This window comes from Phaseolus vulgaris, chromosome 1 (genome assembly GCF_051622355.1).
Source record: "Phaseolus vulgaris cultivar YP4 chromosome 1, ASM5162235v1, whole genome shotgun sequence".
NCBI lineage: Eukaryota > Viridiplantae > Streptophyta > Magnoliopsida > Fabales > Fabaceae > Phaseolus > Phaseolus vulgaris.
This window is the reverse complement of record NC_143498.1, coordinates 15,590,138-15,662,226: the sequence shown is the minus strand read 5'-3', so window position 1 is coordinate 15,662,226 and position 72,089 is coordinate 15,590,138.

The following is a 72,089-nucleotide window of genomic DNA, read 5'->3' as shown; positions in this document are numbered from 1 at the left end:
CTAAGATTGTAAAAGAGATGTTAAACATATCAAAACACAATTTTAACACATGAAATTGGTTTTCAAAGATATTCATTCATAAGTGTTTTCAATCAATTAATAGCGAAAAGAACAACTTGCAAACATTTAGTTGAGTTATAATACGCTTGTTTTCAATAGTTAAGATGCTTTTAAACTACTATCATACAGAACATTCACTTTCTCATAGTTTTCTAGGTTATAAAACCTTAGATTGTAAATGAAAGAAGTATTAAACGTATCATTTTAACACATGAAATTGTTTTTGAAAGATATCATAAGTGCTTCAATCAATTAATAGACCTTAGATTGTAAAAGAAGTATTTAAAGTATCAAAATACAATAATTTGAACACATGAAATGGTTTTTCAAAGGTATCATAAGTGTTTGAATCAATCAATAGACCTTAGATTGTAAAAAATATGAAAACACAATTTCGACACATGAAATTGTTTTTCAAGGATATTCATTCATAAGTGTTTCAATCAATTAATAGACTAAGATTGTAAAAGAGATGTTAAACATATCAAAACACAATTTTAACACATGAAATTGGTTTTCAAAGATATTCATTCATAAGTGTTTTCAATCAATTAATAGCGAAAAGAACAAGTTGCAAACATTTAGTTGAGTAGTAATACGCTTGTTTTCAATAGTTAAGATGCTTTTAAACTATTATCATACAGAACATTCACTTTCTCATAGTTTCCTTGGTTATAAAACCTTAGATTGTAAATGAAAGAAGTATTAAACGTATCATTTTAACACATTAAATTGTTTTTCAAATATATCATAAGTGCTTCAATCAATTAATAGACCTTAGATTGTAAAAGAAGTATTAATCGTAACAAAATACAATAATTTGAACACATGAAATGGTTATTCAAAGGTATCATAAGTGTTTGAATCAATCAATAGACCTTAGACTGTAAAAAATATGAAAACACAATTTCGACACATGAAATTGTTTTTCAAGGATATTCATTCATAAGTGTTTCAATCAATTAATAGACTAAGATTGTAAAAGAGATGTTAAACATATCAAAAGACAATTTTAACACATGAAATTGGTTTTCAAAGATATTCATTCATAAGTGTTTTCAATCAATTAATGGCGAAAAGAACAAGTTGCAAACATTTAGTTGAGTAATAATACGCTTGTTTTCAATAGTTAAGATGCTTTTAAACTACTATCATACAGAACATTCACTTTCTCATAGTTTCCTAGGTTATAAAACCTTAGATTGTAAATGAAAGAAGTATTAAACGTATCATTTTAACACATGAAATTGTTTTTCAAAGATATCATAAGTGTTTCAATCAATTAATAGACCTTAGATTGTAAAAGAAGTATTAAACGTAACAAAATACAATAATTTGAACACATGAAATGGTTTTTCAAAGGTATCATAAGTGTTTGAATCAATCAATAGACCTTAGATTGTAAAAAATATGAAAACACAATTTTGACACATGAAATTGTTTTTCAAGGATATTCATTCAGAAGTGTTTCAATCAATTAATAGACTAGGATTGTAAAAGAGATATTAAACATATCAAAACACAATTTTAACAAATGAAATTGGTTTTCAAAGATATTCATTCATAAGTGTTTTCAAGCAATTAATAGCGAAAAGAACAAGTTGCAAACATTTAGTTGAGTAATAATACGCTTGTTTTCGATAGTTAAGATGCTTTTAAACTATTATTATACAGAACATTCACTTTCTCATAGTTTCCTAGGTTATAAAACCTTAGATTGTAAATGAAAGAAGTATTAAACGTATCATTTTAACACATTAAATTGTTTTTCAAATATATCATAAGTGCTTCAATCAATTAATAGACCTTAGATTGTAAAAGAAGTATTAATCGTAACAAAATACAATAATTTGAACACATGAAATGGTTATTCAAAGGTATCATAAGTGTTTGAATCAATCAATAGACCTTAGACTGTAAAAAATATGAAAACACAATTTCGACACATGAAATTGTTTTTCAAGGATATTCATTCATAAGTGTTTCAATCAATTAATAGACTAAGATTGTAAAAGAGATGTTAAACATATCAAAAGACAATTTTAACACATGAAATTGGTTTTCAAAGATATTCATTCATAAGTGTTTTCAATCAATTAATGGCGAAAAGAACAAGTTGCAAACATTTAGTTGAGTAATAATACGCTTGTTTTCAATAGTTAAGATGCTTTTAAACTATTATTATACAGAACATTCACTTTCTCATAGTTTTCTAGGTTATAAAACCTTAGATTGTAAATGAAAGAAGTATTAAACGTATCATTTTAACATATGAAATTGTTTTTCAAAGATATCATAAGTGCTTCAATCAATTAATAGACCTTAGATTGTAAAAGAAGTATTAAACGTATCAAAATACAATAAGTTGAACACATGAAATGGTTTTTCAAAGGTATCATAAGTGTTTGAATCAATCAATAGACCTTAGATTGTAAAAAATATGAAAACACAATTTCGACACATGAAATTGTTTTTCAAGGATATTCATTCATAAGTGTTTCAATCAATTAATAGACTAAGATTGTAAAAGAGATGTTAAACATATCAAAACACAATTTTAACACATGAAATTGGTTTTCAAAGATATTCATTCATAAGTGTTTTCAATCAATTAATAGCGAAAAGAACAAGTTGCAAACATTTAGTTGAGTAGTAATACGCTTGTTTTCAATAGTTTTTAAGATGCTTTTAAACTATTATCATACAGAACATTCACTTTCTCATAGTTTCCTAGGTTATAAAACCTTAGATTGTAAATGAAAGAAGTATTAAACGTATCATTTTAACACATTAAATTGTTTTTCAAATATATCATAAGTGCTTCAATCAATTAATAGACCTTAGATTGTAAAAGAAGTATTAATCGTAACAAAATACAATAATTTGAACACATGAAATGGTTATTCAAAGGTATCATAAGTGTTTGAATCAATCAATAGACCTTAGATTGTAAAAAATATGAAAACACAATTTCGACACATGAAATTGTTTTTCAAGGATATTCATTCATAAGTGTTTCAATCAATTAATAGACTAAGATTGTAAAAGAGATGTTAAACATATCAAAAGACAATTTTAACACATGAAATTGGTTTTCAAAGATATTCATTCATAAGTGTTTTCAATCAATTAATGGAGAAAAGAACAAGTTGCAAACATTTAGTTGAGTAATAATACGCTTGTTTTCAATAGTTAAGATGCTTTTAAACTACTATCATACAGAACATTCACTTTCTCACAGTTTCCTAGGTTATAAAACCTTAGATTGTAAATGAAAGAAGTATTAAACGTATCATTTTATCATATGAAATTGTTTTTCAAAGATATCATAAGTGCTTCAATCAATTAATAGACCTTAGATTGTAAAAGAAGTATTAAACGTATCAAAATACAATAATTTGAACACATGAAATGGTTTTTCAAAAGTATCATAAGTGTTTGAATCAATCAATAGACCTTAGATTGTAAAAAATATGAAAACACAATTTCGACACATGAAATTGTTTTTCAAGGATATTCATTCATAAGTGTTTCAATCAATTAATAGACTAAGATTGTAAAAGAGATGTTAAACATATCAAAACACAATTTTAACACATAAAATTGGTTTTCAAAGATATTCATTCATAAGTGTTTTCAATCAATTAATAGCGAAAAGAACAAGTTGCAAACATTTAGTTGAGTAGTAATACGCTTGCTTTCAATAGTTAAGATGCTTTTAAACTATTATCATACAGAACATTCATTTTCTCATAGTTTCCTAGGTTATAAAACCTTAGATTGTAAATGAAAGAAGTATTAAATGTATCATTTTAACACATTAAATTGTTTTTCAAATATAAGTGCTTCAATCAATTAATAGACCTTAGATTGTAAAAGAAGTATTAAACGTAACAAAATACAATAATTTGAACACATGAAATGGTTTTTCAAAGGTATCATAAGTGTTTGAATCAATCAATAGACCTTAGATTGTAAAAAATATGAAAACACAATTTCGACACATGAAATTGTTTTTCAAGGATATTCATTCATAAGTGTTTCAATCAATTAATAGACTAAGATTGTAAAAGAGATGTTAAACATATCAAAAGACAATTTTAACACATGAAATTGGTTTTCAAAGATATTCATTCATAAGTGTTTTCAATCAATTAATAGCGAAAAGAACAAGTTGCAAACATTTAGTTGAGTAATAATACGCTTGTTTTCAATAGTTAAGATGCTTTTAAACTACTATCATACAGAACATTCACTTTCTCATAGTTTCCTAGGTTATAAAACCTTAGATTGTAAATGAAAGAAGTATTAAACGTATCATTTTAACACATGAAATTGTTTTTGAAAGATATCATAAGTGGTTCAATCAATTAATAGACCTTAGATTGTAAAAGAAGTATTTAAAGTATCAAAATACAATAATTTGAACACATGAAATGGTTTTTCAAAGGTATCATAAGTGTTTGAATCAATCAATAGACCTTAGATTGTAAAAAATATGAAAACACAATTTCGACACATGAAATTGTTTTTCAAGGATATTCATTCATAAGTGTTTCAATCAATTAATAGACTAAGATTGTAAAAGAGATGTTAAACATATCAAAACACAATTTTAACACATGAAATTGGTTTTCAAAGATATTCATTCATAAGTGTTTTCAATCAATTAATAGCGAAAAGAACAAGTTGCAAACATTTAGTTGAGTAGTAATACGCTTCTTTTCAATAGTTAAGATGCTTTTAAACTATTATCATACAGAACATTCACTTTCTCATAGTTTCCTAGGTTATAAAACCTTAGATTGTAAATGAAAGAAGTATTAAACGTATCATTTTAACACATTAAATTGTTTTTCAAATATATCATAAGTGCTTCAATCAATTAATAGACCTTAGATTGTAAAAGAAGTATTAATCGTAACAAAATACAATAATTTGAACACATGAAATGGTTATTCAAAGGTATCATAAGTGTTTGAATCAATCAATAGACCTTAGATTGTAAAAAATATGAAAACACAATTTCGACACATGAAATTGTTTTTCAAGGATATTCATTCATAAGTGTTTCAATCAATTAATAGACTAAGATTGTAAAAGAGATGTTAAACATATCAAAAGACAATTTTAACACATGAAATTGGTTTTCAAAGATATTCATTCATAAGTGTTTTCAATCAATTAATAGCGAAAAGAACAAGTTGCAAACATTTAGTTGAGTAGTAATACGCTTGTTTTCAATAGTTAAGATGCTTTTAAACTATTATCATACAGAACATTCACTTTTTCATAGTTTCCTAGGTTATAAAACCTTAGATTGTAAATGAAAGAAGTATTAAACGTATCATTTTAACACATTAAATTGTTTTTCAAATATATCATAAGTGCTTCAATCAATTAATAAACCTTAGATTGTAAAAGAAGTATTAATCGTAACAAAATACAATAATTTGAACACATGAAATGGTTATTCAAAGGTATCATAAGTGTTTGAATCAATCAATAGACCTTAGATTGTAAAAAATATGAAAACACAATTTCGACACATGAAATTGTTTTTCAAGGATATTCATTCATAAGTGTTTCAATCAATTAATACACTAAGATTGTAAAAGAGATGTTAAACATATCAAAAGACAATTTTAACACATGAAATTGGTTTTCAAAGATATTCATTCATAAGTGTTTTCAATCAATTAATGGCGAAAAGAACAAGTTGCAAACATTTAGTTGAGTAATAATACGCTTGTTTTCAATAGTTAAGATGCTTTTAAACTACTATCATTCAGAACATTCACTTTCTCATAGTTTCCTAGGTTATAAAACCTTAGATTGTAAATGAAAGAAGTATTAAACGTATCATTTTAACACATGAAATTGTTTTTCAAAGATATCATAAGTGCTTCAATCAATTAATAGACCTTAGATTGTAAAAGAAGTATTAAACGTATCAAAATACAATAATTTGAACTCATGAAATGGTTTTTCAAAGGTATCATAAGTGTTTGAATCAATCAATAGACCTTAGATTGTAAAAAATATGAAAACACAATTCGACACATGAAATTGTTTTTCAAGGATATTCATTCATAAGTGTTTCAATCAATTAATAGACTAAGATTGTAAAAGAGTGCTTAAACATATCAAAACACAATTTTAACACATGAAATTGGTTTTCAAAGATATTCATTCATAAGTGTTTTCAATCAATTAATAGCGAAAAGAACAAGTTGCAAACATTTAGTTGAGTAGTAATACGCTTGCTTTCAATAGTTAAGATGCTTTTAAACTATTATCATACAGAACATTCATTTTCTCATAGTTTCCTAGGTTATAAAACCTTAGATTGTGATCCTGCCTGTTGACCGGAGCGCTGGAGAATGCCTCGTCAAAGGATCGACGTGCGCGCCGCTTCTCACTTTCGTTCCTCCTCTGGATCTATCTCAAGAACCTGCAAAGAAACGACACGGCGCCGCTGCGGCTGATCGCACTCCGACGCTCAAGTCAGTGACGGTATCACCAAATACTAAGAACTGGAACCGTGCAAACTCTCTCTCACAAACAGCTCCGTCACTTGCAAGCGTAAAGTGTATGAACTGAACGCTCGTACCTTAGAAAATGTGTTAAGAACTCTTATATACCTGGTGGTTTTCTCTCTTCTTGTAGTTACAGACCTGGACACGTGGCCCGCATCCGACTGTACACTTGCCATCATCTGGAGGCTCCCTGACCTGGCGCTGCTTCTACTCTTATTTTGGCTAAGTTACTTATGCATGGTACTGCCCAGTGCATAGCTAACTTAGGAGTGCGATCTCTACTGAAACTGGCGAGTTAGGGCCTTCATACACCTTCCCTGTGGTCTCGCCGGCCGCCCTCATAATCTGCTTCTCTTTCATCTTTGGCGATGTGCTTGTTCTGGCGATCTCCGACTGCCTGGTCGCCTGAGTCTACATCTGGCGACTTCACCTTTCAACCTGGCGATCGCCTATTCTGGTAAACTGGAAATCAGAACACGCCAACTTAACAATCGGCGACCACACGTGCCTTCCGACTTCCTTCCCATCTGCCAACCTGGCGCCTTGTCAACACGCCTACACTGTAGCAGGATGCCACGTCATCACACCCGTCCACCAGGGCGGTACACAAGCCCCCCAGTCTCAAGCGAAGACTTGTCTAGCGAAAAGACTGAAAGAGCCCTCATCAACACCGATCTACGTGGCACTGACGCAGAATTCCAAGCGATCGTACTTTCTGCTGCTCTGACGCTCCACCAAACCCTTCAGCGATCGCTCGACACGTGGCTTCATCAACGGCTCTCTTCATCTGCCGTTAGTGCTTCCAAACTTATTTCGAAAACCCTTAAACCCCTTACGCTCCTACTGTTCCATCACTTTCTTCACACTTGCATATGCTCTCATTTCCTTCTGCGAAAACTCTCGACGTTCCTCGACGCTCTAGATCACCACCTCCCTTCAACGTTCTCCTGATCATCGAAAGGTAACTACTTTCCTTCATCTGCTAGGTTTCCTTGCATTTTCACCGATTTGCATCATCCTGTAACTGTCTGGTGCATACGTTGTGGGCTGTTTTTCCATTTCTCCTTCTGCGTAACCTAGGGCTTTGTCGATCGTCGCAACGAACTCACATTCGTTCGTCTTTCACCTTCCCTCTATGATCGAGTCAGCCTTTGTAACCCTCCTGATTGTTTTTCCTTTCTTCTTCCTTTGCAGTTGCTATCATGACTCGCACAAAGATCACCCCGAACCCCCCTCCATCAGCACGAAACCCCTCTTCACAAGCGCACGACCCACCCCAAGTTCGTGGCGCTTCCTCTTCGCAGGCTGAGAGGCCTGCATCTTCCCAAGCTGCTCTGGCCCAGGCGACTCCACCAAACGCTGGAGGAGCCCCCATCCCTCTGCCAGACTTCAAGGCTTTATACTCATGGGCTAACCCAGCCCTATTAAAGGAAACCTCGTTGGTGAACACTGCGGGAGCAGTTCTGCGTTTGACAAAGGGGGACGAGGCCTATCAATCGTTTCATAAGGAGCACGATGAGAGGATGATGGTGCTGCCTTGCCCCGCCGCTCTGCCAGTGTGCGCCGATGACAAAGTGAGCGCCGACGGACCCTTCTGCTTCGTCTACACCACTTTCTTCAAGAAGGTCAAACTCAGGTTCCCTCTTACTCGATTCGAGAGGGAACTCTTGACCGAGCTCAACATTGCTGCCGCCCAGCTTCATCCCAACAGTTGGGCGTTTGTTCGAGCCTTTGAAATAACGTGCGCCCACCTGGGGTTGCCCGCGTCGGTGGACGTGTTTCTGTTCCTGTTTGAGGCCAAACACCCAGGAGACCGCCTGTGGGTCAGCCTGAATGCCATTGCTAGGAGATCCATTTTTACCATCTTCCAGCAATCATACAAAGATTGGAAGGGGAAGTTCATCCAGGTTCGCGCAAACGATAACGACACTTCCCTTCTCGACGGCTTCCCCTTGTACTGGGTGGACAAGGGGAAAAAGGAGTCCAAGAGCTGCTTCAGGAGGCCCAGAAGTCCTGATAGCATGGGAGCTTTGGACCGAGACCTTTGCCTATTCTGGAAGAGGGTGGCAGATGCCAACATAACATTCTTGACCCCCACCCTGATCTCCTTCGAGTTCTTTGAGGACCAGTTGGAATTCCAAATAGGTTAGGACGCTACACTTTTGTCTTGACATTGCTTCTGATATTGTTTCTGGGTTTCTTGTTCGCACAAGACTTTGGTTTTATCTTTTCTGCATATGCCTGTTTTTCCTGTCTTATTGCCTTGTACACTTACCCCTTTCTCCTTTGAGCTAACTTATGCACTTTCATTTCATGCAGACACCATGTTGGGTAAGAACATGCTCGCCGACTTAAAGGCGCTCGCCCGCAACCACGGGTTGGCGACCGGTTCCCAGACGGTGCCCAACTCGGCGGTCGAGAAGGCCATCATTCATGGGCGATCACCGCCCAAGGAGCCCACCCAACGCAAGAAGCTGGTCCTTAAGAGGCCTAAGCGGAAAGCCCCCCAAGTCGTCCAAGAGGAAGAAGAGGACGACGAGGTCACAGAGGATGGCCTTGTCACGAAAAGGAAGAGGGTGGCACCATCTTCTCCACCTGCTCAACCCCCTCTTCCAACCTCACCACCCCCATCAACGCCTGCTCCTCCTCCCTCATCGCCAACACCACAAGCCCCTTCACCACCAGTCCAAGCAGTTCCATTGGCCACTGCGCCACCTGCAACTGAGGCCCCAGAGCCAAATTTCTTGGAGGACCCCCCGAGTGCCTCTACACCACATATATCAGCAGGAGGGGGCCCTCCTTCCAACACTTCAGCTGCAGGAATCGTTCCAATCGGGGATGAGGTCGCTCACACCTCTCCAATCCTAATCACCGAGTCCCCGATTGCGTCGCCACGCCAGGAAGCAACCACTGAAAATATTGCTAAGGAAGGTGGCGATGAGAACCCTCAACAAGCCCCCCTGGCGCCTCTCCAAGCCGCAAACCTTTCCCTCGAGGTCACGAGGATGTGGGAACCTCTGACTGCTAAACTGAAAAACATAGCGGAGGACATCCCATCGATTATAACGAGGGTTGTGGAGAGCTCCACCAGGAGGCTTCAAGACGATCTCTACAACCTCAAGACCGAAAACAGCACAATGAAGGTTGAGGTGGAGAAGGTGGCCTTCAGCCTAACGCTCGCGGAAATGGAACATTCCCGAGTAGAGGATGCCCTAAGTACCGAGCTTAGGCTTGCGCGCAAGGAAGCTGCTGACCTTCGCTGCAAAGTCCATGAACTTGCCCAAGAAAAAGTTGAACTTGAAAGCAAAATCGTGCCTCTGCGCACCAAGGCGAGCGACCTGGAAGCTCACATTCAAGCTAATGCCGATAAGGTACAAAAACTGGAGCAAAGGTCAATCGACCGTGAAAAACTACTTGGGCAAGTAGAAAAAGCAAGGGATGACGCCATGGCTGATCTCACCGAGGCGAACAAGGAAAAAGAAAAGATGACTGCCGAGTTGACCCGAGCTCAAGCGGAATCCGAGAAGGTTGCCGACGACCTTCTTCATGCTCAAAAGACCAACAAACAACTCCGAAAACAGGTCGAAGAGATGGAGCAGCAGAACAAGGAGCTTAAGCAACAGGTTGAAGAATTTCAAAGGCAAATTGAAGAACTTAAGCTAAGCTCCGCTCAGATTCTGGTTGCTGGATTTGATGCCGCTCGGGAACAATTCGCATGCCTATTCCCTGATCTCGACCTCAGCATGGTGTCGTTAAACAACGAAGTAGTAGATGGAAAGGTCGTTCCCGCCGAAGGCTCAACCAATTCCACCCCATCCGCTTCTTTATAAATTCACTTGTATTTACCTTGTAAAAACTCTTGCATATGTGCTTTGAACAGATACTCATTTCAGTTGCTGAACTTGGATATTTTCTCCCTTGACTTCTTTTAAGCGATTTAGCCTTCCTTGTATGCTTAACTTTGTCGGATTTAACTTAGCGATTTTGCGAACACGACCTTTGGCGTAACTGCTTCGAGCCGATTCAAACTTAAGCAACGATCGCTTTAATCAACTTGTACCCTTGAGGCACTAACCTGATCATAAGAAAAGTGTCCAAGCAACGAACTGTAACTCAATCACGGTTCAAACAACGTCCCCTTCGACCTGCTTTATCAAACAAGTCTTTCAACCTTCTCGCCGTCGCTTGAACTTTTCCCGATCGCCAAAACCTCTTGGTAACACCAGCTTTTCCCAGCCTCATGCTTTGGCAGTCATTTCTTTATCTGGGCAGGAATGCCCTTTGGGATCTCCCTTTACCCCCCTGAACTTCAGAACTGAAGACCGGCTGGCTAGGCGTTCTCTTCGAACCTACCTTAGCCACCTTTCAAGCTTCTTCCGCCCTCTTCGCCATACCTGAACTCGTTCAAGACGAGAAGGATTTTATCTTGCCTATACCCGCATATAAGCGAGAAGGTCTTTAACTCGCCTGAGCTCGCACAACGGCGAGAAGGACTTTATTTGATGCCTCAACTTGCCCAGGGTGTACATCTCCTCCCCCTGGATGCACTGAGGATCTTTTCTTTCTCTCGCCTGCGCTCGCTCAACGGCGAGGAGGTCTTTAATTGGCCTTGGCTCGCACAACGGCGATAAGGACTTTATCCGGTGCCTCAACTTGCCCAGGGTGTACATCTCCTCCCCCCTGGATGCACTGAGGACCTTTCTCGCCTGTACCCGCTCAACGGCGAGGAGGTCTTTAATTGGCCTTGGCTCGCACAACGGCGATAAGGACTTTATCCGGTGCCTCAACTTGCCCAGGGTGTACATCTCCTCCCCCCTGGATGCACTGAGGACCTTTCTCGCCTGCACCCGCTCAACGGCGAGGAGGTCTTTAACTTGCCTCTACGTTGCCCCGGGAGTTACATCTTCTCGCTCCCAGAAACACGGAGGACTTTTCCTCTTTCTCGCCTGCACTCGCTCGACGGCGAGGAGGTCTTTCGCCTGGTGCCTCCGATCGCCAATAAACGATGAGGACTTAAAACTTAACTGGTGCCTCTAATCGCCGAAAAACGATGAGGACTTTAAAAACTTAACTGGTGCCTCTAATCGCCGAAAAACGATGAGGACTTTAAAACTTTTTTAGAAAGCACGCGATATATATATTTTCTTGCCTCAAATCATGTACAAATGACAAGGTCTTTCTTCCAACTTTCGAAAATAGCACACATGCAATCTGGAAACACCTTATACTTCGAAAACTCTTCTTTTATTGGGTGGCCTCATTAAAAACCCTCCTTAGGGAAAAAAGAGTGCCCCCTTGAAACTGTTTTAACAGAGACATTGCAATATGACATTTGTGTTTGTCTTTACTTACAAAGCTCTTAACTATAGTACAACTTCAGGTGTGTGGCGTTCCAGGTACGAGGGATCGCCCCTCCTTCCAGCGTCTCTAAGCGGTAGGCTCCGTTCCCGAGTGCCTCGGTTATTCTGAACGGTCCAGTCCACTTGGGTGATAGTTTATTCTCCATCTCGTACTGGTGGGCCTTCCTCATCACCAGATCGCCTTCTCTAAACTGCCTTGGCATCACCTTAGAATTGTACCTTCGCTCGACCCTTCTTTTCACCGCCTCAGCCTTCAGCCTTGCCTCCTCCCTGACTTCATCCAGCAGATCCAGGTTCAGCCTTCTCTCTTCATTCGAGTCTTCCTCTACGAAGTTCTGGAATCTCGGCGAGCTTTCCTGGATCTCCACCGGAATCATGGCGTCACACCCATAGACCAAGCTAAACGGGGTCTCATGGGTTCCGGACTGCTCGGTGGTGTGGTACGCCCAGACTATACGGGGCACCTCCTCAGCCCAACTTCCCTTGGCTTTCTCAAGCCTTCTCTTCAAACCTCTCAACAACACCCGATTAGCTGATTCCACCTGGCCATTCGTCTGAGGGTGCTCGACGGATGCAAACACTTGCTGAATTCCAACCCCTTCACAAAGCTTCTTCAACAGGTGGCTTGCAAACTGAGTCCCATTATCTGACACCAGGCGCTTAGGCACTCCAAACCGGCACACGATGTTCTTCCATACAAAGCCTTCGATCTTGTGTGCGGTGATCTGGGCCACTGGTTCTGCTTCAATCCACTTGGTGAAGTACTCAATCGCCACTACCAAGTACTTCATCTGCCTGATCGCAAGTGGAAAAGGTCCCAGGATGTCGATTCCCCAAGTATGAAACGGCCAAGGGCTATAGATCGACTTCAACTCCTCGGGAGGTGCCTTATGCCAATCGGCGTGCTGCTGGCACTGTTTACAGCATTGGGCATACTTCTTGCAATCTTCTCTCATGGATGGCCAATAGTAGCCTGCACGGAGAGTCCTCGCGGCCAGAGCTCGACCCCCGACGTGACTTCCACATATTCCTTCGTGGAGCTCTGCCATAATTCTCGTGCACTTCTCGCCGTGTATACATTCCAGGAGTGGGTGAGTGAACCCAAACCTGTACAGATCGCCATGAATCAATGTATACTTGCTGGAATTTTTCTTTACCTTCCTAGCTTCTGTTGGGTCCAGCGGGAGGAGACCATCCGCCAAGCACCGCTTGTATTGCGTTATCCAAGTGTCTGGCTCATGGGTGGCGCAGACCTGCATCACGTCCACCTTCTCTCCTCGACATGCTCTAACTCTCGGCGATCTCAGAGTTTCTTGCGTCAAAGACTTGTGGCTTCTCGCTGCTCTCTCCGTCGACCTGCTTATCTGAAGGACCAGGTGATCTGCTACAAATGCCCTCGGCGTCTTCAGAGTTTCTTGAATCACTGTCCTCTGCCTACCCCCCTTGCCTGAACTGGCGAGCTTAGCAAGCAAGTCAGCTCGGGCATTCTGTTCTCGGGGCACATGTACCACTTCAAAAGAGGCAAAGGAACTCTTCAATTCCTGCACATACGCCAAGTAAGCCGCCATTTGTGGATCTTTAGCCTGGAACTCGCCTGTTACTTGCCCTGTGACTAGCAGCGAGTCACTCTTAGCCATCAGCACTCTGGCTCCCATCTCCTTGGCCAGCAGAATCCCGGCGATCAGCGCCTCATACTCTGCTTGATTGTTGTTGGCTTTGAAGGCGAATCTCAACGATTGTTCGATCAGCACACCGTTGGGTCCTTCCAATATGACTCCAGCACCGCTACCCTGCTGGTTCGATGATCCATCCACCGAGAGTACCCAACGGAAGCCGTCTCCTTCAACCCGCGTCGCCTCTGATGAGAGCTCGACTACAAAATCTGCAAAGATTTGCCCCTTGATCGGGCCTCGGGGCTCATATTTAATGTCAAATTCTGACAACTCGACTGCCCACTTCACCATTCTTCCCGCAACGTCAGGTTTCTTCAAGACCTTCTGGATGGGCAGGTCAGTCATCACCAGTATTGTGAAACTGTGGAAGTAGTGGCGCAACCTCCTCGCCGAAAACACCACAGCCAGCGCAGCCTTCTCAAGGGCCTGATATCTCGTTTCTAGGCCCTGCAACACCTTGCTCACAAAATAGATAGGCTTCTGAGCCTGATCCTGGTCCTGGGCGAGCACCGCACTCACCGCCCTCTCAGTCACAGCGAAATACAATCTGAGAGGGATTCCCGCCAGTGGTTTGCACAGAACCGGCGGGCTCGCCAGATATTCCTTCAGCTTGACGAAAGCTTCCTCGCATTCTTTCGTCCAAGCGAACTTGTTATTGCGCCGCAGACATTGGAAATAGGGATGTCCCTTTTCTCCGCTTGCTGACACGAAGCGAGATAGGGCTGCCATCCGACCCGTCAGCTGCTGGACTTCTTTCACTGTAGCCGGGCTTCTCATCGCCAAGATGGCGGCACACTTGTCCGGGTTGGCCTCTATTCCTCTTTCAGTCAGGAGAAAACCCAAGAACTTTCCAGCCTCCACGCCGAAAATGCATTTCTCCGGGTTGAGCTTCAACTTGAACTTGGCGATCGTCGTGAACAATTCTTCCAAGTCTGCAACGTGCTTGCTTTTCTCCTGCGAGGTCACGACCATGTCATCGACGTAAGCTTGCACGTTCCTTCCCAGCATTGGTGCAAGTACTCGATCCATCAGCCTCTGGTACGTGGCCCCCGCGTTCTTCAGCCCAAACGGCATCACCTTATAGCAGTAGCACGACCTCTCCGTCATGAAGGCTGTTTTTTCTTCATCCATGGGATGCATCTTGATCTGATTATAGCCCGAGAAGGCGTCCAAGAAACTCAGCAGCTTGCACCCTGCAGCACTATCGACCAGGGCATCAATGCTTGGTAAAGGATACGAATCCTTCGGGCAAGCTTTGTTCAGATCGGTGAAATCGACGCACATGCGCCATTTCCCGTTACTCTTCTTTACCAGCACGACATTTGCCAACCACTCAGGGTACTGGACTTCCCTGATGTGGCCTGCAGCGAGGAGTTTCTGGGTCTCGTCCCTGATCGCCTGCCTCCTCTCTTCGTTAAATTTCCTTCTCCTTTGTCGCACCGGTCTCACCATGTTGTCCATCGCCAGATGATGGCACAAGAAGTCGGGATCGATTCCGGGCATGTCCGAAGCGGACCAAGAAAACGCGTCCAGATGTCGCTCAATCACCTTGGCGATCTGGTCCTGGAGATCGACCTCCAGAGATCTTCCGAGCTTGAAAACTTTCCCCCCGATCTCCTTCTCGAGCCACTGCTCGACGGGTTTGGGCCTGGATTCTCTGGCGATCACCGCCTTGGCGATCCCCAGTTCCCTTGCTTCCTCAGGGCGATTCCGCGCCTCTTCTTCCTCCAGGCCAGCATTCCTCTCCCCCAGCTCAGCATCTACCATCTCTACATCCCTTCCGGCGGCCTCCTCTATTACCGGCGGTCTGGGCTTCACACCGGGAGGCGGGGTGGTCGTTACATAGCTCACTGATCTTTTATTTTTCAGGCTATTTTCATAGCACTTTTTCGCTTCTTTCTGATTAGACTTTATCGTGATCACCACCCCTTCCATGGACGGCAGCTTCACCTTCATGTGCCGAGTCGATGGAATTGCGCCTATCCTGTTAAGAGAGGGCCTTCCCAACAGGATGTTATATGCTGAAGGGGCGTTTACGATGAGGTACTTGATTTTCTCCGTCCTCGACCCAACCTCATCGGTAAACGTGGTTCTCAGCTCAATGTACCCCCTGACCTCCACCTGGTCGCCAGCGAACCCATACAAGCATCCTCCATAGGGCCTTAGCTGGTCAAGGGGCAATTCCAGCTGCGTGAAAGTCGGCCAGAACATTACGTCTGCCGAGCTTCCTTGGTCCACCAGAACTCTATGGACCTTCCTTCCCGTCGTGATCAATGAAATAACAATGGGATCGTTGTCATGAGGCACAACGTCCCGAAGATCCTGTTTGGTGAACGTAATGTCTACTTCCGGCGAGTGATCTTCAAACATGTCCACTGACATCACCGATCGCGCGTACTTTTTCCTCTGCGATGCGGTGCATCCACCACCTGAGAAACCCCCTGCAATGGTGTGGATCTCCCCATGGATAGGCATCTCGTGTTGCTGGGCTTCTCCACCTGCCGGCTGGGAACTCGACGCTCCTCCGGTCCTTCTGTCCAGCAGATAGTCGTTTAGGAACCCGCTCTTAACCAGAGCGTCGAGCTGGTATCCTAAAGACAAACACGAGTCCAGGTTGTGGCCAAAGCACTGGTGAAACTCGCACCAAACGTCCGGCTTTGACCCCAGCACCTTGTCGCCCACCTTCTCGGGCGCCTTCAACCTAGCAGATATGTTAGGGATAGCGATCAGGTCCGCTAGTCCCATGACGAATTTGTGCTTAGGCGGGCGATTGTATTCCCGGCGTGCTGGTTGTTGGCGTGCTGGCGGTTGGCGCGCTTGGCTTCTTCCCTTATTTCTCCTATCGTAAGGATAGCGAGTCCTTTGGTCTTTTCTGGCCGCCGCTGCCGTTTCCAGCACCCTCTGTGGCTGGATCCTGGTCTGGGCGCGTGGCCTGGCGGGAGCTACGCTGCCTCTCTTCTCGGCGACTTCGCTCTCGTCGGCGATGTGGGCCACCGCAAGTCGCCTGACCTCAGCAAACGTCGCTGGATGAGCCCTGATCAAGGCCTCGCAGAATGGCCCTGGCTGCACGCCCTTCTTGAAGGCATAGACCAGCATTTCTTCATCCTTGGCTGGCGACCTGACCATCTGTGCGCCGAAGCGATTGAAGTAGTCTCTGAGGGACTCCCCATGGTACTGCCTTATATCAAACAGATCATAGGACACCCTGGGCGGTGCCTTGTTCACAATATACTGCTCGACAAAGATTTTCGAGAATTGTTGAAAATTAGTTATGTGGCCATTAGGCAGGCTCACAAACCACTCCATCGCCGTTCCCTGGAGCGTGCTCACGAACATCTTACAGTAGACGGCGTCCGACCCTCCCGACAGCATCATCTGTGTGTGGAACGTGGTCAGATGAGCCTCTGGATCCTCCACGCCAGTAAAAACAGCTTTAACCGGAACCACGCTCGTGGGAATTGGCGTGTCGGTAATCGCCTGAATGAAAGGCATTGGGAAAACACGAGGTGGCGTCGACGGTGCCACCTCTTCAGCTGAAGAACGACCCTGCTTCTCCTGAAGAGCTCGACGCAGCTCCTCAGCTACCTTGCTGAGCTCCTCGTTCCTGGCGCGAGAGGCGACCAGGTCTTCATGTATCCTTGCCTGCTCCACGCGCGAGGCTTCCACAGTCGCCTGCAACGAGCGCATCATTTCTGCCATCTGCGCAATGGTCATGGCGGCGTCGCCTTCAGCTGCGACGAGAGCCACGGGACTGGAACGATTGCTTCTCATCTTTCTCATTAACTTCAGCGAACCACAGAAATACAGCAAATAACACTTCAACCACGAACGAATCAGTGATCAATCGGAGAAGACTCAAGAAACTGTGCAAGAACCCAAGAACACTGCAAACCTTCGCAGAAAACCACCAAAGAACTCGAACTTCCACCAGACAGATTGCGCGCAAGCAACAAAAGACCTCACTCCACCGATTGAAAGACAAACGAACGGCACAAAACACAAACTCACCGAACGAAACTCAAAGAAACTGCAAACGACGGTTGCACCAGCACACAACCGCGCAGAAAACCTCGAAAACTTCCACGAACTCACGCTGTGGATGGGAGCACGTTTTACACGGCCCCACGATGGGCACCTGATGATCCTGCCTGTTGACCGGAGCGCTGGAGAATACCTCGTCAAAGGATCGACGTGCGCGCCGCTTCTCACTTCCGTTCCTCCTCTGGATCTATCTCAAGAACCTGCAAAGAAACGACACGGCGCCGCTGCGGCCGATCGCACTCCGACGCTCAAGGCAGTGACGGTATCACCAAATACTAAGAACTGGAACCGTGCAAACTCTCTCTCACAAACAGCTCCGTCACTTGCAAGCGTAAAGTGTATGAACTGAACGCGCGTACCTTAGAAAATCTGTTAAGAACTCTTATATACCTGGTGGTTTTCTCTCTCCTGGCAGTTACAGACCTGGACACGTGGCCCGCATCCGACTGTACACTTGCCATCATCTGGAGGCTCCCTGACCTGGCGCTGCTTCTACTCTTATTTTGGCTAAGTTACTTATGCATGGTACTGCCCAGTGCATAGCTAACTTAGGAGTGCGATCTCTACTGAAACTGGCGAGTTAGGGCCTTCATACACCTTCCCTGTGGTCTCGCCGGCCGCCCTCATAATCTGCTTCTCTTTCATCTTTGGCGATGTGCTTGTTCTGGCGATCTCCGACTGCCTGGTCGCCTGAGTCTACATCTGGCGACTTCACCTTTAAACCTGGCGATCGCCTATTCTGGTAAACTGGAAATCGGAACACGCCAACTTAACAATCGGCGACCACACGTGCCTCCCGACTTCCTTCCCATCTGCCAACCTGGCGCCTTGTCAACACGCCTACACTGTAGCAGGATCCACGTCATCACACCCGTCCACCAGGGCGGTACAGATTGTAAATGAAAGAAGTATTAAACGTATCATTTTAACACATGAAATTGTTTTTCAAATATATCATAAGTGCTTCAATCAATTAATAGACCTTAGATTGTAAAAGAAGTATTAAACGTAACAAAATACAATAATTTGAACACATGAAATGGTTTTTCAAAGGTATCATAAGTGTTTGAATCAATCAATAGACCTTAGATTGTAAAAAATATGAAAACACAATTTCGACACATGAAATTGTTTTTCAAGGATATTCATTCATAAGTGTTTCAATCAATTAATAGACTAAGATTGTAAAAGAGATGTTAAACATATCAAAAGACAATTTTAACACATGAAATTGGTTTTCAAAGATATTCATTCATAAGTGTTTTCAATCAATTAATGGCGAAAAGAACAAGTTGCAAACATTTAGTTGAGTAATATTACGCTTGTTTTCAATAGTTAAGATGCTTTTAAACTACTATCATACAGAACATTCACTTTCTCATAGTTTCCTAGGTTATAAAACCTTAGATTGTAAATGAAAGAAGTATTAAACGTATCATTTTAACACATGAAATTGTTTTTCAAAGATATCATAAGTGCTTCAATCAATTAATAGACCTTAGATTGTAAAAGAAGTATTAAACGTATCAAAATACAATAATTTGAACACATGAAATGGTTTTCCAAAGGTATCATAAGTGTTTGAATCAATCAATAGACCTTAGATTGTAAAAAATATGAAAACACAAATTCGACACATGAAATTGTTTTTCAAGGATATTCATTCATAAGTGTTTCAATCAATTAATAGACTAAGATTGTAAAAGAGATATTAAACATATCAAAACACAAGTTTAACACATGAAATTGGTTTTCAAAGATATTCATTCATAAGTGTTTTCAATCAATTAATAGCGAAAAGAACAAGTTGCAAACATTTAGTTGAGTAATAATATGCTTGTTTTCAATAGTTAAGATGCTTTTAAACTACTATCATACAGAACATTCACTTTCTCATAGTTTCCTAGGTTATAAAACCTTAGATTGTAAATGAAAGAAGTATTAAATGTATCATTTTAACACATGAAATTGTTTTTCAAAGATATCATAAGTGCTTCAATCAATTAATAGACCTTAGATTGTAAAAGAAGTATTAAACGTATCAAAATACAATAATTTGAACACATGAAATGGTTTTTCAAAGGTATCATAAGTGTTTGAATCAATCAATAGACCTTAGATTGTCAAAAATATGAAAACACAATTTCGACACATGAAATTGTTTTTAAAGGATATTCATTCATAAGTGTTTCATTCAATTAATAGACTAAGATTGTAAAAGAGATGTTAAACATATCAAAACACAATTTTAACACATGAAATTGGTTTTCAAAGATATTCATTCATAAGTGTTTTCAATAAATTAATAGCGTAAAGAACAAGTTGCAAACATTTAGTTGAGTAATAATATGCTTGTTTTCAATAGTTAAGATGCTTTTAAACTACTATCATACAGAACATTCACTTTCTCATAGTTTCCTAGGTTATAAAACCTTAGATTGTAAATGAAAGAAGTATTAAACGTATCATTTTAACACATGAAATTGTTTTTCAAAGATATCATAAGTGCTTCAATCAATTAATAGACCTTAGATTGTAAAAGAAGTATTAAACGTATCAAAATACAATAATTTGAACACATGTAATGGTTTTTCAAAGGTATCATAAGTGTTTGAATCAATCAATAGACCTTCGATTGTAAAAAATATGAAAACACAATTTCGACACATGAAATTGTTTTTCAAGGATATTCATTCATAAGTGTTTCAATCAATTAATAGACTAAGATTGTAAAAGAGTGCTTAAACATATCAAAACACAATTTTAACACATGAAATTGGTTTTCAAAGATATTCATTCATAAGTGTTTTCAATCAATTAATAGCGAAAAGAACAAGTTGCAAACATTTAGTTGAGTAGTAATACGCTTGTTTTAAATAGTTAAGATTCTTTTAAACTATTATCATACAGAACATTCACTTTCTCATAGTTTCCTAGTTTATAAAACCTTAGATTGTAAATGAAAGAAGTATTAAACGTATCATTTTAACAAATGAAATTGTTTTTCAAATATATCATAAGTGCTTCAATCAATTAATAGACCTTAGATTGTAAAAGAAGTATTAAACGTATCAGAATACAATAATTTGAACACATGAAATGGTTTTTCAAAGGTATCATAAGTGTTTGAATCAATCAATAGACCTTAGATTGTAAAAAATATGAAAACACAATTTCGACACATGAAATTGTTTTTCAAGGATATTCATTCATAAGTGTTTCAATCAATTAATAGACTAAGATTGTAAAAGAGATGTTAAACATATCAAAACACAATTTTAACACATGAAATTGGTTTTCAAAGATATTCATTCATAAGTGTTTTCAATCAATTAATAGCGAAAAGAACAAGTTGCAAACATTTAGTTGAGTAGTAATACGCTTGTTTTCAATAGTTAAGATGCTTTTAAACTATTATCATACAGAACGTTCACTTTCTCATAGTTTCCTAGGTTATAAAACCTTAGATTGTAAATGAAAGAAGTATTAAACGTATCATTTTAACACATGAAATTGTTTTTCAAAGATATCATAAGTGCTTCAATCAATTAATAGACCTTAGATTGTAAAATAAGTATTAAACGTATCAAAATACAATAATTTGAACACATGAAATGGTTTTTCAAAGGTATCATAAGTGTTTGAATCAATCAATAGACCTTAGATTGTAAAAAATATGAAAACACAATTTCGACACATGAAATTGTTTTTCAAGGATATTCATGCATAAGTGTTTCAATCAATTAATAGACTAAGATTGTAAAAGAGTTGTTAAACATATCAAAACACAATTTTAACACATGAAATTGGTTTTCAATGATATTCATTCATAAGTGTTTTCAATCAATTAATAGCGTAAAGAACAAGTTGCAAACATTTAGTTGACTAATAATATGCTTGTTTTCAATAGTTAAGATGCTTTTAAACTACTATCATACAGAACATTCACTTTCTCATAGTTTCCTAGGTTATAAAACCTTAGATTGTAAATGAAAGAAGTATTAAACGTATCATTTTAAGACATGAAATTGTTTTTGAAAGATATCATAAGTGCTTCAATCAATTAATAGACCTTAGATTGTAAAAGAAGTATTAAACGTATCAGAATACAATAATTTGAACACATGAAATGGTTTTTCAAAGGTATCATAAGTGTTTGAATCAATCAATAGACCTTAGATTGTAAAAAATATGAAAACACAATTTCGACACATGAAATTGTTTTTCAAGGATATTCATTCATAAGTGTTTCAATCAATTAATAGACTAAGATTGTAAAAGAGATGTTAAACATATCAAAACACAATTTTAACACATGAAATTGGTTTTCAAAGATATTCATTCATAAGTGTTTTCAATCAATTAATAGCGAAAAGAACAAGCTGCAAACATTTAGTTGAGTAGTAATACGCTTGTTTTCAATAGTTAAGATGCTTTTAAACTATTATCATACAGAACATTCACTTTCTCATAGTTTCCAAGGTTATAAAACCTTAGATTGTAAATGAAAGAAGTATTAAACGTATCATTTTAACACATGAAATTGTTTTTCAAATATATCATAAGTGCTTCAATCAATTAATAGACCTTAGATTGTAAAAGAAGTATTAAACGTATCAGAATACAATAATTTGAACACATGAAATGGTTTTTCAAAGGTATCATAAGTGTATGAATCAATCAATAGACCTTAGATTGTAAAAAATATGAAAACACAATTTCGACACATGAAATTGTTTTTCAAGGATATTCATTCATAAGTGTTTCAATCAATTAATAGACTAAGATTGTAAAAGAGATGTTAAACATATCAAAACACAATTTTAACACATGAAATTGGTTTTAAAAGATATTCATTCATAAGTGTTTTCAATCAATTAATAGCGAAAAGAACAAGTTGCAAACATTTAGTTGAGTAGTAATACGCTTGTTTTCAATAGTTAAGATGCTTTTAAACTATTATCATACAGAACGTTCACTTTCTCATAGTTTCCTAGGTTATAAAACCTTAGATTGTAAATGAAAGAAGTATTAAACGTATCATTTTAACACATGAAATTGTTTTTCAAAGATATCATAAGTGCTTCAATCAATTAATAGACCTTAGATTGTAAAATAAGTATTAAACGTATCAAAATACAATAATTTGAACACATGAAATGGTTTTTCAAAGGTATCATAAGTGTTTGAATCAATCAATAGACCTTAGATTGTAAAAAATATGAAAACACAATTCGACACATGAAATTGTTTTTCAAGGATATTCATTCATAAGTGTTTCAATCAATTAATAGACTAAGATTGTAAAAGAGTGCTTAAACATATCAAAACACAATTTTAACACATGAAATTGGTTTTCAAAGATATTCATTCATAAGTGTTTTCAATCAATTAATAGCGAAAAGAACAAGTTGCAAACATTTAGTTGAGTAATAATACGCTTGTTTTCAATAGTTAAGATGCTTTTAAACTACTATCATACAGAACATTCACTTTCTCATAGTTTCCTAGGTTATAAAACCTTAGATTGTAAATGAAAGAAGTATTAAACGTATCATTTTAACACATGAAATTGTTTTTGAAAGATATCATAAGTGCTTCAATCAATTAATAGACCTTAGATTGTAAAAGAAGTATTAAACGTATCAAAATACAATAATTTGAACACATGAAATGGTTTTTCAAAGGTATCATAAGTGTTTGAATCAATCAATAGAACTTAGATTGTCAAAAATATGAAAACACAATTTCGACACATGAAATTGTTTTTAAAGGATATTCATTCATAAGTGTTTCATTCAATTAATAGACTAAGATTGTAAAAGAGATGTTAAACATATCAAAACACAATTTTAACACATGAAATTGGTTTTCAAAGATATTCATTCATAAGTGGTTTCAATCAATTAATAGCGTAAAGAACAAGTTGCAAACATTTAGTTGAGTAATAATATGCTTGTTTTCAATAGTTAAGATGCTTTTAAACTACTATCATACAGAACATTCACTTTCTCATAGTTTCCTAGGTTATAAAACCTTAGATTGTAAATGAAAGAAGTATTAAACGTATCATTTTAACACATGAAATTGTTTTTCAAAGATATCATAAGTGCTTCAATCAATTAATAGACCTTAGATTGTAAAAGAAGTATTAAACGTATCAAAATACAATAATTTGAACACATGTAATGGTTTTTCAAAGGTATCATAAGTGTTTGAATCAATCAATAGACCTTCGATTGTAAAAAATATGAAAACACAATTTCGACACATGAAATTGTTTTTCAAGGATATTCATTCATAAGTGTTTCAATCAATTAATAGACTAAGATTGTAAAAGAGTGCTTAAACATATCAAAACACAATTTTAACACATGAAATTTGTTTTCAAAGATATTCATTCATAAGTGTTTTCAATCAATTAATAGCGAAAAGAACAAGTTGCAAACATTTAGTTGAGTAGTAATACGCTTGTTTTAAATAGTTAAGATGCTTTTAAACTATTATCATACAGAACATTCACTTTCTCATAGTTTCCTAGTTTATAAAACCTTAGATTGTAAATGAAAGAAGTATTAAACGTATCATTTTAACAAATGAAATTGTTTTTCAAATATATCATAAGTGCTTCAATCAATTAATAGACCTTAGATTGTAAAAGAAGTATTAAACGTATCAGAATACAATAATTTGAACACATGAAATGGTTTTTCAAAGGTATCATAAGTGTTTGAATCAATCAATAGACCTTAGATTGTAAAAAATATGAAAACACAATTTCGACACATGAAATTGTTTTTCAAGGATATTCATTCATAAGTGTTTCAATCAATTAATAGACTAAGATTGTAAAAGAGATGTTAAACATATCAAAACACAATTTTAACACATGAAATTGGTTTTCAAAGATATTCATTCATAAGTGTTTTCAATCAATTAATAGCGAAAAGAACAAGTTGCAAACATTTAGTTGAGTAGTAATACGCTTGTTTTCAATAGTTAAGATGCTTTTAAACTATTATCATACAGAACGTTCACTTTCTCATAGTTTCCTAGGTTATAAAACCTTAGATTGTAAATGAAAGAAGTATTAAACGTATCATTTTAACACATGAAATTGTTTTTCAAAGATATCATAAGTGCTTCAAGCAATTAATAGACCTTAGATTGTAAAATAAGTATTAAACGTATCAAAATACAATAATTTGAACACATGAAATGGTTTTTCAAAGGTATCATAAGTGTTTGAATCAATCAATAGACCTTAGATTGTAAAAAATATGAAAACACAATTTCGACACATGAAATTGTTTTTCAAGGATATTCATACATAAGTGTTTCAATCAATTAATAGACTAAGATTGTAAAAGAGTTGTTAAACATATCAAAACACAATTTTAACACATGAAATTGGTTTTCAATGATATTCATTCATAAGTGTTTTCAATCAATTAATAGCGTAAAGAACAAGTTGCAAACATTTAGTTGACTAATAATATGCTTGTTTTCAATAGTTAAGATGCTTTTAAACTACTATCATACAGAACATTCACTTTCTCATAGTTTCCTAGGTTATAAAACCTTAGATTGTAAATGAAAGAAGTATTAAACGTATCATTTTAACACATGAAATTGTTTTTCAAATATATCATAAGTGCTTCAATCAATTAATAGACCTTAGATTGTAAAAGAAGTATTAAACGTATCAGAATACAATAATTTGAACACATGAAATGGTTTTTCAAAGGTATCATAAGTGTTTGAATCAATCAAAAGACCTTAGATTGTAAAAAATATGAAAACACAATTTCGACACATGAAATTGTTTTTCAAGGATATTCATTCATAAGTGTTTCAATCAATTAATAGACTAAGATTGTAAAAGAGATGTTAAACATATCAAAACACAATTTTAACACATGAAATTGGTTTTCAAAGATATTCATTCATAAGTGTTTTCAATCAATTAATAGCGAAAAGAACAAGTTGCAAACATTTAGTTGAGTAGTAATACGCTTGTTTTCAATAGTTAAGATGCTTTTAAACTATTATCATACAGAACGTTCACTTTCTCATAGTTTCCGAGGTTATAAAACCTTAGATTGTAAATGAAAGAAGTATTAAACGTATCATTTTAACACATGAAATTGTTTTTCAAATATATCATAAGTGCTTCAATCAATTAATAGACCTTAGATTGTAAAAGAAGTATTAAACGTATCAGAATACAATAATTTGAACACATGAAATGGTTTTTCAAAGGTATCATAAGTGTTTGAATCAATCAAAAGACCTTAGATTGTAAAAAATATGAAAACACAATTTCGACACATGAAATTGTTTTTCAAGGATATTCATTCATAAGTGTTTAAATCAATTAATAGACTAAGATTGTAAAAGAGATGTTAAACATATCAAAACACAATTTTAACACATGAAATTGGTTTTCAAAGATATTCATTCATAAGTGTTTTCAATCAATTAATAGCGAAAAGAACAAGTTGCAAACATTTAGTTGAGTAGTAATACGCTTGTTTTCAATAGTTAAGATGCTTTTAAACTATTATCATACAGAACATTCACTTTCTCATAGTTTCCTAGGTTATAAAACCTTAGATTGTAAATGAAAGAAGTATTAAACGTATGATTTTAACAAATGAAATTGTTTTTCAAAGATATCATAAGTGCTTCAATCAATTAATAAACCTTAGATTGTAAAATAAGTATTAAACGTATCAAAATACAATAATTTGAACACATGAAATGGTTTTTCAAAGGTATCATAAGTGTTTGAATCAATCAATAGACCTTAGATTGTAAAAAATATGAAAACACAATTTCGACACATGAAATTGTTTTTCAAGGATATTCATTCATAAGTGTTTCAATCAATTAATAGACTAAGATTGTAAAAGAGATGTTAAACATATCAAAACACAATTTTAACACATGAAATTGGTTTTCAAAGATATTCATTCATAAGTGTTTTCAATCAATTAATAGCGAAAAGAACAAGTTGCAAACATTTAGTTGAGTAAGAATACGCTTGTTTTCAATAGTTCAGATGCTTTTAAACTATTATCATACAGAACGTTCACTTTCTCATAGTTTCTGAGGTTATAAAACCTTAGATTGTAAATGAAAGAAGTATTAAACGTATCATTTTAACACATGAAATTGTTTAACAAAGATATCATAAGTGCTTCAATCAATTAATAGACCTTAGATTGTAAAAGAAGTACAAAACGTATCAAAATACAATAATTTGAACACATGAAATGGTTTTTCAAAAGTATCATAAGTGTTTGAATCAATCAATAGACCTTAGATTGTAAAAAATATGAAAACACAATTTCGACACATGAAATTGTTTTTCAAGGATATTCATTCATAAGTGTTTCAATCAATTAATAGACTAAGATTGTAAAAGAGATGTTAAACATATCAAAACACAATTTTAACACATGAAATTGGTTTTCAAAGATATTCATTCATAAGTGTTTTCAATCAATTAATAGCGAAAAGAACAAGTTGCAAACATTTAGTTGAGTAATAATACGCTTGTTTTCAATAGTTAAGATGCTTTTAAACTATTATCATAAAGAACATTCACTTTCTCATAGTTTCCGAGGTTATAAAACCTTAGATTGTAAATGAAAGAAGTATTAAACGTATCATTTTAGCACATGAAATTGTTTTTCAAAGATATCATAAGTGCTTCAATCAATTAATAGACCTTAGATTGTAAAAGAAGTATTAAACGTATCAGAATACAATAATTTGAACACATGAAATGGTTTTTCAAAGGTATCATAAGTGTTTGAATCAATCAATAGACCTTAGATTGTAAAAAATATGAAAACACAATTTCGACACATGAAATTGTTTTTCAAGGATATTCATTCATAAGTGTTTCAATCAATTAATAGACTAAGATTGTAAAAGAGATGTTAAACATATCAAAACACAATTTTAACACATGAAATTGGTTTTAAAAGATATTCATTCATAAGTGTTTTCAATCAATTAATAGCGAAAAGAACAAGTTGCAAACATTTAGTTGAGTAATAATACGCTTGTTTTCAATAGTTAAGATGCTTTTAAACTATTATCATAAAGAACATTCACTTTCTCATAGTTTCCGAGGTTATAAAACCTTAGATTGTAAATGAAAGAAGTATTAAACGTATCATTTTAACACATGAAATTGTTTAACAAAGATATCATAAGTGCTTCAATCAATTAATAGAGCTTAGATTGTAAAAGAAGTACAAAACGTATCAAAATACAATAATTTGAACACATGAAATGGTTTTTCAAAGGTATCATAAGTGTTTGAATCAATCAATAGACCTTAGATTGTAAAAAATATGAAAACACAATTTCGACACATGAAATTGTTTTTCAAGGATATTCATTCATAAGTGTTTCAATCAATTAATAGACTAAGATTGTAAAAGAGATGTTAAACATATCAAAACACAATTTTAACACATGAAATTAGTTTTCAAAGATATTCATTCATAAGTGTTTTCAATCAATTAATAGCGAAAAGAACAAGTTGCAAACATTTAGTTGAGTAGTAATACGCTTGTTTTCAATAGTTAAGATGCTTTTAAACTATTATCATACAGAACATTCACTTTCTCATAGTTTCCTAGGTTATAAAACCTTAGATTGTAAATGAAAGAAGTATTAAACGTATGATTTTAACAAATGAAATTGTTTTTCAAAGATATCATAAGTGCTTCAATCAATTAATAAACCTTAGATTGTAAAATAAGTATTAAACGTATCAAAATACAATAATTTGAACACATGAAATGGTTTTTCAAAGGTATCATAAGTGTTTGAATCAATCAATAGACCTTAGATTGTAAAAAATATGAAAACACAATTTCGACACATGAAATTGTTTTTCAAGGATATTCATTCATAAGTGTTTCAATCAATTAATAGACTAAGATTGTAAAAGAGATGTTAAACATATCAAAACACAATTTTAACACATGAAATTGGTTTTCAAAGATATTCATTCATAAGTGTTTTCAATCAATTAATAGCGAAAAGAACAAGTTGCAAACATTTAGTTGAGTAAGAATACGCTTGTTTTCAATAGTTCAGATGCTTTTAAACTATTATCATACAGAACGTTCACTTTCTCATAGTTTCTGAGGTTATAAAACCTTAGATTGTAAATGAAAGAAGTATTAAACGTATCATTTTAACACATGAAATTGTTTAACAAAGATATCATAAGTGCTTCAATCAATTAATAGACCTTAGATTGTAAAAGAAGTACAAAACGTATCAAAATACAATAATTTGAACACATGAAATGGTTTTTCAAAGGTATCATAAGTGTTTGAATCAATCAATAGACCTTAGATTGTAAAAAATATGAAAACACAATTTCGACACATGAAATTGTTTTTCAAGGATATTCATTCATAAGTGTTTCAATCAATTAATAGACTAAGATTGTAAAAGAGATGTTAAACATATCAAAACACAATTTTAACACATGAAATTGGTTTTCAAAGATATTCATTCATAAGTGTTTTCAATCAATTAATAGCGAAAAGAACAAGTTGCAAACATTTAGTTGAGTAATAATACGCTTGTTTTCAATAGTTAAGATGCTTTTAAACTATTATCATAAAGAACATTCACTTTCTCATAGTTTCCGAGGTTATAAAACCTTAGATTGTAAATGAAAGAAGTATTAAACGTATCATTTTAGCACATGAAATTGTTTTTCAAAGATATCATAAGTGCTTCAATCAATTAATAGACCTTAGATTGTAAAAGAAGTATTAAACGTATCAGAATACAATAATTTGAACACATGAAATGGTTTTTCAAAGGTATCATAAGTGTTTGAATCAATCAATAGACCTTAGATTGTAAAAAATATGAAAACACAATTTCGACACATGAAATTGTTTTTCAAGGATACTCATTCATAAGTGTTTCAATCAATTAATAGACTAATATTGTAAAAGAGATGTTAAACATATCAAAACACAATTTTAACACATGAAATTGGTTTTCAAAGATATTCATTCATAAGTGTTTTCAATCAATTAATAGCGAAAAGAACAAGTTGCAAACATTTAGTTCAGTAATAATACGCTTGTTTTCAATAGTTAAGATGCTTTTAAACTATTATCATACAGAACATTCACTTTCTCATAGTTTCCTAGGTTATAAAACCTTAGATTGTAAATGAAAGAAGTATTAAACGTATCATTTTAGCACATGAAATTGTTTTTCAAAGATATCATAAGTGCTTCAATCAATTAATAGACCTTATATTGTAAAAGAAGTATTAAACGTATCAAAATACAATAATTTGAACACATGAAATGGTTTTTCAAAGGTATCATAAGTGTTTGAATCAATCAATAGACCTTAGATTGTAAAAAATATGAAAACACAATATCGACACATGAAATTGTTTTTCAAGGATATTCATTCATAAGTGTTTCAATCAATTAATAGACTAAGATTGTAAAAGAGATGTTAAACATATCAAAACACAATTTAAACACATGAAATTGGTTTTCAAAGATATTCATTCATAAGTGTTTTCAATCAATTAATAGCGAAAAGAACAAGTTGCAAACATTTAGTTGAGTAATAATACGCTTGTTTTCAATAGTTAAGATGCTTTTAAACTATTATCATAAAGAACATTCACTTTCTCATAGTTTCCGAGGTTATAAAACCTTAGATTGTAAATGAAAGAAGTATTAAACGTATCATTTTAGCACATGAAATTGTTTTTCAAAGATATCATAAGTGCTTCAATCAATTAATAGACCTTAGATTGTAAAAGAAGTATTAAACGTATCAGAATACAATAATTTGAACACATGAAATGGTTTTTCAAAGGTATCATAAGTGTTTGAATCAATCAATAGACCTTAGATTGTAAAAAATATGAAAACACAATTTCAACACATGAAATTGTTTTTCAAGGATATTCATTCATAAGTGTTTCAATCAATTAATAGACTAATATTGTAAAAGAGATGTTAAACATATGAAAACACAATTTTAACACATGAAATTGGTTTTCAAAGATATTCATTCATAAGTGTTTTCAATCAATTAATAGCGAAAAGAACAAGTTGCAAACATTTAGTTCAGTAATAATACGCTTGTTTTCAATAGTTAAGATGCTTTTAAACTATTATCATACAGAACATTCACTTTCTCATAGTTTCCTAGGTTATAAAACCTTAGATTGTAAATGAAAGAAGTATTAAACGTATCATTTTAGCACATGAAATTGTTTTTCAAAGATATCATAAGTGCTTCAATCAATTAATAGACCTTAGATTGTAAAAGAAGTATTAAACGTATCAAAATACAATAATTTGAACACATGAAATGGTTTTTCAAAGGTATCATAAGTGTTTGAATCAATCAATAGACCTTAGATTGTAAAAAATATGAAAACACAATTTCGACACATGAAATTGTTTTTCAAGGATATTCATTCATAAGTGTTTCAATCAATTAATAGACTAATATTGTAAAAGAGATGTTAAACATATGAAAACACAATTTAAACACATGAAATTGGTTTTCAAAGATATTCATTCATAAGTGTTTTCAATCAATTAATAGCGAAAAGAACAAGTTGCAAACATTTAGTTGAGTAATAATACGCTTGTTTTCAATAGTTAAGATGCTTTTAAACTTTTATCATACAGAACATTCACTTTCTCATAGTTTCCTAGGTTATAAAACCTTAGATTGTAAATGAAAGAAGTATTAAACGTATCATTTTAGCACATGAAATTGTTTTTCAAAGATATCATAAGTGCTTCAATCAATTAATAGACCTTAGATTGTAAAAGAAGTATTAAACGTATCAGAATACAATAATTTGAACACATGAAATGGTTTTTCAAAGGTATCATAAGTGCTTGAATCAATCAATAGACCTTAGATTGTAAAAAATATGAAAACACAATTTCGACACATGAAATTGTTTTTCAAGGATATTCATTCATAAGTGTTTCAATCAATTAATAGACTAAGATTGTAAAAGAGATGTTAAACATATCAAAACACAATTTAAACACATGAAATTGGTTTTCAAAGATATTCATTCATAAGTGTTTTCAATCAATTAATAGCGAAAAGAAAAAGTTGCAAACATTTAGTTGAGTAATAATACGCTTGTTTTCAATAGTTAAGATGCTTTTAAACTATTATTATACAGAACATTCACTTTCTCATAGTTTCCTAGTGATCCTGCCTGTTGACCGGAACGCTGGAAACTGCCTCGTCAAAGGATCGACGTGCGCACCGCTTCACACCTCCGTTCCTCTTCGAGATCCACCTCAAGAACCTGCAAAGAAACAGAGCGGCGCCGCTGCGACCGATCGCACTCCAACGCCCAAGTCAGTGACCGAATCACCAAATACTAAGAGAACAAGAACCGTGCAAATCCTCTCTCACAGTCAGCTCTATAACTCGCAAGCGTAAAGAGTATAAACTGAACGTGCGTACCTCAGAAAGTATGTTGAGAACTCTTATATACCTGGTTGTTTTCTCTCTCCTGGAAGTTACAGACCTGGACACGTGGCTCGCATCCAGTCGTACACGTGCCATCATCTGGAGCCTCCTTGACTTGGCGCTGCTTCTACTCTCATCTTGGCTAAGTTATTTATGCATGGTACTGCCCAGTGCATAGCTAACTTGGGAGTGCGATCTCTACTGGAATTGGCGAGTTAGGGTGCCCTCATACACCTTCCCTGTGGTCTCGCCGGCCGCCTTCGTAATTTGCTTCTCCTTCATCTTCGGCGATGTGCCTTCTCTGGCGATCTCCAACTGCTTGGTCGCCTGAGTTTCACATCTGGCGACTTCATCTTTATCCCGGTGATCGCCTATTCTGATATGCTGGAGATCGGAACACGCCAGCTTAATAACTGGCGGCTTCACGAGCCCCCCCGACCTCCTTTCCTTCTGCCAGCCTGGCGCCTTGCCAACACGCCTATACTGTAACAGGATGCCACGTCATCACTCCCGACTACCAGGGCGGTACACAAGCCCCCCAGTCTTAAGCGAAGACTTGTCTAGCGAAAAGACTGAAAGAGTCACGTCAACACCGGTCTACGTGGCACTGACGCAGAATTCCAAACGGTTGTACCTTCTGCTTTTCTGACGCTCCACCAAACCCCTCACTCATCGCTCGACACGTGGCTTCATCAACGGCTCTCTTCAGTTGCCGTTTGCGCTTCCTAAACCCATTTCGAAAAAACCCTTAAACCCATTTTCACTCAACACTGTTCCATCACTTTCCCTCGCATTTACGAACGCTCTAACTTTCTTCTGCGGAAAACTCTCAGCGCTCTCCAGCATTCTGAATCTCCATCAACCTTCATCGTCTTCCTGATCATCAAAAGGTACCTACTTTCCTTCTTCTGCTGGTTTTCCTTGCATTTTAACCGATTCGCATCATCCTGTAACTGCCTGGTGCATACGCTGTGGGTTGCTTTTCCATTTCTCCTTCTGCGTAACTTAGGGCTTCGTCAATCATCGCAATGAACCTACATTCGTTCGTTTTTCACCTTCCTTCTATGATCGAGTCAGCCTCTGTAACCCTTGATCATTTTTCCTTTTCTTCTTCCTTTGCAGCTGCAACCATGACTCGCACAAAGATCACCCCGAATCCTCCTCCTTCATCAAGAAACCCCCCTTCTCAAGCACACGATCCACCACGAGTTCGTGGCGCTTCATCTTCCCAGGCTGAGAGGCCTGCGTCTTCCCGTCCTGTCCTGGCCCAGGCGACTCCACCTATCGCCGGAGGAGCCCCCGTTCCCCTGCCAGACTTCAAAACCTTGTATCCCTGGGCCAACTCGACCCTTCTGAGGGAGACATCCTCTGTGAACACTGCGGGAGCAGTTTTGCGGCTGACTAAGGGGGATGAGCCTCATCAATCATTTCACAAGGAGCACGACGAAAAGATGATGGTGTTGCCTTGCCCCCCGATCTGCCTGTTTGTGCCGATGACAAGGTGAGCGTCGACGGGCCCTTCTGCTTCGTCTACACGACCTTATTCAAGAAGGTGAAGCTCAAGTTCCCTTTCACCCGATTCGAGAGGGAACTCCTTACCGAGCTCAACATTGCCGCCGCCCAGCTTCACCCCAACAGCTGGGCGTTTGTTCGAGCTTTTCAAGTGATGTGCGACCACCTGGGGTTGCCCGCATCCGTGGATGTATTCCTGTTTCTCTTCGAAGCCAAGCACCCAGGAGACCGCCTGTGGGTTAGCTTGAACGCGATTGCTGGGAGGTCCATCTTTGCTATCTTCCAGCAATCCTACAAGGACTGGAAGGGGAAGTTCGTCCAAGTGCGCGCTAATGACAAGGACGCCTCCCTTCTCGACGGCTTCCCCTTGTACTGGGTGGACAAGGGGAAGAAAGAGTCCAAGAGCTGCTTCAGGAGACCCAGAAGTCCTGACAGCATGGGAGCATTGGACAGAGATCTCTGTCTCTTCTGGAAAAGGGTGGCGGACGCCAACATTACTTTCCTTACCACCACCTTGATCTGCTTCGAATTCTACGAAGACCAGCTAGAAATTCGAATAGGTTAGAACATTAAAAACTGTTGTTTTAATACTGCTTCTGTTTAGCTGTTTCTGGGCGTCTTGTGCGTTATGCGCAAGACTTTGGTTTTATCTTTCCTGCACATATCATCTGCTTTGCTGTGTACTACCTTACGCACTTATTTTTTCCTTGAGTTAACCCATGCATTTTCGTTCCATGCAGATAACATGTTGGGCAAAGGCATGCTCGCTGAACTGAAGGCGCTCGCCCGAAACCACGGGTTGGCGATGGGTTCTCAAACGGTGCCCAACTCGGTGGTGGAGACAGCCATCGTCCACGGGCGATCACCACCCAAGGAACCTGCCCAACGCAAGAAATTGGTCCTCAAGAGACCTAAAAGGAAAGCCCCTCAGGTGATCCACGAGGAAGAGGAAGAAGATGACGAGGCCACCGAAGACGGTTTGGTCTCAAAGAGGAAGAGGGTGGCACCTTCTTCACCGCCTGCTCCACCCCCTCTTCCAACCTCAACACCTCCATCGACGCCTGCTCCTCTTCCATCATCGCCACCCCCACAGGCTCCTGCCTCACCAGTCCAAGCGGTCCCACTGGCCACTGCGCCACCTGCAGTTGAGGCCCAAGAGCCAAATTTCATGGAGGACCCCCCAAGCGCCTCTACACCATATGTGTCAGCTGGAGGGGGTCCCCCTTCAAACGCCTCAGCTGCAGAAGATGCTCCAATCGGGGATGAGGTTGCTCATACCTCTCCGATTCTGATCACCGAATCCCCGATTCCGTCGCCACGCCAAGAAGCGCCTACTGAAGAACCTGCTAAGGAAAGTGGCGACGAGAACCAACAACAGGCTCACCTGGTGCCTCTCCAAGCAGCAAACCTCCCTTTGGAGGTCACTAGGATGTGGGAGCCTCTATCTGCTAAGCTGAAGACCATAGCAGAAGATATCCCGGCGATCATAACCAGAGCTGTGGAGAGCTCAACCAGGAGGCTCCAAGACGACCTCTTCAACCTCAAAACCGAAAACAACACCATGAGGGTCGAGGTGGAGAAGTTGTCTTTCAGCCTGACGCTCGCAGAAATCGAACACTCCCGAGTGGAGGATGCAATGAACACCGAGCTCAGGCTGGCGCGCAAGGAGGCCGCCGACCTTCGCCACAAGGTGCATCAACTTGCTCAAGAGAAGGTCGAACTGGAGAGCAAGATTGTGCCCCTTCGCGTCAGGGTGGTTGACCTGGAGGGTCTCATGAAGGCCGACGCCGTCAAGGTGCAAAAACTAAAGAAAAGGTCAGCCGAATGAGAGACCCTCCTTGGGCAGGTGGAAAAGGCGAGGGACGACGCCATAGTTGATCTTGCCAAAGCCAACGAAGAGAAAGGAAAGGCAGTTGCTGAACTGGCCCAAGCGCAAGCGGAGTCCAAGAAGGTTACTGAAGACCTTCTCCAGGCTTAAGAGACCAATGAACAACTCAAGAAACAGGTTGAAGAGCTGGAGCAACAGAATAAAGAGCTGAAAGAGCAAACTGAAGACCTCAAGAAGCGGATTGAGGAACTTCAGAAGCAAATTGAAGAACTCAAGCTGAACTCTGCTCAAATTCTGGCTGCTAGATTCGAAGCTGCGCGGGAACAATTTGCTTGCCTGTTCCCCGACCTGGATCTCAGCATGGTGTCGCTGAACAATGAAGTGGTGGATGGGAAAGTCGTTCCTGCTGAAGACTAATCAACTCTTCTTCATCTGCTACCTTTGTGCTTTCCCTTGTATTATAACTTGTAATAAACTTCATGTCCCTTCGTGTATATGCTCTGAACTGTTAACTATTAATGACAAAGGCTACGTTTTTCCTTTTATAACTTCTTCACTCGCTTCAACTTTCCTTGCTTGTTTAATTTCAAAGAAATGACTTTGGAAAACTGTAGGTACAACCTTTGACTTAACTGCTTCGGATCACTTCAGCCTTAAGCAACAAACACTTAACAATTCGTAACCTTAAGGCAATTAACCTTATCGTAAAAATATCCCTCAAGCGATGAACTGTAACTCAGTTACTGGCTTAAACACCGCTCCACTCGACCTGCTTCATCAAACATTTAACCTTCTCGCCGCTATTTGAACTCTTCCTGATCGCCAAAGACTCTTGGTGATATCAGCTTCTTTCTGGCCTCATGCTTTGGCCATTGCTTCTTTGTCTGGGGGTAGGAACGCCTTTTAGGATCCTTCGTTACCTCCCTGAACTTCAAAACAAAAGACCGGGTGACTAGGCGTTCTCTTCGAACCTACCTTAGCCACCTTCCAAACTTCTTCCACCCTCTGCGCCATACCTGAACTCGTTCGAGACGAGAAGGATTTTATCTTGCCTAAGCTCGCATGTAGGCGAGAAGGTCTTTAACTCGCCTGAACTCGCTCATCGGCGAGAAGGTCTTTAACTCGCCTCTACATTGCCCCAGGGGTTACATCTTCTCGCCCCCAGAAACACGGAGGACTTTTTACTGGCGCCTCTACATTGCCCCAGGGATTACATCTTCTCGCCCCCAGAAACACGGAGGACTTTTCACTGGTGCCTCTACATTGCCCCAGGGGTTACATCTTCTCGCCCCCAGAAACACTGAGGACTTTTTACTCTTCCTCGCCTGCACTCGCTCGACGGCGAGGAGGTCTTTAACTTGCCTCAGGACGCGCAAGGGCGTTGAGGTCTTTTATCTGGTGCCTCCGATCGCCGAAAGACGATGAGGACTTTAAAACTTTAACTGGTGCCTCCAATCGCCGAAAAACGATGAGGACTTAAAAACTTTAACTGGTGCCTCCAATCGCCAAAAAACGATGAGGACTTAAAAACTTTAACTGGTGCCTCCAATCGCCGAAAAACGATGAGGACTTAAAAACTTTTACTGGCGCCTCCAATCGCCGAAAAACGATGAGGACTTACAAATTTTAACTGGTGCCTCCAATCGCCGAAAAACGATGAGGACTTAAAAACTTTAACTGGTGCCTCCTGTTCCATCCGGTTGACCGGGACGTCTTCGTGCGCGACCTCAACCGTCAGCTAAGGACTCCTTCCCACTGATTGCCTTTGAATTCCTGCAAAAAAGAGGACAAAGAGGCGCCCTAGCGGCCGTTTGCACTCCGACGCTCAAGTCAGCCAGCAAGAAACACCAAAACTGTCCACCGACGTATCTGAGCACCGCGTATGGCACTCTGAAGGTGGTAAAAGAAACTGTGTATATGTGTGTGTGTGTTGTCCCCTTCAGTCAAAAATATTCTCCAGTCACTTGTACGTAATCCTCAAGCACGGGCAAGCAACTAGAGAGTTTCTCCTAAATTTGTCAAAGGTTCCAACCCTTTTTCCGACATTCCCAGCGCTATTTAAACTGCCCTAGCATTTAAAGCGCCTTAAAGCGCTTTTAATCTCAAACGTAACGCACTCATTAAAGCGCTTAATTACGAAACGTAGCGCATTTAAGACGTTGAAACGCTCGGGAGCCCTAATAGTACCTGAATGCTCGAAAGGGAAACTGTATTGAATATCTTTAATTACCTGGCACCTGACTAGAGGGTGTTTCTATTCTGGCATGGCTGTCGTACACGTGGAGGGCCTCACGACGCCATGACCCCATCTGGGGGCGTTTCTGCCCACCTGGGGACGTCTCTACGTGTGAGCCCTCCTGCTTGGGAGTGCTACTGCGCTAGGGGTGGCTTTTTGGGTGCCAACTCATGCCCCCAAGTATCTAGCCACTTACTCTGAGAGCGTATCTGCCTTCCTCTCGCACCCTGCACCCGGTTATCCTGGGCGTGACCTTCCTCTTGGGTCGTATCTGTCCCGAAGGCGTCTCTGGGGCGGCAGGGGTACTTCGCGAGTCAGGCTGCCCTTCACTGGTACTATCACTATGGCCTTGAAGCCACCTTTTCCTTCTCTTTATCACTTTCCCGAGATATCGGGACTTGAGGCTTTCCCACGACGTCACTCCCTCCATGGTCTTTCCTACCCATGGGTATCGGGGAACCACACCGTGATTGCCTTGCTTTTACACTGTTGGATCTGGCGACGCCCTCACCTGGGCGACGCCTTCACCTGGGCGACGCCTTCACCTGGGCGACGCCTTCACCTAGGCGACGCCTTCACCTGGGCGACGCCTTCACCTCGGCGACGCCTTCACCTAGGCGACGCCGTGCCTTAGCGACGCCTTGAGTTGACTTTGACCTTCCAGTCGTTGACTTTGACCTTGACTTAGTCAACGCCCTTATATGGGACGGTACACAAGCCCCTCAGTCTTAAGCCGAAGACTTGTCTTCTGCGCAAAGACTAAAGCCTTGCCCCCGCCATCCACGTGCCTTCCTGATGACGTGTCATTCTCTGCTGACTCAGCAAATTTTTGAATTACTGACGCGACATTTTTTGAACCGCAGGGGTATTCTTAATGGGCGATTGGACATTCCCTGAAATGGGGATGATTACACCTTTTGAGCTACCCTTGATCGCGCGCCACGTGGCCCATCGCGTGGCCCTTCTTTAGAGACCCTTGCGCTTTCCCTGGGCAATCGACCTTTTGACGCGTGGCTCGATCCTGCGGCCCTCAATTTGCGCCTCTTGGGTTACGAAATGTAACGTTTAAGTTACCCCAAACCCCGCGCTCACCCTACTGTTACATTCATTCGCTCTGTAACTCCGCACTGTTCATCGCCTTCGAAAACTTTTTTTTTTCTCTGCGACTGCAATTCTCTCCTTCCTGTGCCTTTTGCTGCCTCCATTCCAATAGCAAAGGTATGATCTCGGATACTCACGACCTTTCCCCTTCGTCGCATTAGATTGATTTATTGAACTGCCTGGGACTGTTATTATTCACGTATTACTGCATTTCTCCGCTTCTTCTTCCTCCTCTGATTTTTTCCGCGTGGGTGACGCTTCCTGGGGTTCTTTCCCCTTCTTGCCATGGCTAAACTTGCTAAACCCTTTTTCCTCTCTTCTTTCTCCAGCTATCTATTTTCACCATGACGCGCGCGAACGGAGCCTGATTCTTCCCCTACGTCCCCCAAGTCCAACTACAAAGCCTTCTACCCCTGGGCCTTCGATGAGCTCCTGAGTGAATGCACCAGCCTGACTTCCTTCCAGGACCTGGAAGCTCACCGGGGGGATCCCCATTTGTACAACTTTAACGCCTTCTGCCGCACACACGACGCCCACATATCCGTTCGTCCCGGCAGGCCTGGGGAACCTGTTTGTTTGGACGACAGACCTAGAAAGGGGAAACCCTTCTTCTTTATGTACCAGACCGTGTTCAAGCGCGTAGGAGTGCGTCTCCCGTTCACTCCCTTCGAACGGGAGCTTCTTACTGAAATCAACACTGCCCCCGCCCAGCTTCATCCCAATAGCTGGGCATTTGTGAGGGGCTTTCAAATTCTTTGTGGATACCTGGGCATCCCTCCTTCCGTGGATGTCTTCCTGCATTTTTTCGAGGTGAAAAAACAGGGGAAAAGCTTTTGGGTAAGCTTTTTCGGGATCGCTGGCAGGATCCTCCTCTCCCTCTTCCAGAATTCTTACAAGAACTGGAAAGGGAAGTTCTTCAAGGTGTGCTGTGCCAAGCATGATCCCACAGCTTTGGATGGCTTCCCTCTTTACTGGACGGAACGCCCCAAATTGCTCAGGGCCAAAACCCTGGAAGAGCTATCCCCCGCCGATAGGGAGGTAAGCAAAGCCTTGGCGGGGTTGGGGATCGTCTTTGATACCTTGAAGCTGGTCGCTAGCGAGTACAATGCTCACGCCCTGACCACCTATTTTGGTAAGGGGCTCTCCCCTCATCTTTTGTGCTATAAGCAGCCTGCTATCGATCGTTTGTTTCCCCGGACTCTTATACTCATTTTACATTGTGCCATGTTACTTGCATTTCACGCCCCCATGTGTGTTGTAACTTTGCATAGCTGCTTTGGTCTTAATTCTTGCTGTTTGGCCTGTCTTGATGTAGGATCGGTGATGGGCGCTTCTAAGAGAATGATGCTGGCGAAGGCAATGAAGGAGGCACGTGCCGCCAAGGCGGGCGCCTCCTCCACCCTTGCTGCCGATCCGGTTCCCCCACCGACTCTGTCTCCGCCTCCTCCGATCACCGCCGTAGCTCCCCTGAGTTCACCTCCGTCGTCTCCACACAACCCCGCAGCACTTCAGACTCCTCGCTCTCCTCTACCCATCGCCGCTGTTCCCCTAGCCACGGCCTCGTCACCGGCTCCAACCCTCCTTGACAAAGGGAAACGGGTTCTGGAGATTCTATCAGATGATGAGGATTCAGGAGGCGTGGCTCCCTTCAAAAGAAGAAAATCTGCGCGGGTTCCTCTTTCGGTAGAGGCGTCGCCCCAGGGAGGGAACCCCTTCATGGATAACCCCCCGAGCGCGACCTCACTCCCTCCCATGACACTTCAAGAGGAAAGGGGTGAAGGCGCCGAATCTGCCCCGCCTCCGCCGCCGGCAGAAACCATTGCTTCCCCTGCTTCCGTCGCAGCCGCCCCTGACTTCATTGCCATCCCTCCTCCGATTATGCATCTCATGAGGGGCTTCAGTGGCGGGACTCTGCCAGAGGGCACCGATAGGAAGGAAGGCATGCCCTTCTACTCGGGGGCCTTCTTGGCGGTGGCCCTTGAATGGCGCGCCCAGGCCAGGAACGCGGTCATGCAAGCTCAAACTCTCCAGGCCTTGGAAACAAAGGCGACTACTCTGGAGGAGGAAATGAGGACCATGGGGCGTCAGAACGAAACTTACCAAACCTCTCTGAAGCAAGCGCAAGAGTCCAAAGCAGAAACTGCGAGGCAACTGGCGGAGGCATTGGAGCTCCAGGCTGGCTTCTTTACTCGTGAAGTCGCCCTCCAAGTCCAGGTAACGGGCCTTCAGGAATTACTCAAAGCTGATGCAGAAATCCAAAAGGACCTGAAGGACCGTTGCCGTGATAGGCTGACAAGACAGAGCGGATGGAGGGGGAAATGGCCACCCAGGCCAAAGCTATGGACCTTCTCCGGGCTGACTACGACAAACTACAGGTCGAGGTCAGTCGAGTTCGCGTTGAGAAAGAGGCTCTGGAGAAGCAGGTGACCTCTGGGGATGCCGCCGTTGAGGAGCTGGAGAAGGAGAAAAAGTACCTTATCCAGGAGATGGCGGGTACTTTCGAGGAGGGGTTCCAGGAGGCTCTGACCCAGGCGTCCTGTGAGAACCCTGGCATCAATATTTCGAACTGCGACCCCCTGCACCATGTCGTCGACGGGAAGGTCGTGCCCATGGACGTGGACGACTGAACCGCTGTCTCTCAACCGCCACCTCCACTTTCATGCTTAATTCCTTTATTCTTTACGCTCGCTTTTGACTTTCTCCGTTTAAACATGTAATTCTTTGAACTATCCGCACTCTTGTTACTGACTTAGGACATTCGCACGGTTGTCTTTATTTCTTTTTCACATACGATTCTGCCTATGCGATCTCGCTCTCATCTTTTCCCTTCATACGCTTCAATTATTTTATCTGTGTCCTGCTCGTTTCTCACACTTCGTTGGGCGGTTTGGTATGATTCGGTAGGCTCGCTCGCCAACCCTTACGCCCGTGGAGAGGCCCACTAAGTGGCGTCGTATCGTCCACGAGGCGACTCTAATACCGAAAGGCTCTTTCTTTGATCTTTTAACACTCGGCGCCCACGCCTAAGGAGAGGCCTGCCAAAGCAGCACCGTATCGTCCCCGGGTGTCTAAAACGCTGAGTACTGTGGGGTTTTTGTTCCCTCCATGGTCTTTCCTGCCCATAGGTATCGGGGAACACCCTGCCAGTGACTCGCTGGCATTCGACGGTCTCGTCTCCCTCCACAGTCTTTCCTACCTGTGGGTATCGGGGAGGCGACGTCTGCAACTAACTTTTCCTTTCTCTGATTTCTTCTCCCTCCTCAGTCTTTCCTACCTGTGGGTATCGGGGAGGTAACGCCAGTCGGTATTTGGGTTGGCGACGCCCGCGCCTTCTCGTCTGTCGTCGCCCTTTACGTCTTTCCTGGCAACGCCTCGGGCGTTACCTTTGCTTCGACATTGACTTTAATTCTTGCCTTGGTCAACGCCTGATAACAGTGAAGAGCCCAAGGCTTTGTCTGTGCCCTGCACGTGGCGCTTCTTGTACAGCTGATGGGACCTTCTGTCATTCGACTTGATCTACGTGGCGCTGCTTGCATGGTCGGTGGGGTATCTAGTCATTTGATTTTCTGACTCCTGCTGTACCCCTGGCTCATTTTCGACGGCGCATCGTACCACTGGATATTCTGCTGATACGACGTTTTCTGATTTAAACCAGTGGTGCCAGCGTCATCCTTTCACCTTCTGCCACGTGTATCAACCGCACGGTGCATCCGTTCGTGTCATTTGGCGCGCTAGGCGCTTTATTTAACTCTTCAAACTCTGGAACTATCTTCACCATTTTCTCACTCTTCATAACCTACTTGCGTTCTTTCTTCTTGTACCCTTTCTTCTTGCACCCTTTCCTCTCTGTCGAAGGGCTGTTCTAACTGCTCCCCTCGCTCAACTCTTGCATTTCCAGCCATCTTGATCTTGTTAAAGAATGTCCTCTCACGATGCTTCCTCCAGGGTCCGTCCCAAAGACTTGTACCCTTGGGCCTCGAGCGAACTTCTTGATGAGTGTTCATGCTTGCTTTCCACCAGGGCCGTACGAGAACACAAAGGGGAGTTGTGTTCTTACGACCACCGGGCCTTCGCGAGGAGGCACGATGACGACATCGCTGTGCTCCCATGCACTCTGGGGGAGCCAGTGTGTGGCGACGAACGGGCCAACGACGGGGTCCCTTTCTTTTACTTTTACCAGGTGGTGTTCAAGACCATCGGGGTGCGCTTACCCTTCTCCTGGTTCGAGAAGGAACTGCTGACGGAGATCAACGTGGCTCCAGCCCAGCTGTACCCCAACAGCTGGGCCTTTGTCAAGGCCTTCGATGTCCTCTTTGGGTTTTTGGGTTGTGCACCGTCGGTTGACCTCTTTCTCCACTTTTTTGAGGTGAAGAGACAGAGACACAACCTCTGGGTAACTCTCAGCAATGTGCCCGGAAGAGTTCTCTTCACGCCTTTCCAAAGCTCGTTCACGGGGTGGAAAGGCCGGTTCTTCAAGATCTGCTGTACTGATCTTGTTCCCGACGCCCTCGATGGGTTTCCGTTGTACTGGGTGAGAGAGGAAAAGGTCCTCAAAGCCAAACCCCTCAAGAATATGGCTCCAAGTGATCAAATAGCTTGCCGGATTCTTGCTGAGGCGGGAGGTTTTGACTCTGCTACGGTGATCAGCTTGGAGTTCAACGCTAGGACTCTTGAGAAGTACATAAGTAAGAACCACTGCCTTAGGCAACTTCGGCCTTCGTTACTTTCTAAAAGTGCCTGTCTTTCTTCACTGTGTCTCTAATACATTTGTTCCCTTTGTGCAGGTTCGAAAATAAGCCAAGAAAAGAGGACACGACTTACTCGAGCGCTGCGGGCTGGGAAAGGGGCTTCGCCTTCCTCCAGTGATGACTCTGATGAGCGCTGAGAAGTGGCTTGTTTGTGTTTTTGCATTTTGTACTGTACATTGCTTGTAACAACAATTTTTCAATATCATAACTCTTTACAATGCGACTTTACTTTTCATATGCCTCATATACCGCGCGACTTCCTTTCGTCTCATTCTGCCAACGATGCATGCTTTTACTTGGGCGACGCCTTCTTTCTGGGCGACGCCAAGGCCTAGGCGATGCCTTCCTCCTTGGCGACGCCATGGCCTAGGCGGCGCATCACATTACTTCTAACAAGGGAAAATAATGGCTGAAAACCAAAGCACTTCTTTTTCTCAACTGGTTATTCCATTCATTAGGGTGACCTCATTAAAAAACCCCCAAAAGGGGAAAAAGAGCGTCCCCTTCAACTAAACTGTTACATGCTGCTTACATAAATCAACTGAAATAAAATTTTAAGTTGGTTGCATTCCAACTGCGCGGGATAGGGCCCCCATCTAAAGTCTCCAGGTTGTACGAACCGTTGCCCTTAGCCTCAGTAACTCTGAAGGGCCCGGTCCACTTGGGAGACAGCTTATTCTCCAACTCATAAGGGTGAGCTTTCCTCATCACTAGGTCGCCCACCTGAAACTGTCGTGGCTTTACTTTAGAGCTATATTGCCGCTCCACTCTTCTCTTCATCGCTTCAGATTTTATTCTAGCTTCTTCCCTGGCCTCTTCTAGCAGATCCAGGTTTACCCGTCTCTCCTCATTAGATTCCTCCACTACAAAGTTTTGAAAACGCGGTGAGCTTTCGTGTATTTCTACTGGAATCATCGCGTCTGACCCGTACACCAAACTGAACGGCGTCTCCATAGTAGAGGATTGGGGCGTGGTGTGGTATGCCCACACAATCCTGGGCACCTCTTCCGCCCACGCCCCTTTGGCCTTCTCTAACCTTCTTTTTAACCCCCTCAGCAGAACTCTGTTTGCTGACTCTACTTGTCCATTGGTCTGGGGGTGTTCGACCGACGCGAACACTTGCTTGATTCCCACTTCAGCGCACAGATTTCTCAACTGCTGACTGGCGAACTGGGTCCCGTTGTCAGATATCAGGCGCCTGGGTACGCCAAAGCGACACACGATGTTTCTCCACACAAAATGCTGTACCTTATGCGCAGTGATTTGTGCCACGGGTTCTACCTCTATCCACTTGGTGAAGTATTCGATGGCGACAATCAGATACTTCATCTGCCTGATTGCCAGTGGGAAAGGGCCCAGGATGTCAATACCCCATGTGTGGAAAGGCCACGGGCTGTATATGGACCGCAACTCTTCAGGCGGCGCCTTGTGCCAGTCGGCATGCTTTTGGCATTGCCTACACCGTTGGGCGTGCCGTGCGCAATCTTCTTTCACTGTTGGCCAGAAGAACCCTGCGCGTATTACCTTGGAGGCTAAGGATCTTCCTCCCACATGGCTTCCGCAGATGCCTTCGTGTAGCTCTGCCATTATCCTGGTGCACTCATCGCCACTGACACATGTTAGGATAGGGTGAGTGAAACCGTGCCTGAACAACACCCCATCCACCAAGGTATATCTTACGGCGTTCCTTTTGATTTTCTTACCCTCTTCAGGGTCTACTGGAAGGGCCCCATCCGCCAGGTACCGTTTATAGGGCGTCATCCAGGTGTCTCCCGTGGACAGGACACAAACCTGCATCTGCTCTTCCTCAGACACACCCGCGTACGTACTGATGCGGGGCGCCCTCTGCGTATCTTGGGTTAATGAGGAATGACTCCTCGGCCTTCCCCTTGATGCATAAATCTGGAGGACATCCACCCTGTTGTCTTCCACGAATCGACGCGGAGCTTTGAGGGTCTCCTGGATCACTGTCCTCTGTCTACCCCCCTTGCCTGAGCTGGCCAGCTTTGCAAGCAGGTCAGCTCTGGCATTCTGCTCCCTCGGGACGTGTATCAACTCAAGAGCGTTGAACGCCCCTCTCAACAACTGGACGTATTTGAGATACGCCGCCATCTGTGGGTCCTTCGCCTGGAACCCACCCGACACCTGCCCCGTGACCAACTGGGAGTCGCTCTTCACCAGGAGGTTCTGTGCGCCCATCTCCTTGGCCAAGAGCATTCCTGCAATCAAAGCTTCGTATTCTGCTTGGTTGTTACTTGCCTTGAAGGCAAAACGCAAGGCCTGCTCGATTAATATGCCGTCGGGTCCTTCCAGCACTATTCCCGCACCACTCCCTTGCTGGTTTGAGGAACCATCAACCGAGAGCAGCCACTGTGAACCCGCTTCCACTTCTTGCTCACCTCCGGGCGAAAGTTCTGCTACAAAATCCGCATACACCTGCCCCTTAATGGATCCTCTAGGCTCGTACTGTATGTCGAATTCCGACAGTTCCACAGCCCAGCGTACCATTCTTCCTGCCACATCGGGCTTCTGCAGCACCTTCTGTATGGGGAGGTTGGTCATTACCACCACCGTGAAACTGTGAAAGTAATGACGGAGCCTCCTAGCCGAGAACACTACCGCCAGTGCCGCCTTCTCCAGCGCCTGGTACCTTGTCTCGGCTCCCTGTAAGGCTTTGCTTACAAAGTAGATGGGCTTCTGACTCTGGCTCTGCTCTTGTACCAACACAGAACTGATGGCCCTATCTGTTACAGTAAAATACAAACGGAGGGGCACGCCCGTTACCAGTTTGCAGAGAACCGGAGGCGTCGCCAGGTACTCCTTCAGTTTAACGAAAGCCGCTTCGCATTCCTCAGTCCATGCAAAGCGACTGTTTCTCTTGAGGCACTGGAAGTATGGGTGCCCCTTTTCTCCTCCAGCGGAAACAAACCTCGAGAGCGCCGCCATCCGCCCTGTCAACTGTTGAACCTCCTTTACCGATGTCGGGCTCCGCATGGCAATAATGGCCGCACATTTGTCGGGGTTCGCTTCTATACCCCTCTCGGTGAGCAGAAAACCCAAGAATTTACTGGCCTCTACCCCAAAAACACACTTCTCGGGGTTCAACTTGAGGCGGTACTTGGATATCGTGTTGAACAATTCCTCCAAGTCTGCCATGTGCTGTATCCTGTTTTGCGACGCCACCACCATGTCGTCTACATAGGCGTACACATTTCTCCCGAGCATTGGCGCCAAGACCTTATCCATTAACCTCTGGTACGTGGCGCCCGCATTTTTGAGTCCGAAAGGCATCACCTTATAGCAATAACTGCATGTTTCAGTCATGAACGCAGTTTTGCTCTCGTCCCTGGGGTGCATCTTGATTTGGTTGTAACCTGAGAAGGCGTCCAGGAAGCTTAACACTTTGCTGCCAGACGCGCTGTCCACTAAGGCGTCAATGCTGGGCAGCGGATAGGAATCCTTCGGGCACGCCTTATTCAGGTCCGTGAAGTCAACGCACATTCTCCATTTCCCGTTTGCCTTCTTCACCAGAACGACATTGGCGAGCCACTCAGGGTACTGAATCTCCCTAATGTGGCCAGCACTCAGCAGCTTCTGCGTTTCGTCTTTCACCACCTGTTGTCGCTCCTCATTGAATTTCCTCCTTCTCTGGCGCATGGGGCGAACCGTGGCGTCCATGCTGAGGTGGTTGCACAGAAAATCGGGGTCAATGCCCGGCATGTCCGAGGCCGACCACGCGAAGGCATCCATGTGGCGCGAAATCACTTCCGCCACCCCTTCCCGCTCTTCTGGGTTTAGCGAGCTTCCTAACTTGAAAGCTTTGCCGCCAATCTCCCTTTCTAGGATGTTGGTAGCGGGTTGCTCCCTATCATCATCATTGGCGAGCGCCGCTTCTTCTACGGGCGCTTCCTCCATTGGCGCATCTGCTTCGGGCGTCGCCCTTTCCGCTATGGGCTCTTCGGGGGTCTGCCTGGCGGGCGTCGCCTCGATCATCGTTGCGTCCGCGATCGGTGGACGCTCGTACACCATGAAAACGCCTCTCTTCGTCTTCAGGCTGTTTTCGTAGCATTTTCTTGCCTCCTTTTGGTCTGATCTGATGACTATCACCCGGCCACTGAGGTCCGGTAGCTTCATCTTCATGTGCCGGGTGGAGGATATTGCACTCAAACGGTTTAGCGCTGGTCTGCCCAGCAAAATGTTATAGGCAGAGTTGGCGTTAACGACAAGGTACCGAATGCTCTCTGTTCGGGAGGCCTCTCCGTCCGTGAACGTAGTCCTCAACTCCAGGTACCCCCGGACCTCTATCTGGTTATCCCCGAACCCATACAAACATCCCGTATAGGGACTCAGTAGATCGGGGGACAGCCGTAACTTATTAAAAGTCGACAGAAACATGACGTCTGCCGAGCTTCCTTGATCAACAAGAACTCGGTGGACCTTTCTCCCAGCCGTGACGACCGAGATGACAACGGGATCGTTGTCATGGGGCACCACATCTCGGAGATCCCTTCTTGTGAACACAATATCCGACTCCCAGGGCTCCCCCGAGAGCCTCTCTTTGATTGAATTTACCCCCCTCGCGTATTTCTTCCGCTGGGAGGCGGTGGGTCCTCCACCGGAAAAACCTCCAGCAATGGTGTGGACCTCGCCAAGCACAGGCATCTCGTGTGCTGGCTCATCCGCCGGCGACGGCAGGGTGGCGGTCGTGGTGGACTCTGCGATATAATCTTTCAAAAACCCAGTCCTCACCAGCTCATCTAGCTGGTAGCCCAACGACAGGCAATTATCAATTTGGTGCCCGAAAGCCTCGTGAAATTCGCACCAAGAGTCTTTACGGGGCCCTAGCACCTTGTCGGTCTTCGCCGGTCGCCTCAGCCTCTCGGCTATGTTGGGGACGGCGATCAAATCCTTCAACTCGACCACGAAGTTGTACCTCGCCGGTCTTGCTCTTTCTCTGGCGGGGCGTTCGCCTCCCGCGGTGCCCCGAGGCTGGGGCTTTCTGGCCTCGTAGGGGCGTCTCGCCTCTGGCTTCTTTCTCCCCGTCGTGGTCTCATTGACTCTGACGGGTTGAGCTCGCGCCGGTCCCCTCGGGCGTGAGGGCACGGCACTGGTGCGCTTCACACATACCTCCCCTTCCGAAGCAATATGCTCCACCGCCCTACGCCGTAATTCAGCGAAAGTCCTGGGGCGATTGCGGATAATAGATTCTCCAAAGGGCCCTGGGCATACGCCTTTCACAAATGCGTACACGATCATAGGCTCCTCTGTTGTACCAACTTTCACGACCTGGGCCCCGAAGCGATTGATATACTCCTTCAGGGTCTCCCCCTGATACTGCTTCACGTCAAACAGGTCGTAGGAGACCGGCGGCGGGGCCTTGTTGGCCAAATACTGTTCTCTGAATAACCGCGACAATTGGCGGAAAGATGTGATATGGCCCTCGGGAAGGCTGATGAACCAGTCGATAGCCATCCCGGTCAGGGTGCTCATGAAGAGCTTGCACTTGGCGGCATCAGAGCCGCCTATCAGGACCATCTGCGTGTGGAACGCCGCGAGGTGCGTCTCCGGGTCCTCCATCCCAGTGAAAATTGCCTTAGGTCCCGCGAACGTGTTCGGGATTACTGCGTCTAGGATCTCCTGCGAGAACGGAGTGGAAAACTCCCTCGGTGGGGAGTGATTCTCCACCTCGTCATGCCCAGGCCGCCTCCTATCGTTTCTCAGGCCCTGGCGCAACTCCTCATTCACGCGGTGGAGCTCTTCGTTGCGCTCATGCGAGGCGTCAAGATCTGCCTGCATGCGCTCCTGCTCCATCTTCGAATCCGCCATGTCCTGCTGCAACCCCCTCATTATTTCCAGGACCTGCTGCATGGATAGGTGATGGCATTTCATGTGTTCTTCTTGAATCAAAGTAGTAAAATGGATGCGGAAGCAATGGGTGAATGAAACAAAGCCCTCCTAGGAGTTGTGATGGCTTTGAAGGTGCATGATGAGTATGAATTTAGAGAGGTTCGGCCAGCTCTATGAAGAAAGGTGAAGGGAGTGAAGTTTATAGCCTAGATTTCTAGGAGAAGTATAGCTACTGCACAAAATGGGCAGCATAACAATACTCAAATAAACTTGTCCAATACAAAGAGATAGCCTTCCTATTTATAGGCTATTTGGGCTTAAATGTTAAGCTACATTTCTAAGGAAAAGAAAACCAAAATTAAATCTAAATTCTAAGCCATGTGCCATGCAATGACCGGCCACACAACCCTAGGTTCTAGAAGGTTTCTTTCACAAAGTTCTTTCTACACTACCTATCTTACTAAGTACCCCTAATGGGCCTTTTATGCAACAAAGCCTTTTCTCTCCCAAACCGTAGCTTTGGCCCTTGTGTGTGTGAAACTAGACGGTCTAGGACTCTTCATAGATGCTCCTCATGTAGCCTTGGCCTAGACGCTCCTCATCATGGCTAGACGCTCCCTTTGTGAGGCTAGACGCTCCTTGTGAGGCTAGACGCTCCTTTTGGAAGGCTAGACGCTTCTTTGTGAAGGCTAGACGGTCTTGGTCTTGGAAGCTTGGCTTTCATAGTGTGGTGAGCTTGGGCCTTCCTCCATCAATAGGTCTGCGGGGGCTGCGCGCGCTGATCTTCGTCTGGTGGGGGCCATTGTCACTCCAACCTCCTTCAGCACTACCGTAACCTGATAGATCTTCACGAACTTGTGTGATGGGACTGATGTTTTATATCGGCCCCACGGTGGGCGCCAAATGTTCCGTCCGGTTGACCGGGACGTCTTCGTGCGCGACCTCAACCGTCAGCTAAGGACTCCTTCCCACTGATTGCCTGTGAATTCCTGCAAAAAAGAGGACAAAGAGGCGCCCTAGCGGCCGTTTGCACTCCGACGCTCAAGTCAGCCAGCAAGAAACACCAAAACTGTCCACCCACGTATCTGAGCACCGCGTATGGCACTCTGAAGGTGGTAAAAGAAACTGTGTATATGTGTGTGTGTGTTGTCCCCTTCAGTCAAAAATATTCTCCAGTCACTTGTACGTAATCCTCAAGCACGGGCAAGCAACTAGAGAGTTTCTCCTAAATTTGTCAAAGGTTCCAACCCTTTTTCCGACATTCCCAGCGCTATTTAAACTGCCCTAGCATTTAAAGCGCCTTAAAGTGCTTTTAATCTCAAACGTAACGCACTCATTAAAGCGCTTAATTACGAAACGTAGCGCATTTAAGACGTTGAGGGCCGTACACGTGGAGGGCCTCACGACGCCATGACCCCATCTGGGGGCGTTTCTGCCTACCTGGGGACGTCTCTACGTGTGAGCCCTCCTGCTTGGGAGTGCTACTGCGCTAGGGGTGGCTTTTTGGGTGCCAACTCATGCCCCCAAGTATCTAGCCACTTACTCTGAGAGCGTATCTGATGTGATTCCAATAGCCACATAGAACAAGATTCTTGACACTTTGAGGAATCACCTTGAGCTGGAAAATGTAGAGGCACTTTCTTAGAAGTTGGATCATGGTTCTAAAATCAAGAACTCACCAATAACAAGTACCAAATCCCAAACTCATTTGGATGAACCAAATATTGTCAAATTGAATCAACAAAGGAGAAGGAAAAGAAGAAACCGAACAGAATTGAACTTAAAACAAAAGAACCGAACAAAATTTAAAAACAAAACAGATTATAGGTGCTGAAAATAGAAAAACCGAAAGCTAGACAACTCAAAACACAAGATAACATGAACAAATTGAAGAAGAAGAAAGGAAGGAGAAGAGAATGCTCATGAAGATGGAGGAATGGTTGGATGATCACGCCACTAGAAGAATGGATGCTCCTAGATGAGTGAGGAAGCCGCCACTTGAGGAAACCATGGTCCTTCAAGATAAGACTAGAGAAGAAGCTCAAAGCTCTCCAAATGCTCACTCCAATTTTGAGTATAGTTTCTTTAGATAAAATTCAAATCTGAAATTTACAAGGAAGGCACCTCTATTTATAGCCTAAGGTGCTGAAAAATGAAAGCTAAACAATTCAAAATTCCCTCCAAAAGCCACTAGAACCGGCGCTAATTGCCTAAGCAAGGAAGGTGTGATCCCTTCCTTCACTTTGGCACCCCCTATTCTACTCCTACACCTATCTACTAATACACCCCCCTAAAGGTCCTTTTTAAAACCTAAAAAGATGCTATAACAAAAGAGGTTTCTAAGGTTTCCCTCTAAGCACCTTTAACTAAAGACACTACAAAAAGAGAAAATAAATGTCCTCTAGCTCCCAAGGCTTTGAACATGCTTCTTGTAATCCTTTGAGGTGGACTTTGACCTCCATGGGCGTCCTCCATTTGTGCCTCCACCTCTTCTTGAGCTTGATGAGTGGCCTCCATGTTCTCTTGGGCTTGATCTCCATCAGTATCTGCCTTCCTCTCGCACCCTGCACCCGGTTATCCTGGGCGTGACCTTCCTCTTGGGTCGTATCTGTCCCGAAGGCGTCTCTGGGGCGGCAGGGGTACTTCGCGAGTCAGGCTGCCCTTCACTGGTACTATTACTATGGCCTTGAAGCCACCTTTTCCTTCTCTTTATCACTTTCCCGAGATATCGGGACTTGAGGCTTTGCCACGACGTCGCTCCCTCCATGGTCTTTCCTACCCATGGGTATCGGGGAACCACACCGTGATTGCCTTGCTTTTACACTGTTGGATCTGGCGACGCCCTCACCTGGGCGACGCCTTCACCTGGGCGACGCCTTCACCTGGGCGACGCCTTCACCTGGGCGACGCCTTCACCTGGGCGACGCCTTCACCTGGGCGACGCCTTCACCTAGGCGACGCCGTGCCTTAGCGACGCCTTGAGTTGACTTTGACCTTCCAGTCGTTGACTTTGACCTTGACTTAGTCAACGCCCTTATACGGGACGGTACACCTCCAATCGCCGAAAAACGATGAGGACTTAAAAACTTTTACTGGCGCCTCCAATCGCCGAAAAACGATGAGGACTTAAAAACTTTTTAGAAAGCATGCGATATATCTTTACTTGCCTTAAATCACGTACAAGCGACAAGGTCTTTCTTCAAAACTTTTGGAAAAAAAGCAAACATGCAATCTGAAAACGCCTTATACTTCGAAAACTCTTCTTTTATTGGGTGGCCTCATTAAAAACCCTCCTTAGGGAAAAAAGAGTGCCCCTTTCAAACTGTTTCATCAGAGACATTGTAATATGACCTTTGTGTTTGTCTTTACTTACAAAGTTCTTAACTATAGTACAACTTCAGGTGCGTGGCGTTCCAGGTGCGAGGAATCGCCCCTCCTTCCAGCGTCTCTAAGCGGTAGGCGCCGTTCCCGAGCGCCTCGGTTATCCTGAACGGTCTAGTCCACTTGGGTGACAGTTTACTCTCCATCTCGTACTGGTGGGCCTTCCTCATCACCAGATTGCCCTCTCTAAACTGCCTTGGCATCACCTTCGAGTTGTATCTTTGTTCGATCCTCCTCTTCACCGCCTCAGCTTTCAGTCTCGCCTCTTCCCTGACCTCGTCCAGTAGATCCAGGTTCAGCCTTCTCTCTTCATTCGAGTCTTCCTCTACGAAGTTCTGGAATCTCGGCGAGCTCTCCTAGATCTCTACTGGAATCATGGCATCACACCCATAGACCAAGCTGAACGGGGTCTCATGGGTTCCTGACTGCTCGGTGGTGTGGTACGCCCAGACTATACGGGGTACCTCCTCAGCCCAACTTCCCTTGGCTTTCTCAAGCCTTCTCTTCAAACCTCTCAACAACACCCGATTAGCTGACTCCACCTGGCCGTTTGTCTGAGGGTGCTCGACGGATGCAAACACTTGTTGAATTCCCACCCCTTCGCAGAGCTTCTTCAACAGGTGGCTTGCAAACTGAGTCCCATTATCCGACACCAGGCGTTTAGGCACTCCAAACCGGCACACGATGTTCTTCCACACGAAACCTTCGATCTTGTGTGCGGTGATCTGGGCCACTGGTTCTGCTTCGATCCACTTGGTGAAATATTCAATCGCCACCACCAAGTACTTCATCTGCCTGATCGCCAGCGGGAAAGGTCCCAGGATGTCGATTCCCCAGGTATGAAATGGCCAAGGGCTATAAATCGACTTCAACTCCTTGGGAGGCGCCTTATGCCAATCGGCGTGCTGCTGGCATTGTTTACAACATTGGGCATACTTCTTGCAATCTTTTGTCATGGATGGCCAGTAGTATCCTGCACGGAGAGTCCTCGCGGCCAGAGCTCGACCCCCGACGTGGCTTCCGCATATACCTTCGTGGAGCTCCGCCATGATTCTCGTGCACTTCTCGCCGTGTATACATTCCAGGAGCGGGTGAGTGAACCCAAACCTATACAGATCGCCATCAATCAGGGTGTACTTGCTAGAATTCTTCTTTACCTTCCTAGCCTCAGTCGGATCCAGCAGGAGAAGGCCATCTGCCAGGCACCGCTTGTACTGTGTTATCCAAGTGTCTGACTCATGGGTAGCGCAGACCTGCATCACATTCACCTTCTCTCCTCGACATGCTCTAATTCTCGGCGATCTCAGAGTTTCTTGCGTCAGGGACTTATGGCTTCTCGCGGCGTTCTCCGTCGACTTGCTTATCTGAAGGACCAGGTGATCTGCCACAAATGCCCTTGGCGTCTTCAGAGTTTCTTGAATCACCGTCCTCTGCCTACCCCCCTTGCCTGAGCTGGCGAGCTTAGCAAGCAAGTCAGCTCGGGCATTCTGCTCTCTGGGCACATGTACTACTTCAAAGGAGGCAAAGGAACTCTTCAATTCCTGCACATACGCCAAGTAAGCCGCCATTTGTGGATCTTTAGCCTGGAACTCGCCTGTTACTTGCCCCGTGACTAGCAGCGAGTCACTCTTAGCCATCAGCACCTTAGCTCCCATCTCCTTGGCCAGCAGAATCCCGGCGATCAGCGCCTCATACTCTGCTTGATTGTTACTGGCTTTGAAGGCAAACCTCAGAGATTGTTCGATCAGCACGCCGTTGGGTCCTTCCAATATGACTCCAGCACCGCTGCCCTGCTGGTTCGACGATCCATCCACCGAAAGTAACCAACGAAAATCGTCCCCTTCAACTCGCGTTGCCTCAGATGAGAGCTCGACCACGAAATCTGCAAAGATTTGCCCCTTGATCGAGCCTCGGGGCTCATATTTAATATCAAACTCTGACAACTCTACTGCCCACTTCACCATCCTTCCCGCAACGTCAGGTTTCTTCAAGACCTTCTGGATGGGCAGGTCAGTCATCACCAATATTGTGAAACTATGAAAGTAGTGACGCAACCTCCTCGCCGAAAATACCACAGCCAGCGCAGCCTTCTCCAGGGCCTGATATCTCGTTTCTGGGCCCTGCAACACCTTGCTCACAAAATAAATAGGCTTCTGAGCCTGATCTTGATCCTGGGCGAGCACCGCACTCACCGCCCTCTCAGTTACAGCAAAATACAACCTGAGAGGGATTCCCACCAGCGGTTTGCACAGAACCGGCAGGCTCGCCAGATACTCCTTCAGTTTGACGAAAGCTTCCTCGCACTCTTTCGTCCAAACAAACTTATTATTGCGCCGCAGACACTGAAAATAGGGATGCCCCTTTTCTCCGCTAGCTGACACGAAGCGAGAGAGGGCTGCCATCCGACCTGTTAGCTGCTGGACTTCTTTCACCGTAGTTGGGCTCCTCATCGCCAAGATGGCGGCACACTTGTCTGGGTTGGCTTCTATTCCTCTTTCAGTCAAGAGGAAACCCAAAAACTTTCCAGCCTCCACGCCGAAAATGCATTTCTCCGGATTGAGCTTTAACTTGAACTTGGCGATCGTCGTGAACAATTCTTCCAAGTCTGCAACGTGCTTGCTTTTTTCCTGCGAGGTCACGACCATGTCATCGACGTACGCTTGCACGTTCCTTCCCAGCATTGGTGCAAGTACTCGATCCATCAGCCTCTGGTATGTGGCCCCCGCGTTCTTCAGCCCAAACGACATCACCTTATAGCAATAGCACGATCTCTCTGTCATGAAGGCTGTCTTCTCTTCATCCATGGGATGCATCTTGATCTGATTATATCCTGAGAAGGCATCCAGGAAACTCAGCAACTTACACCCTGCAGCACTATCGACTAGGGCATCTATGCTTGGTAAAGGATACGAATCCTTTGGGCAAGCTTTGTTCAGGTCGGTGAAGTCGACGCACATGCGCCATTTCCCGTTACTCTTCTTCACCAGCACGACATTTGCCAGCCATTCAGGGCACTGGATCGACATTCACGACATTTCCCTGATGTGGCCTGCAGCGAGGAGTTTCTGTGTTTCGTCCCTGCTCGCCTGCCTCCTCTCCTCGTTGAACTTTCTTCTCCTTTGTCGCACTGGTCTCACCAAATTGTCCATCGCCAGATGATGGCACAAGAAGTCGGGATCAATACCGGGCATGTCCGAAGCGGACCATGCAAACGCGTCCAGATGCCGCTCAATCACCTCAGCGATCTGGTCCTGGAGCTCGACCTCCAGAGATCTTCCCAGCTTGAAGATCTTTCCTCCGATCTCCTTTTCGAGCCACTGCTCGACAGGTTTTGGTCTGGATTCCTTGGCGATCACCGCCCTGGCGATTCCCTGTTCCCTCGCTTCCTCAGGGCGATTCCACTCCTCTTCCTCCTCCAGACCAGCATTCTTCTCCCCCAGGTCAGCGTCCACCATCTCCACATCTCTTCCGGCGGCCTCCTCTGTTACCGTCGATCTGGGCTTCACACCGGGAGGTGGGGTGGTTGTTACATAACTCACTGATCTCTTGTTTTTTAGGCTATTCTCATAGCACTTTTTCGCTTCTTTCTGATCAGACTTGATCGTGATCACCACCCCTTCCATGGACGACAACTTTACCTTCATGTGCCGAGTCGACGGGATGGCGCCTATCCTGTTAAGCGTGGGCCTTCCCAACAGGATGTTGTATGCTGAAGGAGCGTTTACGATGAGGTACTTGATTTTCTCCGTCCTCGACCCAACCTCATCTGTAAACGTGGTTCTCAGCTCAATGTACCCCCTGACCTCCACCTGGTCACCAGCGAACCCATACAGGCACCCTCCATAGAGCCTTAGCTGGTCAAGGGGCAACTCCAGCTGCGTGAAAGTCGGCCAGAACATCACGTCTGCCGAGCTTCCTTGGTCCACCAGAACTCTGTGGACCTTCCTTCCCGCTGTAACCAACGAAATGACTATGGGATCGTTGTCATGAGGCACAACATCCCGAAGATCCTGTTTGGTGAACGTAATGTCCACTTCCGGCGAGTGATCTTCAAATATATCCACTGTCATCACCGATCGCGCGTACTTCTTCCTCTGCGATGCGGTGCATCCACCACCTGAGAAGCCCCCTGCAATGGTGTGGATCTCCCCGTGGATAGGCATCTCGTGTTGCTGGGCTTCTCCACCTGCTGGCTGGGAACTCGACGCTCCCCCCGACCTCCTGTCCAGCAGATAGTCATTTAGGAACCCGCTCTTTACCAGATCGTCGAGCTGATATCCCAAGGACAAACACGAGTCCAATGTGTGGCCAAAACCTTGGTGAAACTCACACCAGGCATCCGGCTTTGACCCCAGCACCTTGTCGCCCACCTTCTCAGGCGCTTTCAACCTAGCAGATATATTAGGAATGGTGATTAGATCCGCTAGTCCCATGACAAACTTGTGCTTAGGCGGGCGATTGTATTCCCGGCGTGCTGGTTGCTGGCGCCCCTGGCTCCTTCCCTTGTTCCTCCTATCGTAAGGATGGCGAGTCCTCTGGTCCTTCCTGGCCGCCGCCGCTGTTTCCAGCACCCTCTGCGGCTGGATCCTGGTCTGGGCGCGTGGCCTGGCGGGAGCCACGCTTCCTCTTTTCTCGGCGACTTCACTTTCGTCGGCGATGTGAGCCACCGCAAGTCGCCTGACTTCAGCAAACGTCGCGGGGTGAGCCCTGATCAAGGCCTCGCATAATGGTCCTGGCTGCACGCCCTTCTTGAAGGCATAGACCAGCATTTCTTCATCTTTGGCCGGCGATCTGACCATCTGCGCTCCAAAGCGATTCAGGTAATCTCTGAGGGACTCTCCCTGGTACTGCCTTATATCAAACAGATCATAAGACACCCTGGGCGGTGCCTTATTCACGATGTACTGCTCGACAAAAATCTTCGAGAACTGTTGAAAATTGGTTATGTGGCCGTTAGGCAGGCTCACAAACCACTCCATCGCCGTTCCCTGGAGCGTACTCACGGACATCTTGCAGTAGACGGCGTCTGACCCTCCCGACAGCATCATCTGCGTATGGAACGTGGTTAGATGAGCCTCTGGATCCTCCACGCCGGTAAAGACAGCCTTAACCGGAACCACGCTCGTGGGAATAGGCGTGTCAGTAATCGCCTGAACAAAAGGCATAGGGAAAACACGAGGTGGCGTCGACGGCGCCACCTCTTCAGCAGAAGAACGCCCTTGCTGCTCCTGAAGAGCTTGACGCAGCTCCTCAGTCACCTTGCTGAGCTCCTCGTTCTTGGCGCGAGAGGCGACCAGGTCCTCATGCATTCTCGCCTGCTCTACGCGTGAGGCTTCCACAGTTGCCTGCAACGAACGCATCATCTCTGCCATTTGCGCCATGGTCATGGCAGCGGCGCCTTCGGCAGCAACGGGCGCAACTGGACTTGAACGATTGCTTCTCATTTTTCTCATGAACTCAGCGAATTCCAGAATGCAGCGAATGACACTTCAACCACGATCGATTTAGCGATCAATTGGAGAAAACTGTGCGAAACTGCGCAAAAAAACTCAAGAACACCGTAAACCTTCAAAGAAAACCACAACTTCACCAGAAACCACCGCTTTTCCACGGACAACCAACGAGCGAAAGAACTCGAACTTCCACCAAACAAATTACGTGTAAACAGCAGGAAACCTCACTCCACCGATCGAAAACCCAAACGAACGGTATAAAACGCGAATTCACCGAACGAAACTCAAGCAAACAGCAAACGATGGTTGCACCAGCACACAACCACGCAGAAAACTTCGAAAACCTCCAAGAACTCACGCTGTGGATGGGAGCAAGTTTTACACGGCCCCACGGTGGGCGCCTGATGATCCTGCCTGTTGACCGGAACGCTGGAAACTGCCTCGTCAAAGGATCGACGTGCGCACCGCTTCACACCTCCGTTCCTCTTCGAGATCCACCTCAAGAACCTGCAAAGAAATAGAGCGGCGCCGCATCCAGTCGTACACGTGCCATCATCTGAAGCCTCCTTGACTTGGCGCTGCTTCTACTCTCATTTTGGCTAAGTTATTTATGCATGGTACTGCCCAGTGCATAGCTAACTTGGGAGTGCGATCTCTACTAGAATTGGCGAGTTAGGGTGCCCTCATACACCTTCCCTGTGGTCTCGCCGGCCGCCTTCGTAATTTGCTTCTCCTTCATCTTCGGCGATGTGCCTTCTCTGGCGATCTCCAACTGCTTGGTCGCCTGAGTTTCACATCTGGCGACTTCATCTTTAACCCGGTGATCGCCTATTCTGATATGCTGGAGATCGGAACACGCCAGCTTAATAACTGGCGGCTTCACGAGCCCCCCCGACCTCCTTTCCTTCTGCCAGCCTGGCGCCTTGCCAACACGCCTATACTGTAACAGGATGCCACGTCATCACTCCCGACTACCAGGGCGGTACACCTAGGTTATAAAACCTTAGATTGTAAATGAAAGAAGTATTAAACGTATCATTTTAACACATGAAATTGTTTTTCAAAGATATCATAAGTGCTTCAATCAATTAATAGACCTTAGATTGTAAAAGAAGTATTAAACGTATCAAAATACAATAATTTGAACACATGAAATGGTTTTTCAAAGGTATCATAAGTGTTTGAATCAATCAATACACCTTAGATTGTAAAAAATATGAAAACACAATTTCGACACATGAAATTGTTTTTCAAGGATATTCATTCATAAGTGTTTCAATCAATTAATAGACTAAGATTGTAAAAGAGATATTAAACATATCAAAACACAATTTTAACACATGAAATTGGTTTTCAAAGATATTCATTCATAAGTGTTTTCAATCAATTAATAGCGAAAAGAACAAGTTGCAAACATTTAGTTCAGTAATAATACGCTTGTTTTCAATAGTTAAGATGCTTTTAAAGTATTATCATACAGAACATTCACTTTCTCATAGTTTCCTAGGTTATTGATCCTGCCTGTTGACCGGAACGCTGGAGAATGCCTCGTCAACGGATCGACGTGCGCACCGCTTCTCACCTCCGTTCCTTCCGGGATCTACTTCAAGAACCTGCAAAGAAACGATACGGCGCCGCTGCGGCCGATTGCACTCCGACGCTCAAGTCAGTGACGGTATCACCAAATACTAAGAACGAGAACCGTGCAAATCCTCTCTCACAATCAGCTCTATCACTCGCAAGCGTAAAGTGTATGAACTGAACGTGCGTACCTCAGAAAGTCTGTTAGGAACTCTTAAATACCTGGTGGCTTTCTCTCTCCTGGCAGTTACAGATTTGGACACGTGGCTTGCATCCAACTGTACACGTGCCATCATCTGGAGGCTTCCTGACTTGGCGCTGCTTCTACTCTCATTTTGGCTAAGTTACTTATGCATGGTACTGCCCAGTGCATAGCTAACTTAGGAGTGCGATCTCTACTGGAACTGGCGAGTTAGGGCCTTCATACACCTTCCTTGTGGTCTCGCCGGCCGCCTTCATAATCTGCTTCTCCTTCATTTTCGGCGATGTGCTTGTTCTGGCGATCTCCGACTGCTTGGTCGCCTGGGTCTGCATCTGGCGACTTCACCTTCAACCTGGCGATCGCCTATTCTGGTAAGCTGGAAGTCGGAACACGCCAACTTAACAACTGGCGATTACGCGTGCCCCCCGACTTCCTTCCCTTCTTGCCAACCTAGCGCCTTGTCAACACGCCTACACTGTAGCAGGATGCCACGTCATCACACCCGACCACCAGGGCGGTACACAAGCCCCCCAGTCTTAAGCGAAGACTTGTCTAGCGAAAAGACTGAAAAAGCCTTCGTTAACACCGATCTACATGGCACTGACGCAGAATTCCAAGCGATTGTACTTTCTGCTGCTCTGACGCTCCACCAAACCCCTCACTCATCGCTCGACACGTGGCTTCATCAACGGCTCTCTTCATTTGCCGTTTGCGCTTCCTAAACCCATTTCGAAAACCCTTAAACCCATTTCGTTCCACTGTTCCATCACTTTCTTCGTGCTTGCAAACGCTCTAAGTTCCCTCTGCGAAAACTCTCAACGCTCTTCAACGCTCCAGATCATCATCTTCCTCCATCGTCTTCCTGATCATCGAAAGGTAACTACTTTCCTTCATCTGCTGGGTTTCCTTGCATTTTCACCGATTTGCATCATCCTGTAACTGCCTGGTGCATACGCTGTGGGTTGTTTTTCCATTTCTCCTTCTGCGTAACTTAGGGCTTTGTCGATCGTCGCAACGAACATACATTCGTTCGTTTTTTCACCTTCCTTCTATGATCGAGTCAGCCTCTGTAACCCCCTGATCGTTTTTTCTTTCTTCTTCCTTTGCAGTTGCTATCATGACTCGCACAAAGATTACCCCGAACCCCCCTCCATCAGCACGAAACATTCCTTCACAAGCACACGACTCAACACAAGTTCGTGGCGCTTCCTCTTCGCAGGCTGTGAGGCCTGCGTCTTCCCAAACTGTCCCGGCTCAGGCGACTCCATCTAACGCTGGAGGAGCCCCCGTCCCTCTGCCAGACTTCAAAACTCTATACCCCTGGGCTAACCCAACCCTTCTGAAGGAGACCTCGTCGGTGAACACTGCGGGAGCAGTTTTGCGGTTGACTAAGGGGGACGAGGCCTATCAATCGTTTCACAAGGAGCACGACGAGAGGATGATGGTGCTGCCTTGCCCCGCCGCTCTGCCAGTGTGTGCTGATGACAAAGTAAGCGCCGACGGGCCCTTCTGCTTTGTCTATACAACTTTCTTCAAGAAGGTCAAGCTCAGGTTCCCTCTCACCCGATTCGAGAGGGAACTTTTGACCGAGCTCAACATTGCTGCCGCCCAGCTTCACCCCAACAGCTGGGCGTTTGTTCGAGCCTTTGAAATAACGTGCGACCACCTGGGGTTGCCCGCGTCGGTGGACGTGTTTTTGTTCCTTTTTGAGGCCAAGCACCCAGGAGACCGCCTGTGGGTCAGCCTGAATGCAATTGCTGGGAGATCCATTTTTACCATCTTCCAGCAATCGTACAAAGACTGGAAGGGGAAGTTCATCCAAGTACGTGCAAACGATAAAGACACCTCCCTTCTTGATGGCTTCCCCTTGTACTGGGTGGACAAGGGGAAAAAGGAGTCCAAGAGCTGCTTCAGGAGGCCCAGAAGTCCTGATAGCATGGGAGCTTTGGACAAAGACCTCTGTCTTTTCTGGAAGAGGGTGGCGGACGCCAATATAACATTCCTGACCCCCACCTTGATCTCCTTCGAATTCTTTGAGGATCAGCTAGAATTCCAAATAGGTTAGGACATCCAAACTGTTGCTTTGATACTACTTCTGATACTGCTTCTGGGCGTCTTGTGCGATGCGCACAAGACTTTGGTTTTACCTTTCCTGCACATAATTGCTCTGCTGCTTATTACCTTATACACTTATCTTTTTCTTCTTTGAGCTAACCCATGCATTTTCGTTTCATGCAGACAACATGTTGGGCGGAAACATGCTCGCCGAATTGAAGGCGCTCGCCAGAAACCACGGGTTGGCGACCGGTTCCCAAACGGTGCCCAACTCAGCGGTCGAGAAGGCCATCGTTCATGGGCGATCACCGCCCAAGGAACCCACCCAGCTCAAGAAACTGGTCCTTAAGAGACCTAAGCGAAAAGCCCCCCAAGTCATCCAAGAGGAGGAGGAAGAGGACGACGAGGACACAGAGGATGGCCTCGTTACAAAAAGGAAGAGGGTGGCACCTTCTTCTCCACCAGCTCCACCCCCTCTTCCAACTTCAACACCACCATCAACGCCTGCTCCTCCTCCCTCATCGCCAACACAACAAGCTCCTTCATCACCAGTCCAGGCGACTCCAGTGGCCACTGCGCCACCTGCAGCTGAGGCTCAAGAGCCAAATTTCTTGGAGGACCCCCCAAGCGCCTCTACGCCGTACGTGTCAGCAGGAGGGGGCCCCCCTTCAAACACTTCAGCTGCAGAAAACGTTCCAATCGGGGATGAGGTTGCTCACACCTCTCCAATCCTGATTACCGAATCCCCGATTGCGTCGCCACACCATAAAGCAACCACTGAAGATATTGCTAAGGAAGGTAGCGGCGAGAACCCTCAACAAGCCCCCCTGGCGCCTCTCCAAGCAGCGAACCTTTCCCTCGAAGTCACAAGGATGTGGGAACCTCTGACTGCCAAACTCAAAACCATAGCAGAGGATATCCCATCGATCATAACGAGGGCTGTGGAGAGCTCCACCAGGGCTTCAAGACGATCTCCAAACCTCAAGACTGAAAATAGCACTATGAAGGTCGAGGTGGAGAAAATGTCATTCAGCCTGACGCTCGCAGAACTTGATCACTCCCGAGTGGAGGATGCCCTGAATACCGAGCTCAGGCTGGCGCGCAAGGAAGCTGCTGACCTTCGCCGCAAAGTTCATGATCTTGCCCAAGAGAAAGTTGAGCTAGAAAGCAAAATCGTGCCTCTGCGCACCAAGGCGAGCGACCTGGAGGCTCACATTCAAGCTGACGCCGCCAGGGTGCAAAAACTGGAGCAGAGGTCGATCGACCGCGAGAAGCTACTTGGGCAAGTAGAAAAAGCGAGGGACGACGCCATGGCTGATCTCGCCGAGGCAAACAAGGAGAAAGGAAAGATGGCTGCTGAGTTGGCCCAAGCTCAAACGGAATCCAATAAGGTTACTGACGACCTTCTCCATGCTCAAGAGACCAACGAACAACTCCGAAAACAGGTTGAAGAGCAGGAGCAGCAGAACAAAGAGCTCAAGAAACAGGTTGAAGAACTTCAAGGGCAAATTGAAGTACTTAAGCTAAACTCTGCTCAGATTCTGGCTGCTGGATTCGAAGCCGCTCGGGAACAATTCGCATGCCTATTCCCCGATCTCGACCTCAGCATGGTGTCGTTGAACAACGAAGTAGTAGATGGGAAGGTCGTTCCTGCTGAAGACTAATCCACTCCACCTCATCTGCTACTTTATAATTTCCCTTGTATATACCTTGTAATAAAAACTCGTGCATATGTGTTTTGAACAGATACTTATTTCAATCACAAAGCTTGGATATTCTCTCCCCTGACTCCTTTTAAGCGCTTTAGCCTTCTTTGCATGTTTAACTTTGTCGGATTTAACTTAGTGATTTTGCAAACGCGACTTCTGACGTAACTGGCTTGAGCCAATTCAAACTTAAGCAATAATCACTTTAAACAACTTGTATTCTTAAGGCAACTAACCTTATTGCAAGAATACCCTTCAAGCAACGAACTGTAACTCGATCATTGGCTCAAACAACATCCCACTCGACCTGCTTTATCAAACAAGTCTTTCAACCTTCTCGTCGTCGTTTAAATTCTTCCTGATCGCCAAGACCCCTTGGTAATCATCAGCTTTTCCTAGCCTCATGCCTTGGCAATCGTTTCTTTATCTGGGGTAGAAGTGCCCTTTGGGATCTTCCTTTGCCCCCCCTGAACTTCAGAGCAAAAGACCGGTGGACTAGGCGTTCTCTTCGAACCTACCTTAGCCACCTTTCAAGCTTCTTCCACCCTCTGCGCCATACCTGAACTCGTTCGAGATGAGAAGGATTTTATCTTGCCTATGCTCGCACGTAAGCGAGAAGGTCTTTTCACTCGCCTGAACTCACTCAACGGCGAGAAGGACTTTATCTGGTGCCTCAACTTGCCCAGGGTGTACATCTCCTCCCCCCTGGATGCACTGAGGACCTTTTCTTTCTCTCGCCTGCACTCGCTCGGCGGCGAGGAGGTCTTTAACTGGCCTTAGCTCGCACAACGGCGATAAGGACTTTATCTGGTGCCTCAACTTGCCCAGGGTGTACATCTCCTCCCCCCAGGATGCACTGAGGACCTTTTCTTTTTTCTCGCCTGCACTCGCTCGGCGGCGAGGAGGTAATTAACTGGCCTTAGCTCGCACAACGGCGATAAGGACTTTATCTGGTGCCTCAACTTGCCCAGGGTGTACATCTCCTCCCCCCTGGATGCACTGAGGACCTTTCCTTTTTTCTCGCCTGCACTCGCTCGACGGCGAGGAGGTCTTTAACTTGCCTCTACATTGCCCCAGGAGTTACATCTTCTCGCTCCCAGAAACACGGAGGACTTTTTCTCTTTCTCGCCTGCACTCGCTCGACGGCGAGGAGGTCTTTTACTTGCCTCAGAACGCGCGAGGGCGTTGAGGTCTTTCATCTGGTGCCTCCGATCGCCGAAAGACGATGAGGACTTTAAAACTTAACTGGTGCCTCTAATCGCCGAAAAACGATGAGGACTTAAAACTTAACTGGTGCCTCTAATCGCCGAAAAACGATGAGGACTTAAAACTTAACTGGTGCCTCTAATCGCCGAAAAACGATGAGGACTTAAATCTTTTTAGAAAGCACGCGATATATCTTTTCTTGCCTTAAATCATGTACAAATGACAAGGTCTTTCTTCAAAACTTTTGAAAATAGCACACATGCAATCTGAAAACACCTTATGCTTCGAAAACTCTTCTTTTATTGGGTGGCCTCATTAAAAACCCTCCTTAGGGAAAAAAGAGTGCCCCCTTCAAACTGTTTTAACAGAGACATTGTAATATAACATTGTGTTTGTTTTTACTTACAAAGCTCTTAACTATAGTACAACTTCAGGTGCGTGGCGTTCCAGGTGCGAGGAATCGCCCCTCCTTCCAGCGTTTCTAAGCGGTAGGCTCCGTTCCCGAGCGCCTCGGTTATTCTGAACGGTCCAGTCCACTTGGGTGACAATTTATTCTCCATCTCGTACTGGTGGGCCTTCCTCATCACCAAGTCGCCTTCTCTAAACTGTCTTGGCATCACCTTTGAGTTGTATCTTCGCTCGATCCTCCTCTTCACCGCCTCAGCCTTCAGCCTCGCCTCTTCCCTGACCTCATCCAGCAGATCCAGGTTCAGCCTCCTCTCTTCATTCGAGTCTTCCTCTACGAAGTTCTGGAATCTCGGCGAGCTCTCCTGGATCTCCACTGGAATCATGGCGTCACACCCATAGACCAAGCTAAACGGGGTCTCATGGGTTCCTGACTGCTCGGTGGTGTGGTACGCCCAGACTATACGGGGCACCTCCTCAGCCCAACTTCCCTTGGCTTTCTCAAGCCTTCTCTTCAAACCTCTCAACAACACCCGATTAACTGATTCCACCTGGCCATTTGTTTGAGGGTGCTCGACGGATGCAAACACTTGTTGAATTCCCACCCCATCGCAAAGCTTCTTCAACAGGTGGCTTGCAAACTGCGTCCCATTATCTGATACCAGGCGCTTAGGCACTCCAAACCGGCACACGATGTTCTTCCATACGAAACCTTCGATCTTGTGTGCGGTGATCTGGGCCACTGGTTCTGCTTCAATCCACTTGGTGAAATACTCAATCGCTACCACCAAGTACTTCATCTGCCTGATCGCCAGCGGGAAAGGTCCCAGGATGTCGATTCCCCAAGTATGAAACGGCCAAGGGCTATAGATCGACTTCAACTCCTCGGGAGGTGCCTTGTGCCAATCGGCGTGCTGCTGGCATTGTTTGCAGCACTGGGCATACTTCTTACAATCTTCTCTCATGGATGGCCAATAGTAGCCTGCACGGAGAGTCCTTGCGGCCAGAGCTCGACCCCCGACGTGGCTTCCACATATTCCTTCGTGGAGCTCTGCCATAATTCTCGTGCACTTCTCGCCGTGTATGCATTCCGGGAGTGGGTGAGTGAACCCAAACCTGTACAGATCGCCATCAATCAACGTATACTTGCTGGAGTTTTTCTTTACCTTCCTAGCTTCTGTTGGATCCAGCGGGAGGAGGCCATCTGCCAGGCACCGTTTGTATTGCGTTATCCAAGTGTCTGGCTCATGGGCGGCGCAGACCTGCATCACGTCCACCTTCTCTCCTCGGCATGCTCTAATTCTCGGCGATCTCAGAGTTTCTTGCGTCAAAGACTTATGGCTTCTCGCTGCTCTCTCCGTCGACTTGCTTATCTGAAGGACCAGGTGATCTGCTACAAATGCCCTCGGCGTCTTCAGAGTTTCTTGAATCACCGTCCTCTGCCTACCCCCCTTGCCTCAGCTCGGGCATTCTGCTCTCGGGGCACATGTACTACTTCAAAAGAGGCAAAGGAACTCTTCAATTCCTGCACATACGCCAAGTAAGCCGCCATTTGTGGATCTTTAGCCTGGAACTCGCCCGTTACTTGCCCTGTGACTAGCAGCGAGTCACTCTTAGCCATCAGCACCCTAGCTCCCTTCTCCTTGACCAGCAAAATCCCGGCGATCAGCGCCTCATACTCTGCTTGATTGTTGCTGGCTTTAAAGGCAAACCTCAAAGACTGTTCAATCAGCACGCCGTTGGGTCCTTCCAAAATGACTCCAGCACCGCTGCCCTGCTGGTTCGACGATCCATCCACCGAAAGCACCCAACGGAAATCGTTTCACCAAGTGGATTGAAGCAAAACCAGTGGCCCAGATCACCGCACACAAGATCGAAGGTTTCGTATGGAAGAACATCGTGTGCCGGTTTGGAGTGCCTAAGCACCTGGTATCAGATAATGGGACGCAGTTTGCAAGCCACCTGTTGAGGAAGCTTTGCGAAGGGGTGGGAATTCAACAAGTGTTTGCATCCGTCGAGCACCCTCAAACAAATGGCCAGGTGGAATCAGCTAATCAGGTGTTGTTGAGAGGTTTGAAAAGAAGGCTTGAGAAAGCCAAGGGAAGTTGGGCTGAGGAGGTACCCCGTATAGTCTGGGCGTACCACACCACCGAGCAGTCAGGAACCCACGAGACCCCGTTCAGCTTGGTCTATGGGTGTGATGCCATGATTCCATTAGAGATCCAGGAGAGCTCGCCGAGATTCCAGAACTTCGTGGAGGAAGACTCGAATGAAGAAAAAAGGCTGAACCTGGATCTACTGGATGAGGTCAGGGAAGAAGCGAGGTTGAAAGCTGAAGCTGTGAAGAGAAGGGTTGAACGAAGATACAACTCTAAGGTGATGCCAAGGCAGTTTAGAGAGGGCGATCTGGTGATGAGGAAGGCCCACCAGTACGAGATGGAGAATAAATTGTCACCCAAGTGGACTGGACCGTTCAGAATAACCGAGGCGCTCGGGAACGGGGCCTACCGCTTAGAGACGCTGGAAGGAGGGGCGATCCCTCGCACCTGGAACGCCACACACCTGAAGTTGTACTATAGTTAAGAGCTTTGTAAGTAAAGACAAACACAAATGTTATATTACAATGTCTCTGTTAAAACAGTTTCAAGGGGGCACTCTTTTTTCCCTAAGGAGGGTTTTTAATGAGGCCACCCAATAAAAGAAGAGTTTTCGAAGTATAAGGTGTTTTCAGATTGCATGTGTGCTATTTTCAAAAGTTTTGAAGAAAGACCTTGTCATTTGTACATGATTTAAGGCAAGAAAAGATATATCGCGTGCTTTCTAAAAGGTTTTAAGTCCTCATCGTTTTTCGGCGATTGGAGGCACCAGTTAAGTTTTAAGTCCTCATCGTTTTTCGGCGATTGGAGGCACCAGTTAAGTTTTCAAAGTCCTCATCGTCTTTCGGCGATCGGAGGCACCAGATGAAAGACCTCAACGCTCTCGCGCGTCCTGAGGCAAGTAAAAGACCTCCTCGCCGTCGAGCGAGTGCAGGCGAGAAAGAGTAAAAGTCCTCCGTGTTTCTGGGAGCGAGAAGATGTAACTCCTGGGGCAATGTAGAGGCAAGATAAAAGACCTCCTCGCCGTCGAGCGAGTGCAGGCGAGAAAGAGTAAAAGTCCTCCATGTTTCTGGGAGCGAGAAGATGTAACTCCTGGGGCAATGTAGAGGCAAGTTAAAAGACCTCCTCGCCGTCGAGCGAGCGCAGGCGAGAAAGAGAAAGGTCCTCAGTGCATCCAGGGGGGAGGAGATGTACACCCTGGGCAAGTTGAGGCACCAGATAAAGTCCTTATCGCCGTTGTGCGAGCTAAGGCCAGTTAAAGACCTCCTCGCCGCCGAGCGAGTGCAGGCGAGAGAAAGAAAAGGTCCTCAGTGCATCCAGGGGGGAGGAGATGTACACCCTGGGCAAGTTGAGGCACCAGATAAAGTCCTTCTCGCCGTTGAGCGAGTTCAGGCGAGTTAAAAGACCTTCTCGCTTACGTGCGAGCATAGGCAAGATAAAATCCTTCTCGTCTCGAACGAGTTCAGGTATGGCGAAGAGGGTGGAAGAAGCTTGAAAGGTGGCTAAGGTAGGTTCGAAGAGAACGCCTAGTCAGCCGGTCTTTTGCTCTGAAGTTCAGGGGGGCAAAGGAAGATCCCAAAGGGCGCTTCTACCCCAGATAAGGAAACGATTGCCAAAGCATGAGGCTAGGAAAGGCTGATGTTACCAAGAGGTCTTGGCGATCGGGAAGAGTTTAAACGACGGCGAGAAGGTTGAAAGACTTGTTTGATAAAGCAGGTCGAGTGGGACGTTGTTTGAGCCAATGATTGAGTTACAGTTCGTTGCTTGAAGGGTATTCTTGCAATAAGGTTAGTTGCCTTAAGAGTACAAGTTGTTTAAAGTGATTATTGCTTAAGTTTGAATTGGCTCGAGGCAGTTACGTCAAAAGTCGCGTTTGCAAAATCACTAAGTTAAATCCGACAAAGTTAAACATGCAAAGAAGTTTAAAGCGCTTAAAAGGAGTTAGGGGAGAGAATATCCAAGCCTTGTGATTGAAATGAGTATCTGTTAAGAATACATAGGCGCGAGTTTATTACAAGGTATATACAAGGGAAATCATAAAGTAGCAGATGAGGTGGAGTTGATTAGTCTTCAGCAGGAACGACCTTTCCATCTACTACTTCGTTGTTCAACGACACCATGCTGAGGTCAAGATCGGGGAATAGGCATGCGAATTGTTCCCGAGCGGCTTCGAATCCAGCAGCCAGAATCTGAGCAGAGTTTAGCTTAAGTTCTTCAATTTGCCCTTGAAGTTCTTCAACCTGTTTCTTGAGCTCTTTATTCTGCTGCTCCAGCTCTTCAACCTGTTTTCAGAGTTGTTCGTTGGTCTCTTGAGCATGGAGAAGGTCGTCAGTAACCTTCTTGGATTCCGTTTGAGCTTGGGCCAACTCAGCAGCCATCTTTCCTTTCTCCTTGTTTGCCTCGGCGAGATCAGCCATGGCGTCGTCCCTCGCTTTTTCTACTTGCCCAAGTAGCTTCTCGCGGTCGATCGACCTTTGCTCCAGTTTTTGCACCTTAGCGGCGTCAGCTTGCATGCGAGCCTCCAGGTCGACCGCCTTGGCACGAAGGGGCACAATTTTGCTTTCTAGCTCAACCTTTTCTTGGGCAAGATCGTGAACTTTGCGGCGAAGGTCAGCAGCTTCCTTGCGCGCCAACCTGAGCTCGGTACTCATTGCATCCTCCACTCGGGAGTGTTCGATTTCTGTGAGCGTCAGGTTGAAGGATAACTTCTCCACCTCGACCTTCATAGTGCTGTTTTCGGTCTTGAGGTTGAAGAGATCGTCTTGAAGCCTCCTGGTGGAGCTCTCCACGGCCCTGGTTATGATCGCGGGGATATCCTCTGCTATGGTTTTCAACTTGGCGGTTAGAGGTTCCCACATCCTTGTGACTTCAAGGGAAAGGTTTGCTGCTTGGAGAGGCGCCAAGGGGCTTGTTGAGGGTTCTCGCCGCCACCTTCCTTGGCAATATCTTCAGTGGTTGCTTCCTGGCGTGGCGACGCAATCGGGGATTCGGTAATCAGGATTGGAGAGGTGTGAGCCACCTCATCCCCGATTGGAGCGTTTTCTGCAGCTGAAGTGTTTGAAGGGGGGCCCCCTCCTGCTGACACGTATGGCGTAGAGGCGCTTGGGGGGTCCTCCAAGAAATTTGGCTCTTGGGCCTCAGCTGCAGGTGGCGCAGTGGCCAGTGGAACCGCTTGGACTGGTGATGAAGGAGCTTGTGGTGTTGGCGATGAGGGAGGAGGAGCAGGCGTTGATGGTGGTGTTGAGGTTGGAAGAGGGGGTGGGGCAGGTGGTGAAGATGGTGCCACCCTTTTCCTCTTCGTAACGAGGCCATCCTCAGTGACCTCGTCGTCCTCTTCCTCCTCCTCTTGGATGACTTGGGGGGCTTTCCTTTTGGGCCTCTTAAGTACCAATTTTTTGCGCTGGGCAGGTTCCTTCGGATGTGATCGCCCATGGACAATGGCGGCCTCCACCACTGAGTTTGGCACCGTTTGGGAACCGCTCGCCAACCCGTGGTTTCGGGCGAGCGCCTTCAACTCGGAAAGCATGTTTCTGGGCAACATGTCGTCTGCATGGAATAAAAATGCGTGAGTTAACTCAAGGGAAATGAATAAGTGTACAAGGTAATAAAATAGCAAAGCAGGTGGTATGTACAGGAAAGATAAAACCAAAGTCTAGAACATTTAAACTGTTGTTTTAATACTGCTTCTGTTTAACTGTTTCTGGGCGTCTTGTGCGTTATGCGCAAGACTTTGGTTTTATTTTTCTGCACCGATCATCTGCTTTGCTGCATACTGCCTTATGCACTTATTTTCTCTCTGAGTTAACCCATGCATTTTCGTTCTATGCAGATAACATGTTGGGCAAGGGTATGCTCGCTGAAATGAGGGCGCTCGCCCGAACCCACGGGCTGGCGACGGGCTCTCAAACAGTACCGAATTCGGTGGTGGAGATCGCCGTCGCCCAGGGTCGATCGCCACCTAAGGACCCAGCTCCCTCCGATGTCCAGCCCGCCGCCCAACGTAAGAAGCTTGTCCTCAAAAGGCCTAAGAGGAAAGCTCCCCAGGTAGTCCACGAGGAAGAGGAAGAAGATGACGAGGTCACCGAAGATGGCCTCGTTACAAAGAGGAAGAGGGTGGCACCTTCTTCACCACGTGCCCCACCCCCTCTTCCAATCTCAACACTGCCATCCACGCCTGCTCCACCTCCAACAATGCCATCTCCACCAGCTCCCGCTTCCCCAGTCCAAGCCATTCCGTTGGCAACTGCGCCACCCGCGGTTGAGGCCGCCGAAGACAATTTCTTGGAGGACCCTCCAAGCGCCTCAACGCCTTATGTATCAGCTGGAAGGGGTCCTCCTTCTAACGCCTCAGCTGCAGATGTCGCTCCAATCGGGGATGAGGTTGCCCACACCTCTCCGATTCTGATCACGGAGTCCCCGACGTCGCCACCACGAGCAGAAACACCCACTGACGAACCAACTAAAGAGGGTGGCGACGGAAACCAACAACAGGCCCCACCAGCGCCTCTCCAAGCAGCAAACCTC